General features: G+C 34.7%; 3 protein-coding genes across 3 annotated transcripts in view; all 3 read right to left on the bottom strand.

Annotated features, from left to right (window-relative positions):
- The window catches only part of LOC138328192 (glycine receptor subunit alpha-2-like), a 66,398-nt gene extending 65,434 nt beyond the window's left edge, over positions 1 to 964 (bottom strand). The window contains exon 1 of the mRNA XM_069274878.1: positions 203 to 964. Within this exon, the coding sequence (XP_069130979.1) occupies positions 203 to 306 (104 nt within the window). The 5' untranslated portion in view covers positions 307 to 964. The remainder of the gene's footprint in view (positions 1 to 202) is intronic.
- Positions 965 to 6,515: 5,551 nt separating this feature from the next.
- LOC138328191 (collagen alpha-1(XX) chain-like) lies at positions 6,516 to 16,396 on the bottom strand. The gene is made up of 5 exons (XM_069274877.1): positions 16,118 to 16,396; positions 14,535 to 15,089; positions 13,949 to 14,311; positions 12,148 to 12,235; positions 6,516 to 6,694 (listed from the first exon to the last, which is right to left on the bottom strand). The coding sequence occupies exons 1-5, from the start codon at positions 16,194 to 16,196 to the stop codon at positions 6,580 to 6,582; spliced, it is 1,200 nt and encodes a 399-aa protein (XP_069130978.1). The 5' UTR covers positions 16,197 to 16,396; the 3' UTR covers positions 6,516 to 6,579.
- Positions 16,397 to 23,549: 7,153 nt separating this feature from the next.
- Positions 23,550 to 61,206, bottom strand: LOC138328190 (DNA repair protein RAD50.L-like). Its single transcript, XM_069274875.1, is given in 42 exon segments — positions 23,550 to 24,826; positions 25,412 to 25,540; positions 25,863 to 25,996; positions 26,661 to 26,797; positions 29,870 to 29,955; positions 30,310 to 30,362; positions 30,482 to 30,607; positions 31,122 to 31,295; positions 31,809 to 31,878; positions 32,275 to 32,352; positions 32,925 to 32,983; positions 33,365 to 33,445; positions 33,688 to 33,717; positions 34,446 to 34,647; positions 35,069 to 35,126; positions 35,516 to 35,663; positions 35,992 to 36,087; positions 40,788 to 40,901; positions 41,229 to 41,272; positions 41,275 to 41,363; positions 41,838 to 41,928; positions 42,180 to 42,214; positions 47,564 to 47,656; positions 48,103 to 48,189; positions 48,468 to 48,566; positions 48,933 to 49,045; positions 49,349 to 49,450; positions 51,225 to 51,329; positions 51,647 to 51,747; positions 51,938 to 52,007; positions 52,823 to 52,924; positions 53,605 to 53,681; positions 54,411 to 54,488; positions 54,802 to 54,862; positions 55,177 to 55,266; positions 56,347 to 56,415; positions 56,997 to 57,176; positions 58,109 to 58,213; positions 58,899 to 59,000; positions 59,307 to 59,390; positions 60,021 to 60,176; positions 61,111 to 61,206. Coding segments are annotated over 41 exon segments (3,933 nt in total). The 5' UTR covers positions 60,150 to 60,176; positions 61,111 to 61,206; the 3' UTR covers positions 23,550 to 24,774.
- Positions 61,207 to 72,089: the final 10,883 nt, after the last annotated feature.

Below are 72,089 nucleotides of genomic sequence, written 5' to 3'. Positions count from 1 at the left end.
GATATATTATAATACTGGTCTAATTACACAAAAATTACTAGTACTTTCTTACCCCCGTATGTCTTCTATTGTAGAGAGACATGTAAGTATCACTTGATACCGACATGACATGAGTGTCAGTGATAAAATATGTAGACATTTAAAAAATTAAAAATACATCGATAATATTTTTTTCATATATTAGAAAATAAAACAAACTTACAAATCCTTTTTGTTGTCCAGCGCTTTGGTCCATAGTTTGTTGTAGAATAAAATCAGCATTGATAAGTGAAAAAATATTTTTCTTTGTATAATCCAGATTCGCATCCTTGAGAGGTTGAACTTGGACCTGACGTACGAAGTAATATGTTCCCAGTGGAAAACCGCGAAGGGCACTTATCCTAAGAGATATTCCGAAGAATAGAAGAACAGAATAAAAACTGTCCAGCGTTCTGGTGTTCTCCTATGTCCAGTATATAACGGCACTAGAACCATTACTACTCAGGGGAGCACATGCTGAAATCATGACAGGAAAACACGAGGACACGTAAGCGACGACCAATTAACTTGATTACATATCTTTATGTAAGTAATTACACCAAGTAAATCAGCATCTATTTTAGAGAGAAAACACACGCGCACTTACACATACATGCACACGGGTATGTATATAGAACATATACTACACAAGGTAAGCATATGATATATAATTATATATAGCTAATACTCAAAAAGTGTAATAAGCCGGCGTATTCCAGGCCAAATACATGTTGCATGTCACGTGATTTTAGACTGCTGTATACTGCAGTGATGGAAAGGCGATGCGGGGCCCGGTGTGCCTCTCTGCGTATGAGCCAGTTCGTATAAAATGGGTGGAAACTTACAGTAGCCGATCGAAATCAGCTGATGGATTTACTAGTCTTGTTCCGTTCTGTTGCATACCTTCCGTTGAACTCGTTTGGGGTCAACCGCGATAGGGTAAGGTGACACATAAAACTAAAATTAGAATGATGCGAGTATATATCCGGAATCTTGACAAATCTGACTGGTTTCTGATCGCGTACAAAATTGAAACAATGCAGCGCGTCTTGTTTCTGAGTTTAACGGTGCTCAGTATACATGTGTTTACTTAAAACAAAGCGTATCGAAATATCAATATCTATCGTATGAAGACACAAACCAGAACCGTCTTTTGGGACGTGAAACTGACGCTATATCGACATTTCTAACTGTGTAGCATCCCGAACTAAGATTACTGGTGAAACGAGTAACGCTGTGTTCCTTTGGCTCTTTGAAACCGAACAAATGTAATATATTTACTCATTTTTAATATTCCTATATTTCCCCCGTAACATTTCCAAACCTTATCTTTTGTACTCTCCTCAACAATGAAAGCCGTGGACACCGGGTAGAAAAAGGTTAAAATGATTTGTAGTTTAGTTTGCATAAAACGACCAAATGTAATATAATGCTTTCTACGATTCAAATATTCATAGATTTCTCCATATAGCACTACCAAGCCCTTATCTTTTGTCCGATTACCAATTAAAGCCCGGACCCAGGTACAGTTAATCTAAAAACAATTCGTAGTTCATTTTGCATCATAGATTTCAAAGGTTGTAAAATCCTTGTCCCCTTGCTATCACTTGATCTCCTCATGTAGCCCACAATATTTTTTTTTTACTTTTCCACCCCCTTACAAAAGGGAAGTTTGGAATATTACTTAATTGCATCACCCCTTAACATCAAGTCATTAGACTATCTTTTTTTTCCATTTTAATTGCGTATCATTAGTCACAAAAACAAAATAGTATACAAAAAGAGATTAAAATTTCCGAGTTCGAATTCGTGCCTTTCAAAGCCAATGCGTAATTAATTTTATTTTCCCTCTATGGTTCTCGTATTACAATTTACATAACATATTGCGTCACTTCCTGTTCCCGGTCGTGTTCCTAGTAATACATTCGTCACCCCTTGCCCTCCCCCGCACCCGCGCGCGACCAACTCCTATACCTTGTGTATACCCCGCACTGCCAGCAATACAAGGACACGCCGCAATTTGTTGTCGTCTGTCAGTGTCTGGCGCGTGGAGCACGTGCTCGTGTTTCTAATTATGTATGTACGGTACTCCCTTTGTGCCATGGTAATAGTGCTATTGGCATATACACTAATCCAATATTAGCCCAGTGACATAATATTCCACTTGTTATATTGGATCTTATCGAGAATTCTGTTCGATAAATCGTATATTTGGTTGCGCGAAGATTTTGTTGAACGCCGCCAAATTCATCACACGCGTATGACGTCAGCTCGATATCCCATTCTAACCGTTCATTAATTATCGAATAATGACAGAACGCGGGGACACGACTCGGTGAACTTGGTGCACGAGGGAAAAGTATTAACCAATCGTATCTCAAAGGTCATAATTATCTCCTTAAAATTTTACGGAAAGTGTCGATGATTTCTGATTAACACGGTTTTAATTGAGGTAATTGTTGGGAATTGTAGAGCGATTGATTTTGTTTTAGCAATAGGATATCTTTGGGACTTTCCGGCGAAATAAGTAAAATCACACGAGAACTAATGAGCAGGATACAAGTGTTGTACAAAACCTAAGATGTATCTATACTATCATGTGCAGTAGCTAAACCTAAGATGTATCTATACTATCATGTGCAGTAGCTAAACCTAAGATGTATCTATACTATCATGTGCAGTAGCTAAACCTAAGATGTATCTATACTATCATGTGCAGTAGCTAAACCTAAGATGTATCTATACTATCATGTGCAGTAGCTAAACCTAAGATGTATCTATACTATCATGTGCAGTAGCTAAACCTAAGATGTATCTATACTATCATGTGCAGTAGCTAAACCTAAGATGTATCTATACTATCATGTGCAGTATTAACATCTTGATCATTTGTCACAGCCAAGCTCATTCGTACCTGTAACTTTTCCTCTGTCAAAGTCGAAGGTACTTTGTCTCATATGTTTTGGGAGGTTTTTGCATATTTGTATGGTGTCTCCTTGTCATAGTGTAACTCTTGCCCTTTTTAAAGTGCTCTCCCTCTGGCACACCCAAATGGTCACATGATACTGGCAACTGGCAAGCCAGTCGCCCTAATTCCTGTATGCTGAGCGCGAAGCAGGATCAGGAACTACCACTTTTATAGGCTATGGTGTGTCTCGGCCAGGGTACAGAACCAGAGCCTTCCTCACAGGGGCGAGCGCTCAACTGAAGGCCAAAAGTGAGGCGTTATCGAGAGAGACGTTAAGAAGAACAAAGCCAAATAAGAAGAAGTGAAAAATTTAAATCCTTTTAGTTGTCTATCTGGCAATTGGGACAGCATCAATTCTAACGTCCTACCAGCAGAGAAATTCGCACTATATAGTCCAAACATGGAAAAGTAATGGTACTGAACCCTAGATATTTTTGTTACAAGTAATTACTGTTATGATACTATCTGTCGTTGGTAGTGAGCTCGTCACCACCCGTATTCAGAGCAAACAATTGCAATTTCTTGACAAAATATCCCGCAATCTATATTCTTGTTTTGGTTTTCTGGAGATATTGCTGACTCATTGGATTCGAGGTCAAAACGACTTAATTTGTTAACATAAAATAGGTTACAAAAGCGAAGGAATGTTGACATCGCCTTGGTGCACACCTTTGAACGTTTGAAACAATCAAACCTTCGAGTCAACGCTCACAAAGCATTCGTACTACATTGTACATCATCTTTAAAATAGGAGATCCATGTATACTACAAGTTTAGATATTGCATAAAAAAACATAAATTATACATATGATCTGCATCCTTTTATTTGAATAATGCCATGATGCATTTTTTTACGTTGATTAACTAACTGTTTAAAACAAATAATATATAAGGAATTATTTCATACCGATTTGGGAATTGTCATTATACGAATAACATATTTGAAATAACCTTTTATACAACTGAGCCCAGATGCTTATGACCAAGAATATGTAGATTGTAATTTAAACGTGAGCATCATTACCATGTAATGCACATTACTTTCTTTTCAACATGGCCAAACGGGGCAATATATCGTCATATTTTCCTTTCGATACCCCTCGAACTTACGTGTGTAGTAGAAACATATCGAATACACTTGAACAGACATTGGTTTTCTTTAGACCCATAGGGCTGTTCAATACACATAAATGCCAACTATATTTAATTTCTAACTTTATATTGGTGTAATAAAACATAAAAATATCATAATTATTTATCATTTTATCATTCCACACGTTTATATCAACGTCACGCCGCCTTTGTTTGGGCTTCTTTTTATGTAAACTCTCCCCAGAGTTTTATTACGGGTTCTTTTTATCAAGGTATAGGAGACGCCATTCCAGTAGCCTCGAACCAAAGTGTCACTCGGTGTATAGCCTCTAATAAAGTCCGGACTTAAGGAACATTGTTTTCTCCATGTTAAATAAGCAACGCCATTGATCTGATCAGATATAAAATTAGTTTGAATCGATCTTCCTATCTTGTCGCCATGGTAACGTTATTTTATATACAGTTGTTGTCCCATCAAACAATGTTTCTATTCCGGAGAATTTGATTCCCAAAAACTAAATGAAAAACAGATCAATGCTCATGAGTCAGGCCACGTTATGCGAACTATACGCGGGTTGCATGTATATTGTATGTAAGTAATGGAGTACTCGGTCTTTATGTAATATACAGTCAAACCTGCCGTAGCGACCAGCATTGTGCCATCTTCCAGGGGTTACTATCCTTGACGTTATATCCACCCGTGGACTATTTTTTAGTAAAACTTGAGGCAACAGTAGGCACAGGTTATTTGATCATTTGATGTACATCAAAGGAATTGTATAATCTGACCAGTGTCAAAAAACTGACCAATCCTGTAATTGGTCAGTAGTTTTCTCCTGAACTGCCTCCAGTTTGTTTTACTATGAGATAGCTCTGGGGTGGATGTAACGACAGTGATAGTAACCACTGGAGTATCGAAAAGGCCATTGTGTATACACTACTTGCTCCAAAGGGCCAATTTCTTCTAACACTTTAAATTGTCAAATTCAATCCCAGGTCACTTGGCTTTTAGGCGATTTTTAACCTCTTAGTTGTCTTTTAAGTTTAAGGCCAAGCACATTGAAATGACAGTTTTGCTACATTTTCACTTGCAGTATAGGACGACATTCATAGTATTGTAACAAGGAACGTGTCTACGAGAATGCATTTTATCGCACCTCGGACAGAAATGTCCCCAAATGATTGGCGGAGAGCCGTCACGTGGTGACCCCCTATCACTTTATAGGGGGTCAGTAAATTTTATTATGGTGCAATATGGCGGCTCTCGCCCTCGCTTCAAAATTTAAACACATTATCTTCAACTAAATATACCACTTCATTACCGTAAAACTATATATTAATGGTTAATTTTTGTGTAAAAATAACTTTAATCGTTTTAATACTTCAAATTACATGAAATACATTTTTTAAATACGAGTTGCTTCCCCTACGCCAGTTTGAAAGTTGATGACGCGGCGAAAGTCAAACGTAACAATTCAAGCGTTTTCTAGACTGTGATTATAAACAAATGAAGGTGTTCGTACCTACAGATCAATCTTCACTCTACAATCAATTTATCGGCATAACTTTTAAGTGATTATCTCAGCGAAAATGCACAGATGATCAAGGAGATTGTGCTTAAAATGTTAGATGGATGTTTGTGTCACTCTTGTTTGTGATGCTTTCAATATACAGACAGTCTGGTGTCGTATTGAGGTTAGGCCTACTGTAGGAATGTCGAAATTATTGTTGATTTATGAATTATTCATTCTTCTTCTGCAGGTTCCTTATACAGTATATTTGAAAATTCTTGAAAGAAATACACAGATAAATATGTAACCTAGGCCAATTATTTTAAAAGTGGCGATTGTTTGTTATCATTCGCGCCAGTATGATTTAAGTTTGATTTCACATTCTTGACCAAACAGATAAGAAACAAAGAATTAATGAATCAAATAAATGGTTCTCGATGCGATAAATTCGTTATATAGTCAGTTACTGACCCCTATAAAGGCATAGAGGGTCAGTAAGAAGTATAGGAGGCTCGGGCTACGCCCTCGCCCCTATAAATCTTACTGACCCTCTATGCCTTTATAGGGGGTCAGTAACTGACTATATAAGAATGCATTATATCGCTTGAATCATATCTAAAGCAAGGTTCCATAATCTATATTTCATGTAATATCATAGTTTTTTTAGGTTCAGTAGTATATTCTTATTACTTCGGCCCCTTTTCGATCTGCATCTGTTGTTTAATAAGCCATGTTCAACTATCTCAACCAGCGGAAGTAATGTCTTATTAACTTTCAACCCGAAGTTGGTTGATAGTCGTACCGGAATTCAATCAATCACTTCATTAACGAAAGCAACATTAACATGCAGGAAATTAAAATCTTAATCAATCAAGCGAATTCAAAGTCATTGCCCTCGTATTCCGAGAACAATAGTAAAATCAACGTAAAATTTCGTTACATGTGTTTGTTTTCCGATTTAGAGAGACTAGTGGATAAGAGATAAGAGTGTCAGTGTAACTTTGCCGGATTGAATTTAACGTTGATTTGCCGTTCCTGAGTCTCATTATACTGCCTCGTCCAGGACACGTCTATTTGGCCGCCACCTTCTGGGGCAACTTTAAACCTGGAGAGATAAAAAGTCCAACAGTGAGAAGAAAACATACATCGAAATAGAACTTTGCGAATAGTGACAAAAATAAAACCGGTATATAGCCGGTTATTTTCGCTGTTCAAAATTTTGAAATTTTGATTTGAATAGAATTTACTTTTCACCAATAAACATTTCGCGTTCTGGCTATAGACATATACATATTTTATATCATTTACTCTTCATTTATATTATTTGGTGGATGAAATTAAATTGTCTTACGAAAACCGTGAAAACTACCTTCTATAAGGTAGACTTCAAATATTAATTATTTACTCAATGATATGTATTATAAATTCGCAGAATTGTAAACGTTATTTCTGTGTTAGGGTCGGCTTTGTTCGCGACACAAGTGTTCATCGGCGCGCATGGTCTGTACAAGGTGTGGCGAAACAAGCATATACTTTCCCGAACTTCAACGGAAATGGCCAATGTCTAACGATAAAATCAACCACATGGAGGAAGTGACGTCACACCAGAAGTGAGATGTCGTGGTGACTGTTAAGTATAAAAAAGTTGTTGCTGGCATTTTGAATATATAAGATATGGATCGTTGTTTCCTTTCACAAATGACCCGCCTTATCTGTGTTGGTAGTACAGGGCATTTAGCAATGTCAGGCCAAGTATTTGCCATGAAGGCACTAATACAAACTGATTACGATATCGTCGGGGAGTCCGTTGCTTTTTTTTATATCAGAAATGTACAATTACTACCAAAGCTAAGATGATTAACCCTTCACCTGACAAGAACCCTCGAACCACCTGTGTTCTGTATCAGATAGAGCCACCAATGGGAATTAAATGTACCACAAACGATCTCTCCATCAGAGTTAACGATGCCGCCACAGAAACATGGCGTTTTATTTGTAAATCCAACGATAGTATGACTTGATCTTGGGTCACAAAACTCAAACATTTATAACCAACCCTTTGCCCCACATAGGCGTTTTCATAAACACAGACTGTGTATTAGAATAATCAGTGTGGTTTTATAACAACCCAATGTAAGACAGGTAAAATCGCGGCCCATTATTACTAAGCAGACATCGTCGTCAATCGGGACCACGTGGGAGTTGGTAGTAACCACAACATACATATAGTTATATCTAAACTGGTAACATGTCAATGACCTCTGGCCCTCCAATAGTTCTCTAATTTCCGTCAGACTGTACTATCGACAATCGGGAATCTTCGGCACTTTCTCGTAGTCGCGACATCCCAAGGAAGTTCTCCGCCTACGGAAAGTGCCGACGACTTCCGAAAGTAAGAATTGGCATTCAAAATGTCTTGGCAGCAAGCAACCATCAATAGTTCTGAAATCATGTTCCGTCAGACCGCACCACCGACAATCGGGAATCTTCGGCACTTTCTCGAAGTCGCAACATCCCTTGGAATTTTCCCGTTTTCGAAAATTGCCGACGACTGTCAAATTTCAGAATCGGCATTTGAAACGTCTTGGTAGCAAGCAACCATCATAGTGTAAAGCAACGCATGGTTAAGAGTAGAGAATTAAGGAAGAGAACCTGTCAATAGTCTCTGCATCTCGGGAAATTCCGAAGATTGGCAGAAATTTCCCCGTTGAACGGAAGTAGGCCTATATCAATATCCGTGATAGACTAATATGACTTAAAGGATGTGATACAGTTTGAAGTAATGGTCAAAGAAACCTCTACGAGAATTTGTATACAAGAGAGGTAAATGTATAGGCACTCAGTCAAAATAATGACTTGCATTATCTGATGTCTATACAAAGCATTTATTAATATTTGAAATCTAACAGATAACCAGAAAAGGTGAGAACGGTCTATGACGTAAATTTAGTCTGGGGTTAATTTAAACAATATTTGGTAAACTTCGGCACTGTTCGTAAACGAAAAATTGGCAGCGAACAATACCTACATCGTAGCAAGAACAGAAGTCATGAGGATATCTTAAGACGTTTATGAAATGGTAAATCTGTCGACGACACAACAAGTTACAGACATTTCGTACAAAAACCTATGTGTGTATGTCTTGGCGTTGTTTTGACAATAATGCCAGTAGGAAGTTGTGTATCGCTGTTAATTGAATGTTTGTTTTCACAACACCGGCATTTTATTTCTTTAATTAACATGGAGCATATGGAAAAGATGAAGCGAGATTGTAAACAGAAGAACATGCCGTTTCATCGCGTACTGACACTCTTCAATCAACACATTGCCTACTTTAGTGATCGTCTGCTAGTTCATGAAAACACTATCAGATAGATATGATGGAAATAGATACGGAATTTCAAAGAAATCGGTCGATAATGCAAATTAAAGGACAGACAAGGTCAGCCAATGGACGACATTAAAAATCAATTACTTATTACATGCATACTGGTAATACTTAGCTTATTTCTTAACCATACATTGTACCGCTATTGAATATGATGCACATTAAAAGATCAAACTACCTGTATCATCTGTTGTGACATAAATGGGCCTAGACTTCAGTTTTGGTATGACATAGTCCAGGGGTGGATATTACGACAGTGATAATAATCCCTACAATATAATGGATGTGATTGTGACTTGGCAAATACAAATGATATTTCTCGTGATTTTATATCATTTGCTATAAAGTCCTCTCTTCTTTTGACCTGGCAATTTATTTAAAGAAATGATGAAATCTACATTCCTGTTTGGACCCCTGTATCAGTATAATTTGGCTAAAGAAAACATGTCGGGCGGCTTTCTGTGAGTCATGCTTTCCAGCAATGAGAGGGCGCCATTTTTTCACAAATCGAGCAGGGCTAAAGTATGCATTACAAAAACAAGGAGAGGAATCATTATCTCTACTGTGTTGTTTGTAAATACTGTCACAGTCAACTTCGAACTTTCTTAACTAAAATACCAAAGCAGCTCCACGTGACGATATCTACATGTCGCTAGGCACTAGTAAAAACTGTAGTGAAATCCACTTGAGCCTTTCCGGAGTAACGTTGAAATTGGACCTTGAATGCCAATGAAAATGGACCGTGCCCATTAGACATAGACAACTTCTAGTCCCTATTTGAAACTGGGGGCCGCGTTGGCCGGAATTTTTCGAAAATGATTGTTGAAATGAATAAAACTGGTATACAGGTGGAAACATTGGGTGTACAGTCGGTACAATTGAGTATACAGTCGGTATCATTGGGTGTACAGTCGGTATCATTGGTTGTACAGTCGGTATTATTGGGTATACAGTCGGTACCATTGAGTATACAGTCGGTACTTTTGGTCACAGGGACCTGACACGACTTTTTTAAACTAACAGTATACATATATATATATTATAGTATCAAGGGTATGAACTCGGCGGTCGAGAAAAACGAACCTATTTTTTTAAAACCGTGATTATTTTAATAAATGGGTTCTACACAACATTGACGGATATCTTACCTTAGAGAGAAATAATTTATCTTTCCATTGAGTGCTTGATGAACAAAATTGGCCAAGTATTGACGAAGTTATGGCTTGATGAATCAGGAAATTTACGAAAAATATGCCAGGTAGACATTTCCCTGTCCGGTCGAAATGTCGTCTCGGCTCTAATGGGCACCTCAAAAACCAAGCCAAAATCACAAAATCTACGCTTGTGGTGGTAAACAGTATCCATAACTGTGTTCATCCACAATCTCCTTTGGAGGTGTCATGACCCGTACTTTGTAGAAACCCCATTTAAACATCGTGTAGCTCACTTACTTTAACCGTGACCGCCATGTTCATTTGTTTTTCGGAACGCTTCTCGAGTTTACCGACAAGCACAACATAACATAATTTGCATAATGTAGTCACTTTATGTAAAGTCGAGAAGCGTTCCGAGAGAAAAATGAACATGGCGGTGACGGTTAAAGTAAGTGAGCTACACGATGTTTAAATGGAGTTTCTACAAAGTACGGGTGATGACACCTACAAAGGAGATTGTGGATGAACACAGTTATGGATACTGTTTACCACCACAAGCGTAAATTTTGTGATTTTGGCTTGGTTTTTGAGGTACCCATTAGAGCCGAGACGACATTTCGACCGGACAGGGAAATGTCTACCTGGCATATTTTTCGTAAATTTCCTGATTCATCAAGCCATAACTTCGTCAATACTTGGCCAATTTTGTTCATCAAGCACTCAATGGAAAGATAAATTATTTCTCTTTAAGGTAAGATATCTGTCAATGTTGTATAGAACCCATTTATTAAAATAATCACGGTTTTTAAAAAATAGGTCCGTTTTTCTCGACCGCCGAGTTCATACCCTTGATACTATAATATATATATGTATACTATTGGTTAAAAATTTTCGTGCCAGGTCCCTGTGCATATAGAAAGCACCGTTTGTACTATATAATCATTAATTATTCATAATCAATACATTTTAATTACTCATTCTGATTCTCACTAATATATGATCTCATTAAAATATGGAAAAGTGACATATTTCATACTTCACACCGAATTTTATCATATCTGAATTATATAAAATGCATTATACTATCATGTTAGCAAGCGCAGAGATAATCTGGACAAATATTAAATTCAGGTTTATTCACATCAAACTACAGGTTAAAGTATCAGGATAAATAACAATCATTATAAAATACTATCTAGATAAAGAGGTACAAATTGGTGATGATAGTTTGAAAGTGTCTAAAACTTCATCAATGGTCAGGTTGATGACATCTAAGTTTGATTAATGGTTATTATGGTTAAGTTGGAATCAGCTTATATTCAATTATGCAGACATCTAATTTACTGCGCATGTTCGTATGTAGTATTGGTCGAATAAGAATATTGTTCCGAACCGAAGTCCGTGGAGAAAAAGATATGTTTCGTTTACCGTTTCAATATATTTAAATCTAAATTAGTCCATTCCTGTTGATGACATTTAAAGAAAATTAAGTTATGTTTTTTTATTGATTTTACATCTTTAGAGATGGTCGCAATTGTTTCTATGTTGTACACATACCGTGTGTATCCGTACCACTTGTACAAAATTGATACGGCACCGCCAAATGGAATGCATTTGGATTTTTCCATGATGACGGCAAATATATGAAAGATACGCTTCGAATAAAAAGGCCAAGTTTTTTATGATAAAAAATAGATATGTATAAAAGTAAAACCTAAATAGTTTTGGCATACATTGAAATAAATAATCCATGTAATTTCATCGGATATAAATACTCTCTGTCTTGTTTTCATCAAAGAAAACATTTCAAATGAAAAATCGCGAGTCTGCCATCTTGAATCCAAGTGGTACCCTTCTGAAGACGAACCACGATTGTACCGGTACAGTTCTGTTCCTTTTGAGATACATCAGTTTCGTATCGAACGCACTGTCAGTTCATTTGTATACGAGTTATCTTTCTTGCACTGAGAACAGTTTTTATCTGTATATGCTCTAACAAGGAAAATGAATACGTACCAGCGTTTCCGCCACAGAACGACAGCTGCAATAATACATAATGCTAAAAGTCCCCCTAAGGCAGCGCCAACCAACAGTGGAATGTTATCTGTAAATTAAATATAACGCTTTTGAAATTATGTAATGTATTAAGTCCATTTTATTTATGATAATCCGGAGATTGTCAATGTCAATAATTTGTAAACTATTTGTTAATATCACTGCGTTCCGAGGCTTTAAATCTATCGAACGAAACAATAATTTGATACACTGAAATATAGCCTTTTCTCTTGTCTAAACATAATTAAAATTATATCATATTTAAATCATATACATGATATCCATGTATTGTCATTACGTAGAGAGAATTCAATATTGACTCCGGTCACTGGCGATCCAATTTTGTTTTCGAAATAAAAAGCTGTGAAAATAACAGTATGGTGTATATATCAATCGTACATGTATAATGGTGGGTATGTGTGCACTTATGTAAGCCAATGTGTTCTTCGTGAACCGAATTGAATTTCTTAATTACAGTCTAACCTGTCTACAAAGACTAACTGATGGATAAAGGAACAATGGTCTTTATACATTGTCAAAGAGTCTTGCTATTTGTCGTTTGGTACCTTATGAAAGATGTCGTTTTTAGAATGCAGTTTTTATACAGAGGTGGTCGCTAAGGTAAGTTTTACTGTATGTTTAGCTGTAGATCGATGAGTGTCTGAAGATTTTGTATACAGAGAGCGTGTGGTATGTAGATTGTTAAAGGCTTTCCGAAACGGCTTTTAATTTTTTAAAGGGAATATAAAACGAGATCGGTCATTTTGTAGAGTCGTAAAAATTATTAACTTACCATTAATACTACACTTATCATCGCCTTCTCAACAATATGATTAAAATAAAATGTTAATTTTCATAACGCGGGTCGTTTTATGTTTCCCACCGTCGCTCTAAATACCGCTTGAAAGTTAACTATCACTGCGCCAGACGGCAAAACAATGAAATGACTCCCCAATGTTATATATTACGGAGAAAATCTTGCATATGTTTGGTGTTATAAGCACACCTTAGGCCGTCGGTATATATTTTCTGATGTTATTAATGTTTTTTATAAGACCTTTATGTTTTACTCCAGAAAGGTAGTGGGCCTCTAAGACCGATGATGAAAACCACAATTCTGGTTATTTTCGACAAATCAATCTATAATAATTCATGAAAAATTATTCAACCCTCCTTTTTAACACCATGGACTAAACACAATTCAGATTGTTTTGTCCGACATATCCAGTCTGTGTCATTTACTGAGTACCAGGTTTAGAAAGTAGATGAAACCCGAAGAACCCGGATAAAACCCGCCATCTAAGGTCAAAATCTGGCAACTATTTCAGGTAGGATTCGAATTCGAAACTGTCCTAGGCATGACAGTGGAAGAAACTATGGCTAATGGTAGAATTGTAGTTTGAAATCTTGTTGCTCATTGATGAAGCTTACTCGGACTAAACGATAAAGCTTTGGCACATTATAATAATGCTTGTTATTTGATAAAGTTAACTGAAACTACAATAATGATACCCGTTTGAAAAAAAAGATTATCCAGACTACAATAATTGTATTGCCATTTGATAAAGCTTACTTGGGAGTCCCTCTCATCTCTATTCAATGGTTACGACCAATCGGATCCCCTTTTTCCGGTAATCTTCGGAATAGAAATATTTCCGAAGATTGACGGAAATTACTCCGAGATGTCGCGATTGTGGTTACGACCAGCTAATTTCTATATATCAATTACACAAATTGTACAATGCAAGTTTGTATATTTTACCTTGTCCATTTTTCCGGTTAACTTTTTGTTGGTTACCAGACAAACTTAGCGCGGCGGACATTTTCCCTGTCGTCGACACATTACTGGCGTCTCCTGTGTTTGACACTTGAGGCGTACCAGCTACCCATTCGTGCTGATTCGTAGTTCTTATTGTCGTTGCCAATAACGACTCACCATGACCCTTGTCGAGGATGGGGGACCCTGTCTGTTGTTTTGAAGATGTTGATCTTGCCTGTTCGCTAGAGGTCACCGTGGTCGAGGTCAAAGGAAATAGACTGTGGGGTATGGTATGTTGGGTGGTAGGCGGTGGGGTAGGCGGTGGGGTAGGACAGTTCAGTAAAGCATTCGCTCGTGAGGAAGGGTCTAGCAAGGTCAAAAAATAAAACATATCAATAAGTTTTTCATCATTTAAATAGATAGATATAAAAGTCCTCTTTGTCTTTTCTGTTTTCCTTTATATTTTTCAATACCTCATAAATATGGGTTTTTTAACATATCTACAAATTTCGTCATCAAGATATGTCCGTATAATTCACTAGAATTTCGGAAAGTCAATCAAGGTACAAAACTCTTATCTCAAACTTACCAAGTTTCGGAACAAGTGCCGGTACCAAATTACACAGATATATAAAAGAGTCGACTTTTTGAACATAATATGAATCCGGATCACTCGACACATTTCGGATCTCTTTATTACTTTCTGATGCCGCATCTCCGATTCCAATGACAAATATTTCGGTATTGTTCAAAGACTTAAATATTTTAGTTTCGTTCATTGTTCCAACAGGATCGTCAGATTCTCCGTCCGTCAACAAAACTATTGTCTTGTTAGCGCCAGGCCGTCCGCCATTTCGCGGAAGAAAGGAATTCAGGCGTACAAAACGAAATGCTCCAGCGGTGTTAGTGTTGCCTCTTGGCGCTTGGAAACGTGTTCCGTTTAGATTTTGAAGAAGTTCATCACTTGTGTTGTAATCAGCTAATTTGAAAATCTCACTGACATTATAATTAAATGTTACAACAGATACCCGGATGTCGTCTGGTCCGATCGTCAGCCATTTTGTGACGTTGCGTATGAAATCAACAGCTTGCATCTCATCTTGGATCGAAATACTTAGTGACGTATCCAAAACAAAGACGATATCTACAAATATAAATTAAGTGTATGTTGCTATGGAAAGATGACAATATCGTATATCTATTCAACAGATCTTGAAAAAAAAATACATGCATGCAGGAATGCTCCATTGTGCGCTTTACGTTTAAATTATCGGTCTTTCTTTAGATTTTAGATTATCGTTTTCACAACTTAAACTATAAAAAAAAATACAGACGGCCAAAAAGTTTAGACGTACGTTAAGATATACGTTTACCTTTACACAGTTTTGACTTTTTGCGACATTATCAAGTGCGTTGAGCCGCGACTCTTGAGAAAAATAACAGATGCAAAACTACCAACTGTAAACTGCCTCGTATTCTACAACTAGCCCTACTCCCCTTCTTTGCTTGCTCGAGACCCAAATCGTGAAATATGTTGGTACGAGTCCATTGTTTTTTTACTAAGTACTGTCCAAATTTAAACGACGTTGGTTATATGGTTCTTTCGGTTTCTTTCCAAACCACATTGCTTCAATGACCATAACTATTGAGGTAACTTAATACAAACAAACTGTTCTATCAAGTTAAAGGCAAACAGAATACTGTAGTTTGAATTCATAGTGTTTATTTTTTTTTATTAACAACAAATGGTTCCATATTCATTATCGTGGTTACCTGATCAGACTATGTTATCAGTTATTGGATCCTGCCCCTGTTACTTAGTAAGACCTCAAAATGGTTATGGTTTGATGACTTCCGGTTCCTGTTTTCTCAAGTTTACGCAAATATATTTATCAAGAATTAAATCATCAATATGATGAGGACGAGACTAAAAACGTCTGTACGACGAAAATTCCCTAGTTTCATCTGAAAATCAGAACGAGACACGACGGGACGGACATTATTTTTTACCGTGCATCTTTATTTCTTTGAGATTTCATTTTTTATCAAGCATCGTTTTTTTATTAAAAATAATCTTCAGATTCGAACAAAATTACATATATATGTCTAAGTCAAATGGTCGCTGTTATAGTATTTCTACATTGAATAGCCTTTGTTTTAAAACATAAATACCATTTTTGATTGCTCCTATTTCCCTGGTAGAAAAACACAGAATCAATGCAAGTAGAATCGAAAACAGCTGGACGTACATCTTCCAAAAGTCACTTATCAAAATGCTAGTCTCTTATATTTGCCGATATCGTCGAATTAATTTGTTCCATTTTGTCCCGAAGCAAATTATTCACGTATAAAAACTAGCAATAAGGTAACACTGCATAAAACGAATATATTTTACATGGCGCAAATTATCGAACAGGTTTCAAACAACCGGCGTTTATATAGTGGCATGACTAAGTAAGTAAACAGTTTAGATAAACTATTGATTTTTAAATCTATTATATGTGTATCGTTACCACACTTGGTTAGGATATTAATGACCACTCTGGTGCACCTTTGATTCGACAAACACCTGGAGTATAGCTCCGTAGGGTCGAGTCTTGGACTATTGTCAATAAAGTGAGAACAGGTAATTTACCATAAATTCCCCACGTAGATATATTTCGGCATTACGTATCAAGCCTGTTTGATTTGATTCAAATGAAACGCACTTCCTTTTTAAGGTCATATTTGTCGAGTTTTTATCTTTCAATCGTTTTATAATGTTTACAGTAAAAGTAAATTGTTCCTTAAACAACCTAATACCACAGTATACAACAAATTTAAGTTTAAGCATTATCAGCATCCGCTGTATCATGTCATGTAGGCCTAGAAAGGACTATTAAATAAGAGTCGGGACTGGGCAATAAAATGTGGCTTATTTTCGCGCGAATTCCCTTTCCTGGATACGTATATTCTTAAACGACTTTAACCATCGAACTTTATACTATATGAATTTTACTGTGAAAATGTCATCATTTTTCACATTGTTATCTTCTTGTTAATATTTTTTATGAGCGACATATTATGGTAACGCACTTGCCTTTCGCGAAGTCTGGCCAAGGTTCGATTCCGACAATCGGACTACCTGTGATAACACATAGGGATCTGGGAATTACTTACAGTTTTTATGTTAGTATTTGTACCCACCAGAGTGCCCATAGGCCATTTTTAGACATTTTATGGGTCTAGATTAGAAATCGGAAAAATCATACTCGACAGCATACACCATGTACAATATGATTGTTACCGAGCTTTGATCTAGACCCCTAAAACCTGTTTGGTCCAAACATATATATATTTTATATCAACTGTAACTAATTCCAATATCCCTGGGAGATTATGTAGCCCTGTACGACAGACGAAACATTTCTGACCGATAGTCGTTGCCTGATCAAATTAAAGTGAAGACAAAAGAAATATGGTGATCATCTGCCCGATCAAGTAGATTTTACCCGGGTAATTCGGTTTCCTCCCACATTAAGACATATTTCACGATTCCGTCGGGTCAGCAAGAGTGATTGATATAAAGATTAAAGTTTAATCTATATGTAACAACAAGACATTTAATTGATACTTCAGGTAAAATTGTGCCTGTTGAATTCAGTAGAAAAACTCATCTTTTCAAAATAGCATACGAAGGTGAAAAGAATATCATAATAGAAGCACTGGTCGCGTACTAAAGCACACTTTGATTGCCGCATAATCCGTATCTTTCAGGGTCCGTAAAACAAACAAAACCAAGATATGGTGAAATAGCACTAAAAAGTTATGAATTTTCCCCAAATTACAGATATAAATATGCAAAATTTTATTTTAGACTTATGAGCGGTCCGACAGAAAGTCAAAAGTTACCGCCCCCAAAGCCTAGAGATGCTACTTTGCGCATGTCCGGAAATAAAAGTTGTTTACCGCAATGGAGCTTTCTTTCAGAGAAAGCTCGCCGGCTTAGAATCAACTGCTGATTCGAAGTGAATAAGGAGTTTATTTAAACTAAAGAATGTTGTGAATAGCTGAGAATATTATATGGAAACGAATTCGAGCTATGACAACAACTGTGATTTGTGAATGATCTACCAAAACCACATAAACTGACTTCGATTCTCTTCGTCTCTAAAAGGTGAGTGGGACCCCGAAGGGGTAACAGTTGTATAGGCCTATTCTATAAGTGTTTGGTCGCTTTTTGGAATTTGTACCATAGTAAAATAGAGATTAGAAATCAGGAAAAGTGTTGATAAATTGGGGAACATATAACAGATTTAATCTTGGATTACAACAGAAGCATACATAGAGTCGTATTATATGCGTTTCCCTAAAAGATGATCGCATTCTTCAGTGTTACGTACGATATACATGTAAGCTAAGTTACTGTTACAGCGTCAGGAGTGTGATATCTTTTCCGATATCTATTTGTGTATTTATTTATATGCAGTGATATATATCTTTTACTGTATGTTATGGATATTCCTGTATTAAAGAAGCCACTTTCAAATTTACTTCATCAGTGCCCGTGTGTGTAAGATTGTATTTTTTTAGACTTACAGTCACTTAGTCACGTACTCGTTATCCTATCTGCTGGTCTTAATTATGTAAAATTCACACCAATACATCACAAAGTGGTGTAAGTAAGGAATAGTAATTGAATTTTTACAATATGTTATATATATTATGTCCAATACATTTAGGCTACATAAATTCTGGCACTAGTACTGCTAGTACCATTATTCTTCACATGAAAATGCCTAGACCTCTGTAATTTAAGAAATGACTCAGTAGTATCTAGTGGGGTTTGATTTTGATAAACTTGTGTTCAAAAGATGTGTAATTGTTATAAATTTGTGTTTGACAGAAAAAAAATGGAACTAGTTTGTTTTACATGTAGGCTTACACTGGGAGATTATGTACATACATGTATATACAGTATTTATCTCTGTACATTAGCTGACATTTACTCCATATTTTCTTTATAGAATGTATGGGACCTTCCACCAGATGACAGAAGTGCAATATGTGATGGCAGCTCGCCCAAAAAGAAAAGGGAAAAACAACTACATGTATCTCTGAGATCAAAACTGACAGTAAAAAAAAAGTCTGTTTGTGATGTACCCATTATGAACCAGAAAGATATATATATATGATTTTCAATAAGGAAGGACAGATTCAAACTTGAAGTACAAACCTAGCATAATTCTTTACTATTATTTCCAGGATGTTTTTTTAATAATTTATTTCTTTTTCACACAAATAAAAAAGGAATAATAATGATTATTGCATGTTTACATACCTTGTATGTATAACTTTTGAATAATTTATGACCAATAAACCAATTAAAATAATATATGTCATTTGTCTGAGTTGTTTAATTATGTAGTGTTCATTTTAGAAATGTTCAAATACAGAAAATAAATAGCAAACAAGACTGGGGCTAGATCAAAGGTTATTTGGGTCAAAAGTCAGTGTCAAGATTTTGGCTCTATAGATATACAGATATCCCTATGTGTAATTATAAAATTTGTTGTGTAATACACATATTGCACATATATAAGAATATCCATATATCTGTAGAGACAATAGCCTGTGGTGCCTGTTGTTAAATTGCATTATTCATTATTGACTATTTTTAAGTTGCAAAGTTTTGATTGAATTAGAAAGGAATAGACTTGACAATAACTTTGATTAGTCCAGGTCAATCAAGGTCTACAGGTAAAAGCGCTTAGCAACTCCACTTAGTGTTTGGAGCAATATCACACTATAAAGGAATTCTGATTGCTTGAATATATAAAAATAAACTAACAAAATAATTTAGTAAAGTTAGATTTTCCATCAGGTTAGACTATATACATAGTGAAAAATTAATTTTTACTGCAATTACTTGATGACATGAGAATCACATGCTATGGTCAGCTTAATATGCTATTTTGAACTCCAGTCATTTTTTATTGACTTAAAATTCAATGCATAATATGTGTACATGTACATTATACAATGTATATGTATGTGCTATTTGTGTATGAATATGATTGTATAAGAAACACCTAGGTTCATTTGATTCAGAGGCAAATTATGGACATCATATAATATGATAGCTATATGGTTCATTGGCAAACTATATGTACATGTACATCACAAATTAAACCAAGAGAGCTGTCTTCATTATCTACACAGAAAATGTATACATAATTGCATATCTGACATTCAGAACTTATAACACACACTAAACCGCCTTATTTCAACCTCAACCCCTTTCTTTCTTTTATTTTTTTTTAATTTTCTGTAATCCTTGAAATCATGTAACCAAATGTTTATAGATTCACCAGAAAAATTTATCATCATGTTTTTAACGAACATGGAGCTTTTCCAACATAAATATCAGCAATATACATACATGTATAAAAGTTTTATACTCGTTTATGGCGGTACATGGTGGGTTTTTTATCACACATTGATATGTATACATGTATACACATATGACTTTGAACAAAAATGCATATAATGTCAAGTTTGCTCTCCGTGCTTATTTTACTTGATTTATTATTGTATTTCATTTGGACCTTTATAAATCAAATGGTTATCCAAGGCAAGTTAAATATCGTCTGAGATATTTATTTAAAAAGTATCACCAGAGATTTACATGTAGATAACCATTTTTGTCTCTATCTAGTACGATGTATCTTGTCTATTTTATTATTTATCTGGTACATTTTTGTACAATTTATTATCTAGTCTAGTACGATGTATTGTATCGCAACACGTATTTTATACGATGTTTAAATACCGTTCCAACAAAAATCCCTCCGGTGGCCCCCGGAAATTAGGCAAAGCATTGTCAACCGATCGCCGTATTGTAAACACTCAAAATGACCGAATGGAAGTATGTGTACACGACAATAATGTATATTTATTGTTCTGGGGGACTCTTTATTCTCATCACAATACAAAACATTCACATGTTCATGATAAGTAACAAGTTCTTCTGCTAACATGAACTACACACTTTTGACTGGGCACGTCATTTCGTTTGGTCTGGAAAGTCACGTGATCGTCTAAGCATTGAAAATGGCGCAGTATGCATATTCAAACACTCTGAATATCGAACTTTTAATCATTAATTTCTTTTGAACTCGGGACTTTTTTGGTGAGTAATTAAGGGAAAGTTGATAACTTTTCATAATATATGTACACTAATTTTCTTTTGTTGATTTACGGATTATGCGGATTTAAACCACAGGGGCCAACTCGATGAAAATGGATATAATCAATTATAGGAAATTTCGAGTAAAATTCTGAGGTTGTGGAAACCGCAGGGACTTGGCACGAAATCGTTCAACCAACAGTATACACACACACATGTATTTTGATACTATAATATATATATATACAATGTATACTGTTGGTTAACAAATTTCGTGCCCTGTCCCTGTGGTGGAAACCACATATCGATCAAATTTAATTGTAGCTAGGGAGAGGCGTCTGGTTGTACAATCCCAACAAACGATTACTAGTATACTGTTCATGTAAGAATACTAGAAAATGGTTTCCGCTACAAACCAAATCTAAATAAGGTCGATAATGAATATTGAATAATAATCAAGCCCCGAGTTTGACGAAGATGTGACTAACACACTATGCCAGTCTTTTCCCTTTCGCAATAATATGTGATATTTTAAAGGAATAAATGAAGGCGTTCATTCCAGTACATTTCTTTTTCTGAATTTTGCACTATTCAGTTCGACCTATGAAGAAATTAGAAATTTAATCGTAGCTATGTAGTCTTTTTTTTCTCAAAAAGTGCTACTAAGTATGTGATAGATAATGATACAACTTTATGTGGTCACCTTAAACAAGAGATCCCAGAGAAATAATGGCGCCCACCACTGAATGATTTATAGCTGTCAAAGAAAAGCCTTTTTAATTTCTCTGCTCTTCCTAAACTATCAGAATCCAAAATGGCCACATATCGGCAATTCTGTCTTCCAAACAGTCCCAAAATGTAATGTGTAAAACTAGGTACAAAGAGGAACAAATGAAATACTTGAGAGAGACCCCTTCAATATTTTCTGAGAACTAACATAAAAACTTGAATTGTCAAAATCCAAGATAGCAGCCTGTCAGCCATCTTGTTTTTGGATCTGTCCAAAACTAGAGTCCACGGGAAACATACGTTTGACACTTGCGAGAGATCCCTTCAGAACTTCCTGACAAGTAGTGGTAACACGAATTGCTAGGTGACAGCAACCCTGACTTTTACAAGAAGTTCTTTCATTTATCAAATTGAGAAGCTAGGGTTTTGAGTAGCTACCTATATGTGGCCCTTTTATTGCTCCTATTTCCCTGGTAGATGAGACAAAACGATTATTTGACCATATATATGTTGATGAGGACATCTGCTTAAATTGATGGGTATTTTCCAATATTTTTGTAACAGCTAGGGTCATTTAAGGATGTGCTAGGTTTAAGAGGTAAAAGAAAGTCACCACACCTACACAGTTAGTACTCGACAACTTGTAGGACTAAATGCTCTACGTTATGTTCCAATACAAGATCTAACAACTCCCTGTTCAGGGTCACCTCAGCATGACCTCTGACCTAGAAATGGAACATCTCAGGATGAATTTGTAGTGGAGCCGAATAACAAGTCTAACTTTAATTAGATTTGAGCCAAGTAGGATTCATATTGAACACCAGAGATGGAGAGCTAGTGGTAATATGCCAACCTCTGACGAGGTCAAATCGGGTGATCACCCATGAAAAAAAACGGGTGAAAGGGTCAAAACAAGGGTCATATGCGAAACAACATTTTAGTGTAATTTTTAACACTTTTTCAAAGCCTTAAATATGCATATATTTATTATTTTCATTTTGTTATTCAATAATATTTATGATGATTTTTTTGTAATAACATAATTAATATCTGATAATTAATAAAAATATTGTATCAAAAAAATCTTTTAAAATAATATTTGATAAAATCCGGATTTTTTGTTCTACACGTGTCCGGTTTCATTATTATCTTTGCCTAAACAAAATGGCGGCCATTATGATTGGCTTGCCTGCTACTGCAACAGGACACCGTTCACGTTTACTATGTTTTACATGTATTCATGTGAGTAAATCTTTGTCTGAAATCACAAGTGTTTGTGCTTTTGAAGAATTTTGAAGAGATTAGATCTGATTTTGAACAGTATTAATTAATATTGGCCCTGTCTAATTTTCCTAACTGGCTCTGGCTAAAAACGATCATAGACATCGTGTAATCCCTATTGAGATTCCTCCTCTAGACTGACATATTAGACTCTGATAGATGCTATCTCGTCGGAATTACGACGAGAGACATCTACTCCAGAGTGCCGAAATAAAAAGAGGCTAGAGGAGGGAATCAGAGATGGAGAGCTAGTGGTAATATGTCAGAGCACTTTTACCACTCCACCACGGTGTCCACACTCCACCACAGCGTCCACACTGGGCTACAGCGGCCCCTCTAAGTTGATGTTGCACACAGATGGACAACAGATGATCAGAATAAGTCACTTTAAATTTTCATGACTAAAACATCAACATAACAATCAAAATTAGTCAGTTGTTTATTTTTTGCATAAATTTAACAAAATAAAACATTTCATATATCAAATCCTTTCAATAACATGAACAAAGCAAATGCTTATCACCAACAATCAACATTTCTGTATCTGATAGACAAAAGATGCTCAACTATGTACTGTAAACCAACTGATTTTCTCGTGATTTACTGGGGAATAAGAATTTTGCTGGCGATTAGAAACTGTGAAAAGTAGTCTTCGTGAAAATGTCTTCTGAGCACAGCTATAATGGCACTATATACTGTTAACGTGGATATTTTCGCGAGTGCTTAATTTTGCGATTTTCACTTATCAACCTTTTGCGGTGTGGTTTTCTCGCGAAAGATACACTTTGCCGGGAAATTTTCGCAATCAAGCGGTCTTCGCGTAATTAGCATAAATTTCCTCCTCGCGAAAATTTCCTCGTTTACAGTACAATAAATCGTTTAGAATAGTCTTTAGAAATGAAAACACAAAATTAAGAAAATTAGTTTACAACAAGGCTTAATAATGACAAGATCTAACAACATACATGTACTAGAATTTTAGTGACATACTTAAAACAGCAAAATGTAGAGCTTTGATAGGCCTATTTATACATGGCACATAGCACTATTAAGAATCATATACATATGATTGGTGTAGTAAACTATCACAAAACCACTAGTATCACGAAATCAAACGTCACATATTTCTGCAAACTTCAATCCATTTTGAATTAGAATGCATACCTAATAATGATTGATTTTGAATAATTTTGCAGCAACAAAAGGTCCAGTCAAATGAAACTTAAGTCTTACACCTGTTTGTTTGCTAATACAGTAAAGTATGGTAGAACTTATGTCACATCGCTATGAGGCTATCACAGTGTCAACAGATTTCAATGAAGTCTGGCCTCACATAAAAAAATTCTTATATTGTTGCCAGTCCACCATGAATCTTGATAACCTTTCAACATACAGAATTTATATTGGCCATGGAGAAATTTGCCACAGCTTGTGTAAAGTTGTTCAGTATTATGATATTCATTACACGACAGAACAGACTGTTCATAGTTGAACTAGTCTATATAAGAGTATAGCATGATCAACAGTAACAGTTCTGGTTGTTCTCCATGGAGATGATTCTGTTTGATCTGGGCTTGAACTTTAGCAGTCAAGATGTCATCAGCAGGCCCTGATCTGACGTCCAATGAAAACTTTGATGGTCATGGCTTCATCAGCGAGCATGTAGGTCTTGAACTTTAGCCTTGACCAGTTGTGAATATCCACTGTAAAAATAATTGTCAAAATAATTATGTAATGCCCCAGCTAAAACTAAATTACTGATTTATGTCTACTGCTAAACAAGTCAAGTCTCTGGAACAAGAGTTATGTCCCCTGCTTAACCAGCTGTATTGAGTTATCTCCCCTGCTAAAACATAGTACAGTGTTATGGAAATCAGGATTATCTTGTGAATACCACATCAATGTGTATTTGTGTGATCACTTAAAAGAATGAAGCTGGGTTATCATGTTAATGTAGTTGAGGTATATGACTGTATACTGTACTATATTGTACTTTTTACAGAGAACAGCCAGAAAAAAAGTAACTTCCTCTTAATTTTACTTTACTTTTATGTAATCACCAAAACATCAGGATAATTAAAAAAAATATATAAGTGGGATGATTTAGAGTATTTTTATAGGATGACATCACCTTATCCATTTTTTTTTTTATAAATTTATCTCAGATTTTGATGAAATCCGAACATATTCCCCCTACTCTTTCTCCATGTATACCTTTTTAACAAAAGCTTTTAGTGATTTTTTCCCCTTTATTCAAATATAATTTGAAAGCACACTCAATAACTTACTTTGAATCTTTGCGGACCTTGAAGAACCAGTCAACGTAGTCAGACCGTCCCAGGAGTTCTACAAAGTCTTCGTCGTGGGTAATAACTACCAGCTGGAAGTTTCTCTGCTCCTTCCTGCTCTTAATAATCCTGAAATCAAGGGCGGACAACTCATTAAATAGCTTGAATGCATGATATTTTACCTAAGAATTAATGACAAAAAATCAAATTATAAATATTTCAATACATTCCAAGCCAATTCAGGATTAATTAGCTGAGAAGAACTAAATGTAAAATATCTTCCTTTACTAATTCATTACAAAGTCAGAAGCATCATCGATTTCTTTAATTTTAATCTTTCAAGTAAAATGGCAATTAAATGCAACAAATTACCACTTTTTCCCAAATGTTCATAGTACAAACAAATGAATCATAAAATACTAGCTCATCAGTGTTTTATCAAAAGCCTTACTCAACAAGTGCGAAAGCCAAACTCTCGATGTTTTCTCTGTCCAGGTTTGTGGTTGGCTCATCCAGTGCCAGCACTCCACAGTTTAGGCAGAATGTCTCGGCCAGGGCCAGACGGATGATTAGAGAGGCCAGCACCTGTAATACAAGTTCTACAGTTAATGATGGCTGTCATATACCATAGAACAAGAACCTACTGCTTGACCAGTGAAAATGTAGAAACACTATAGACCTACAGTTTGTGTGTTAAACTACCAACATGTCAGTGGCACCACTAATTAATAAAATTTTCTTACCAGTTCTTCTCAAATTTCTTTTATGAAAGAAATCCTGTCTTAATTTGATTTCTAACTGGCATACTCAACTGAATTCTGACCCTTGTTCTTACCTTTTGACCAGCACTACAGCGCTCTCTCAGAAATTACAACCCTTGGCCTTACCTTTTGACCTGCACTATAGGGTCCTATCAGAAATTACTGAACTCTGACCATTGGTCTTACCTTTTGACCTGCACTATAGCGTCCTATCAGAAATTACTGAACTCTGACCCTTGGTCTTACCTTTTGACCTGCACTGAAAGCCCTATCAGAAATTAGTGAACTACATCCTCTAACCTTAATTACCTTCCGACCAGCACTACAGCGCCCTCTCAGACATTACTCAACTATGACCCTTGGCCTTACCTTTTGACCAGCACTACAGCACCCTCTCAGACATTACAAAACTCTGACCCTTGACCTTACCTTCTGACCAGCACTACAGCGCCCTCTCAGACATTACTGATTCCGACCCTTGACCTTACCTTCTGACCAGCACTACAGCGCCCTCTCATGTCCAGTGCTGCCTCTCCCTTCAACATGACAACTCTGTAGTTGTATGTCCGCCTCGTCTTCATCCCACCCTCATCCTCATCTGACCTGATTTCGATCGTGTCAATATCTAAAAATAATTATCCAATCACACAAACAGTTTATATTTTCTAGATTGTGTCAATATCCAAAAATAATCTCTCCAACCTCATTATCAGTAAGCTTGACATTTTGTGTTTTGTATGATAAAACATTTTCTCGGACATTGAATAGGTACACATACGTTTACAAGCACAAGTCGTGGCTACATGCTGCCTGGTGATTTGTCAACTACAAAATACCAACTTTAGTTAACAAGGGCACCTTGACACATCTGAAAAAATCCAAAAATAGACACCTTGACACATTCGACTCTATAGCTCACTCATCCACCCCTATAGACACCTTGACACATCTGACTCTATAGTTAACTCATCCATCCTATAGACACCTTGACACATTTGACTCTATAGCTAACTCATCCACCCCTATAGACACCTTGACACATTTGACTCTATAGTTAACTCATCCATCCCTATAGACACCTTGACACATCTGACTCTATAGTTAACTCATCCATCCCTAAAGACACCTTGACACATCTGACTCTATAGCTAACTCATCCATCCCTATAGACACCTTGACACATCTGACTCTATATAGCTAACTCATCCACCCCTATAGACACCTTGACACATTTGACTCTATAGCTAACTCATCCACCCCTATAGACACCTTGACACATTTGACTCTATAGCTAACTCATCCATCCCTATCCCTATAGACACCTTGACACATTTGACTCTATAGCTAACTCATCCACCCCTATAGACACCTTGACACATCTGACTCTATAGCTAACTCATCCACCCCTATAGACACCTTGACACATCTGACTCTATAGCTAACTCATCCACCCCTATAGACACCTTGACACATCTGACTCTATAGCTAACTCATCCACCCCTATAGACACCTTGACACATCTGACTCTATAGCTAACTCATCCACCCCTATAGACACCTTGACACATTTGACTCTATAGCTAACTCATCCACTCCTATAGACACCTTGACACATCTGACTCTATAGCTAACTCATCCACCGCTATAGACACCTTGACACATTTGACTCTATAGCTAACTCATCCACCTCTATAGACACCTTGACACATTTGACTCTATAGCTAACTCATCCACCCCTATAGACACCTTGACACATCTGACTCTATAGCTAACTCATCCACCCCTATAGACACCTTGACACATCTGACTCTATAGCTAACTCATCCACCCCTATAGACACCTTGACACATTTGACTCTATAGCTAACTCATCCACCCCTATAGACACCTTGACACATCTGACTCTATAGCTAACTCATCCACCCCTATAGACACCTTGACACATTTGACTCTATAGCTAACTCATCCACCCCTATAGACACCTTGACACATCTGACTCTATAGCTAACTCATCCACCCCTATAGACACCTTGACACATCTGACTCTATAGCTAACTCATCCACCCCTATAGACACCTTGACACATCTGACTCTATAGCTAACTCATCCACCCCTATAGACACCTTGACACATTTGACTCTATAGCTAACTCATCCACCCCTATAGACACCTTGACACATTTGACTCTATAGCTAACTCATCCACCCCTATAGACACCTTGACACATTTGACTCTATAGCTAACTCATCCACCTCTATAGACACATTTGACTTATAGCTAACTCATCCACCCCTATAGACACCTTGACACATTTGAATCTATAGCTAACTCATCCACCCCTATAGACACCTTGACACATTTGACTCTATAGCTAACTCATCCACCCCTATAAATCCACCCCTATAGACACCTTGACACATCTGACTCTATAGCTAACTCATCCACCCCTATAGACACCTTGACACATCTGACTCTATAGCTAACTCATCCACCCCTATAGACACCTTGACACATCTGACTCTATAGCTAACTCATCCACCCCTATAGACACCTTGACACATCTTCCATCCTATAGACACCTTGACACATCTGACTCTATAGCTAACTCATCCACCCCCTATAGACACCTTGACACATCTGACTCTATAGCTAACTCATCCACCCCTATAGACACCTTGACACATCTGACTCTATAGCTAACTCATCCACCCCTATAGACACCTTGACACATCTGACTCTATAGCTAACTCATCCATCCCTATAGACACCTTGACACATCTGACTCTATAGCTAACTCATCCACCCTATAGACACCTTGACACATCTGACTCTATAGCTAACTCATCCATCCCTATAGACACCTTGACACATCTGACTCTATAGCTAACTCATCCACCCCTATAGACACCTTGACACATCTGACTCTATAGCTAACTCATCCCATCCCTATAGACACCTTGACACATCTGACTCTATAGCTAACTCATCCATCCCTATAGACACCTTGACACATCTGACTCTATAGCTAACTCATCCATCCCTATAGACACCTTGACACATCTGACTCTATAGCTAACTCATCCACCCCTATAGACACCTTGACACATCTGACTCTATAGCTAACTCATCCACCCTATAGACACCTTGACAATCTGACTCTATAGCTAACTCATCCACCCCTATAGACACCTTTGACACATCTGACTCTATAGCTAACTCATCCATCCACCCCTATAGACACCTTGACACATCTGACTCTATAGCTAACTCATCCACCCCTATAGACACCTTGACACATCTGACTCTATAGCTAACTCATCCACCCCTATAGACACCTTGACACATCTGACTCTATAGCTAACTCATCCACCCTATAGACACCTTGACACATCTGACTCTATAGCTAACTCATCCACCCCTATAGACACCTTGACACATCTGACTATAGCTAACTCATCCACCCCTATAGACACCTTGACACATCTGACTCTATAATTAACACATCCACCCCTATAGACACCTTGACACATCTGACTCTATAATTAACACATCCACCCCTATAGACACCTTTGAGCTCTTCTGTTTCAAAGGCTGGAATAGTCCATTATGAATTTTTAGGGGTAAATAAGTTAAAAGATATTCAAAAAAGTGTTGCAAACATCAGGGAGGTAGAAAGAGCAGAACAATACATGTACCTACCATTGCCACGGTACGTGTTTGTCCACAGCTCACGAATAATCTTGTTTATTTCATCCATCTTCAGATTGTGGTAACTCATGATAGCCCTGAAAGAGTGAAATCAAGCTATTGTCAAGTTTTTCTATTAATAATTTGCTTGTATTCTAGAGAGAATCATGTGTGAATTTGTTGACGGTATGTTCTGTGTATAATACCTTTTTCTTCTATATGATTATGAAAGGTAAGTTATAAGTAATTTACAGTGTTTATCACATCAGTTAATTTAAACATTCAAATTAATCAATATGAGTTTTTATGCTTATTATGAAAAAAACAAAAACAGCAAAAATATTTTATGATTAATTATAAATAATTATAAATTATGCAGACAATTAAGTATCAATCTTTTATGTTTGTTTTATGTTTGAGCATTTATAAATAAAGAGTAGATTGGTACATACTTGTCAAGTGCCTTGTAATATTTCTCCAAGTCACTGTTAGCTAGTTCGGTCGTCTGGAAAAATAAAATGAAATTTTACATTGCTAGCCAGACTCTCCTTCATTTGAAATGTTTTGATGATCTAGATTCAGACCAAAAGTATTAAGCCCCAAGGCTAAACAAAAGTTACATACCCTGAGGAGAATCATTTTGTCACGGTACTTCTGTGTGGCATCCTTGTACATTTCGCCCTGTAGTTCCTTCTTCAAGGCTCGGATCTGATCCTCAAATCCACGCTGTCGACCCACAACTAAATGTTTCTATGGAAATCAACAGGATGTCAGATAAGTGTTGTAGGGAATGGAGGTAAAGGTCAGCTGGATTTGGTGTGTATGTATTTTTGTGCGTGTAGGATATCGGAGAGTTGTAAATGTGTCTCTATTGATTAATGGTATGCCTTTGTTTTATAGGTCTTTAAGTGTCTGTTGATAAAAATCTTTTTAAAAAAGAAAGTTCTGAGAAATTTGTGCGACTCCACTCAATATCACAAAATTATACAGTGAAATACTGGTACAGTTATAACAAACCTTTGGGGACCGACAATATTACTTTGTTATAAGCTCAGTTCAGTATAAACACATCACAAACATCAAATAAAAAGATTAACGGGGAATGAAAATACTACTTATAACCATGAATTTATTGTATGACTGTTAGCTATAAATGTGTTTACTGTATACAGCTACAAAAGAATTTTTAGCTTAAATTTCTAAGTTTATTTGTATCTTCCTTTTAATGAGGAAATAAGATGGACAGATAATAAATCATTCTTACCTCCTTGATGAGGTCCTCCTGTTGGTTGATGAGACGTTTCCTGTCCCGCTCCAGATTGTGAGCGTCCACACCACCTAACTGCTCCAGAAGCTCACCAAGGACCTTTTTCACCTTCTCAATCTCTCGGTGTTTCTTCCTCAGTGATAAATTATCCAGTAACTCACGCTCACGCACCTGTAGACATTTTCAAAAATATTTTTACAAAATAAAACAAAATATTTTCTTCAAATCAGAGATGAAAGAGACTTTATGGTTTATTTTAATGTCATTATCTCTTGTCATGAGCATTTGAATTCTGTAGCTCCCCTTACCAATATTACAGTAATAAATACCTGTTGAGTTTGTCCAGATACTAGTTTAAATTAATAAATACCTGTTGAGTTGCAAGATCTTTGTTGAGTTTATCAATACCAGTTAATAAATACCTGTTGAGTTTGCCAGATTTTTGTTGAGTTTATCGATACCAGTAATAAATACCTGTTGAGTTGCCAGATCTTTGTTGAGTTTATCAATACCAGTAATAAATACCTGTTGAGTACCAGATCTTTGTTGAGTTTGTCGATACCATAAATACCTAATAAATACCTGTTGAGTTGCCAGATCTTTGTTGAGTTTGTCGATACCAGTAATAAATACCTGTTGAGTTGCCAGATCTTTGTTGAGTTTGTCGATACCAGTAATAAATACCTGTTGAGTTGCCAGATCTTTGTTGAGTTTGTCGATACCAGTAATCACTTTCTCCTGTTGGTATGCCAATCTTTGTTGAGGTTTATCAATACCAGAATAAATACCTGTTGAGTTGCCAGATTTTTTTGAGTTTATCAATACCAGTAATAAATGCTAGAGTACCTGTTGAGTTGTCAAGTTGCCAGATTTTTTTGTTGCCAGCATCTTTGTCGAGTACCCAGTAATAAATACCTGTTGAGTGCCAAATTAAATTGTTGAGATTATCAATACCAGTAATAAATTACCTGTTGAGTTGCCAGATCTTTGTTGAGTTTATCGATACCAGTAATAAATACCTGTTGAGGGTTGCCAGATCTTTGTTGAGTTTTGTCAATACCAGTCGGATAAATACCTGTTGAGCATTGCCAGATCTTTGTTGAGTTTGTCGATACCAGCTTTCCTCTTTCTCCTGTTATACTCTTTCAACTTTTCCATCCTTTTTCCTATCTGTACAAGTTCCTCTCTCTTTTGTTCCAGCATGTCTTCTTTCCCAGACTGAATATATCTGATAAAGAAAATGATTGTGTGCGCTCAAAAGACAATGGTATATCGTGATGTGTTCTTTTAAGACTACAGTAATGTAAACTGTCATACGAAATCAAATTTATTGACTTGATGAAAATCACATTTATCGTTCATAACCCAACATTTATCTAAGGTGTGTCCCACTTGTAACTACTTAGCTGCATAAGTACAAGTTACATCACTAAGATACGTACAGAATAGTCAGTTATTTTCATGGTTCAAATTTTTGTGAATTTGACCTAATAAATAATGGGAGCACTTATTTGAATTTAAAAAAAAAATTAAAATTCACGATCTGGCTTTAATGGTATGATTATATCGTATATTCTATGATTCAATTAATTTTTCTATTATTTGGGAATAAATTTTTCCCAATGTAAAACTAAATTGCACAAATATCTTACCCATAACAATGACTACCTGTACAGTAATATACACTTTTGAATGATCCTGTTGGATTTCCTTAGTAAAACAGTTTTGAAAGGAAACAAATATGAAAACTCTATATTCAATTAACTTAAGCTCTTTTCGAATATCTACAGATAAACTTACACCTTCATGTCTTGGTTCACAGTCTTCACCTTGGTGGCGTCACTTTTGACCTTGTCAATCTACACAAAGAAACATTTCAATAGTGAAACCATCTTTCTTTTTTTAAACAATCGGTTCACTGAATAGTTCAGATAACCAACAGTTCTAAAATAACATCAGTAAAAAGATAATATTAGGGAATGTGTTGAAGGATATGCCAGGTTCAATGTGGCAACTGCCCCACATGGGATTCAAACTCATGACCCAAGTGCTTGTGGTAATATGTCTGGACATCTTAACCACTTGGCAACTGCAGTCCCGATATGCAGGCCCAGATTATGCAGTAAAACAAAAGTATATGTAATAGTACAAATGGTGTATGCTTTTTATTTTACATGTAACATCAACAATGCCAAGCTAGTTTATTACAAATTTATAATACTTGAAGAAACAAAGTTTACCATGGCTTTTGTTTGTTCCATTTGGTCTTCCTTAGCCTCTACTATATTCTGTTTCTCCTTGGCTGCTTTATCTATCTGATTCTGTAATGTATAAATAATGCTAGTACAATATTAATATATGATAATCTATTTCTCCTTCAGGCTCTTGTCATATATATGGTACAGATATGAACTCATATAATGTATATGATGATTCTCTGAGATGAGTGTGACAATTTGATACAATTTAAATACTATTAGGTTTATGATATCATTTTTCCCCCCAGTAATATCTATAATAACAATAATCCACTACCTAAAAAAATTATTGCGTTTAATCTTACCTGTAGTGGTTTGATCTGTGTAGCGGCCTCCTGGAACACAAATATCAAACTTTAGACTTTCTACACCAGTCAGTATTCATGAGAAAGAATATCATTTACAGAAAATTATTTGTCTTTGGTGACGTTGGAGTTCATTAAAAATCATTTAACTTTTGTTATTCATGTAAAACTATTGATCTTTATCTTTCTTGTTTTAAATGTAAAAATTTTTATCTGCTGTGTTCTACAAGTAAAATTTTTTATTTTCTATGTTATTCATGTAAAATTATTTATCTGTTGTGTTCTTCATGTAAAATTATTTATCTGCTGTGTTCTTCATCTAAAATTATTTATCGGCTGTGTTCTTCATGTAAAATTATTTATCTTCTGTGTTATTCATGTAAAATTATTTATCTGATGTGTTCTTCATATAAAATTATTTATCTGCTGTGTTCTTCATGTAAAATTATTTATCTGCTGTGTTCAGTGAATTATTTATGTTCCGTATCATAAGATAGAAAACTTTCACATCAAACTTCCTATATTCCCACATTCCTTTATGCTGTGTTCATTGTTGGTCCCCCGAGGTTCGTTATAGCTGTGTTTTATTGTATCAAACACGTGGTTGCATCAGATCATAAAATAGACAAACGGTACAACATACCACCAGTGGTGACACTGATAGAGATATGAAAACTAAAGAGGGAAAGTCAGACACTTTATATACCGCTTGGCAACAACAAAAACAACCCCTTTCGTTGTGACCAAATAAAACAAACCTTGATTTCCTTTTCATATATTTCATTCTCGCTGAGGAGTGTAGCTTTGTCTGATTCGAGTTTGTATCTCTGCTGGAGATCATTGTCAATCTGAAGCTTTTCTTCCCTAAGGGAGTTGATGTTGCTTTTCAAACGTTGGACTTCCTCGGAATGGTCGTTCAATTTTTGCCTCTTGTGGTCTAATTTTCTGGTTATGGTATCTCTGTGGGAAAAAAACCCCAATAAAAAATATGTGCTATTCCCTGATCTTGTCAGTCTTTGTAAGTATAATTAGTATTTCATATGTATTTGCTTATTACAAATGGTTACAAAAAACATATTCAACCCAATAAACACCATAGTCTCTGTAAGTATCATTTTTCCTTTTTAAGGCATCAATTTTATATTCATTCTATTATAAGTGCCCCCTTATCTTTTAACATTGTGCCCCCTTACTTTTAACATTTAAGATCTAGAGCCCAAAACAGTGTCTATGAATCTTTGAACTCCAATCAGATATAAACTTCAATTCTTTGTGTCTTTATTCAAGTCAAACAAGAATCACTCATATAGGATTTACTACATCAGGAAAGTAATATCAGTTATTCCAATGTGTTGTACTGAATATGTACTAGGATACTCACACTTTCATCTGTATATCCTCCTTTTCATCGATGACATTTTGAAGAGTTCTTCCCGAATCTGAAATGACATTAAATAATGCAATCAATTTTTTCAAGACAAATAGAAAATACTCTATTAAAGGAAATAAACAATTTTACTAAATGAACTTCTACTTATGAATTTTTGGTTCTTTTTTAAACAAAACCCTTCCTCCAAAAGTAATTTTATGTAAAACTTTCTGATTGTATTATCTTCCTTGCAAAAGTCAATTTCCTAAAAGAGTTACCTCCCCCTAATTAAGTCAATTTTCTGAATGAATTACCTCCCCAGACAAAATTTCAGAATGATTTATATTCTCCTAATAAAGTTAACTTTCTGAATTAATTATCACCCCCTAACAAGTTAACATTCCAAATGAATTATTTTCCCACCTCCAAAAAATTTACTTTCTTTTCTGAATAAATTACCTCCCCCTGATAAAGTTGCAGCCTGAGTGGCTATCCTTTTCTCCAGCTCTGTCACCTCGCCATGGTAACGGTCCATGAGGACGACGTCTGGCTGGATTTGTTTGGCCATGTCATGGTCCTGTTCCTTCGTTTCGTGGTCATCAGTGAACTGAAACATGGAAGGAACATTTTCTATCATTCCCTGTATTGAACCCAGTATCCCTGTTAATACGTAATTCACATCAGATGTTGCTGTTCTCTACTTTTATATTTCTTCATTCTCCATATTGAACTATTATTATTCATGCCATGTAACTTTCTTTCCTATTTCTTTGCTCACTGTATTGAACACTACATGCATGTCATAACTTACATCTGATACAGATTTTCTCAGCTTTTCTACTTCGTTTTACCCTCTATTGAACCCAATCATGCCATGTTAATTACTTAATTTTTGTTCCCTTTTTGAAACCTATCCTAAATGTTACATAACTTACATCTGATATGGCTGTTCTCAGCTTTTCTATTTCTTCGTTCACCTTCCTCACTTTACTCTTCATTTCTGGAATTTCTTTTTCCTCCAAAACGCTCATCTACAACAGATATTAACAATTAATGCTACAGACATGTATCTCATACTAAAATATCCAACTATATCCAGAATCTCTGGTACTGAAGTATTATTTGTTTTTCTGATTTAGAGAAAGTTTGACAAGCAAAATGATTTAGTATCATTGTTATAATGGGCCTAATTCATGTACCACTCGATACCCATTAACCTCTGCGCAGGACTTATGTCTCCATGGTTGATAGAACACAACTCTTTGAAATTTTCTCGCATAAATGACGCTAGAGCAGGATATCATCTTTTAGTGTCATTCTTTCATCAATAGAAACAATAGTCACACACAAACATTATCAGATATCAAGTGAAATTAAATAATTTTTTGTACATTATACAGTGAAATTAAATAATTTTTTGTACATTATATTAATATGAAGTGAAATTAAAGAATTTTTTGTGCATTATATTAATATCAAGTTGAAAATTAAAGAATTTTTTGTACATTATATTAATGTCAAGTGAAACTAGAACACTGACATGTCAGAAAGGGCCCCGCTATGTGTCTGACGTGCTTAAGTGGAAAAGTAGTATTTTGACAACGAATTCTTCCGTGTTAGCTATATGTTGCTAATAAATAATTAATGTCAACATTAAAGAATTTTTTGTACATTATATTAATCCGCATCTCGATGCGGGGCCCTAATTAAATATTTTTTTTGTACATTATATCAATATCAAGTGAAATTAAAGAATTTTTTGTACATCATATTAATATCAAGTGAAATTAAAGAATTTTTTGTACATTATATTAAGTGAATAGTCGGGCAAAGGAAACCAGTCTAAATGCGTTCTTTGGCCTTCCAAAAGTCATTGTATACCATAATGATGGTCAAGTTCTGCTTACGGTGTCCAGTTTTGACCATTGAAATTTTGGGGAAGCGTCGTGTCGGTTTCGTTTCGTGTGATAAACCACTAATGCGGTATGCAAATTGTTGTTTTGAGATGATACATTTGATGCAAATGAAGTATTCTTACATTAATGACAATGCTTTGTAATCATTTTTCGATAAAAGCATCTTGTACATGGAAATCGACACAAATATTCGGCCGATGCAGAGATGGGGCACGGCAAGGGGCAATTATTGCAGCATCGCATTCGTCGTATTTTACATCAACCGAATCATGAAGGTTAAATACAAATAATTGTAACATAATTTCCCATTTAAAACCACACGAAAACGTTCCATAGAACGTCCATGCATGTAGCTGTCAAAGATGTGAAAATAAATTAGCTCATACATAGATATTTTACAAGTACAATATATGTGTTCAATTATTCGTGTAGTTTTTTGCAGAGATTTAATTAAATTATCTATGTCTCTGGTTGTTTTTTTTAAACAATATTTGAGTTCTGGAGAGAGATGACATGAATGTCCAGCTGGAAGGAAAGAAACTTTTATGATGTATATGTATCGTACAATGTATATATGTAAACGTACATTCCATGTAGCTGCTATAGAATTACAACTAGGAAATTCTCTCAAACATTGATAATATTTAATTCTTCACATTCATGTAGGCCTATGCTGTGAGAATTAACACATCATATATATTTCCAGAAAACATATAGGCCTACATGTATGTTACTTTCCTTTTCTGTTGTTTCCTGTTCTTTTTTGTGCTCTGGAGAAAAAGATGATTGAGTTGAAGAAAAGTAATTAATTAAGAGAAATGTTCACCACAGTACTTTGTCTGTAGCCAAGGGGTTCTATACTGTTTTAATAGTCCAGTAATTAATAAATAAATTGAAAATTTCAAAATTAAGATGAAATTGTAAATTCCATTTTTGAATGAAGTGGTTCCCCTCCTTTGAGAGTACACAGTGTAATACCTGAATAGGAACCTGAAATAACATGACAATCAATCAGGTATGTGTGTGTTGGGGGGGCGTGTGTTGGGGGGTGGGGGGGCTAAAAGACAGAAGAATCATGAGGTTGGAAGTTGTAACTTGTGTGTGGGGGTTGAAATATAGAAGAAATAGCTACAGATAACTGGAAGTGGAAGGGTGCTTTATCATTGATCTGGTCATTGCATATTTGGGGTTTACATGGCTTTTTTTTGGTTACTTAGTCTCATTGATTTTGGAGCAACTTTGAATCCATATGGTACTGTATATCTTTCTTTTTTCCATGTGTAGCTATTTCTTCTGTATTTCACCCCTCTGCCCAAGTCACAACTTCCCAATAGGTACCACTTTTTTGTTTAGGTAATCAAATCAAAGACAGATGTACATAGTACTACTACATTTTAGTCTATGTGTTTGTAATCACTGTTACTACAGTATTAATACATAAATGGTCTATGTACAAGTTACACATAGACAATAAATGTGAAATTTGGTTCAGACAAAAAGATTTTTAACATTTCAGATAACTTGCTAGTTTTTTTTATGGTTTTATTTATATGTTGAGTCTACTCTCTTGTAAAGTAGTATTTAGAAATCCTAAGACAATGGTATCTATATTGCTATATGTAAAAAAAATCCTTATATTTTAAAAGTAATTGAAAAGCTATCTCACAAGCCCTGACAAACAAATGGGCAGGCATATGGATGCAAGAATTATAATCACTGGATCTAGAGGACTAGTATAAACAAATATTTCTACAAAGTTAAACAATGCAAAAGTATTGCATCATAATTTTATTTAATGATTACAGTTGAAAGGAACATTTAATAAATTAATACTGTTTAAATGTTCTGTTCATGATCTTCTAGGTCCATATTGGAAAAGTTTACTTTCAAGAGCACTCAAATCAACATTCTTCAGTCTTCATATGATGCTAATTGTATGTATATGTATACATACACTTGTATACAGGTCCAAGGGTTGAACTTTCTGTATTCATGTCACTATGCATGCATGGTGCCTGAAAAAAAGAACCAACAATTTTTTATATCTGTTGAATATGACAAAAATTGAAATGATCAATTTCAAATATATATAAATGAATAAATGTAGGTTCATTCTACAGGTTTTTTTTTATTTTAGAGAAAACATTTTATAAGTTGTGAATGTGTCACTGATGCATTTGATAGAATCAAATATTGTTTCAAAAAAGATACAAAATTCATTATCTATAGTTCCAACAAAAATTCAGAATAATTATAAATGATACATGGCTGCAGTACATTTCAACTCTGTAAAGTTTGTCATATACACATGAACCAGGTACAGTTGTAATAAAATATACAAACACTATTTATTATTATGACCAGAAATAATACTGTATGTGTCCTCCAAATACATCTAAAGAACAAGCTAAAACCTACATGTACATATGTATATGTGTATATCAGAACATATACAATACAATTTTACCAATTAACCTACAATGTAAATCCTATATACAATGTATGTGTATAACACTACCAGAACATGTACAGAACAAAAATTTACAAATTAAAAATCTATAAATATATACATCAGAACTGTATGAATTGACCGGTAGCATAATATTATAGATTAATTGAAACAAATCTTAGCTTGATAATGCACTAGCGGTTACATTCTAACTGTACATGCATTACAACGGTACATTTTATAAATATACAGGGCATTCATTACCCTAAAGAGGCCCCACGAAAGAACCGCTATTTACCCCAGGGTTACGTTTTACGCGATTGGGGAACAGGTATGAAACATGTGACCATATGTGACCACTCATTTATGAAAAAATACTGCTAGGGACTATTTACATAATGATCAAAATACGAAGACTCACTCACTATCAGCTGAGCAGGGAGTACCGGGTAGTAGGCCTAGGTACGTACAGTAGCGGTCCGGAGCCGCTTACTCGTTTGAACTGTTCTCTTCACTATAGCAAGTTGTATTAACACTCTCCATGCGTCGTAATGTTTACCGAGTCAGTTGTTGGGATTGTCGCTGCTCCATTGCCTTTTCTTTCGCATTTTAGGTGAGTCAGTTGGTTGTTTTGGCGGAAACCTTTTGGATCAAAACTACGGTAGCCATGTTTTGTTTACTACGGAGAGTGATGGATGTTGCGCATGCGTTAAGATTGAACTGCACTCATAGCCGGTCGGGAGGACTTTTAGGATTCCCATAGATATTATTATTTTCTTCGCATGTACAGCGATTTTGACGGAAAGTTTTATTTTTCTAATTCATAAGAAATTATACCGGATATATTAATACCATTTTTACCGATTTTACAGTCACTTGCCCGACTATTCGCTTTAATATCAAGTGAAATTAAAGAATTTTTTGTACATCATATTAAATATCAAGTGAAATTAAAGAATTTTTTGTACATTATATTAATGTCAAGTGAAATTAAAGAATTTTTGTACATTATATTAATATCAAGTGAAATTAAAGAATTTTTTGTACATTATATTAATGTCAAGTGAAATTAAATATTTTTTTGTACATCATATTAATATCAAGTGAAATTAAAGAATTTTTTGTACATTATATTAATGTCAAGTGAAATTAAAGAATTTTTTGTACATTATTATTAATATCAAGTGAAATTAAAGAATTTTTTTGTACATTATATTAATGTCAAGTGAAATTAAAGAATTTTTTGTACATTATATAATATCAAGTGAAATTAAAGAATTTTTTGTACATTATATTAAGAATTAATTCTAATCAAGTAACAGATATCACAGATCAGTAGACTGTTATTGAAGAAACTCTCTCTTACATTTTCCCTAAGGGGTTTGAGTTGCATCATGGCGTCATATTTCTTCTCATATTCCAACAGGTCTTTTTCAGCTTTTCTTAATTTGGTGGGCACCTGGCGCAGTTTCTCCTTCAACTGTAAAGGACAATGGAAAAATATCTAAGTCTACATATCTATAAGTGTAAGTAAATCATTATCTAGTAGAATATCAAATCAAGAATGTTATTCCATGACTTGTGCTATCATGTTTTTATAATATTATTTATGGTATTGCTAATGAATTTCATAAATCCACTTCACAAAATTAAAAATTGAATAGAAAAAAATTGGCCCACAGAATTACCATCATTGATTGTATTAATGTGAACCACTAAGACTATATAATATGAATATCATTATTATAGAATGGCCGATATAAAATATATAAATGTAACACAATTTCTTCAGTCTCTGATATGTTACCTCCAGGACAAGTTCCTTGGTTTCCTGTTCTGTGTCAAACTCCGTCGACATAGAGGGCAGCACGGTTCTTCTTGTTCTAGTTTTTCGACATACTTCTTGTAGAAATGCTCGGCACCCAGCAGAGACCCCTTGGAACTATCAACATATAAAGATGGTAATATCAATAATGTTTTCACCATAATCAGTGCCCCAACTCCCATAAACACCCCTCCCCTCTATTGGGGGAGTTGAGTTATATAAGTGTCCCTCTCCCCCCCCCCCCTCCCATGGATTTAACAATGTTTTACAACTTTGTGATGCTTATAACATTGGCACTGTATCCCATATTACATTAACTTGCGAGTCTTTCACATATCACATGAATCACGGCATAATAACTAATGCATATCAAAGGAAAGAAGACAAATTCATGTTTACTGTGACAGATTAAAAATGTAATTCCAGTAGCAATTTTAACAATTTCAATTGATAAATATCAGAGATAAAGTCACACAAATCAAGTGAAGGAAAAGACAAAATAGTCAATCCTATGCCATAATGATGGGCTATCAATCAACCATGTTAAAATATATAAAAGTTTTAATAATCTTAAGTTGTAATTATGCTTACTCTTGACATTGAGCCTTTTTGGCCTGTAACACTGCTATGCCATCCTCAAAGTTCTGACTTCCACACACAGAGAAAATCTTCTCCTCCATATCTACAATGTGAAGATATAACACTGAATGGAGTTTAAGATGTATCACATGCCAGCATATTAATTCCAGATAAAATCAAAACTTAATTATTTATTATATTAAAACCAGTATAATACACATGAAAAAAATTTAATGGTCAGATTCAATGCATTTTGGAAATCATTTCATTTTCATGCATATTTCATAATTTTTTTCATGGTATTGATGCTTTCTAATAAAAGTCATACCGGTTGTTATAAAAAATGTAACTTACTTTTCAAGTCATCTTCTTTCTTTCGAAGTTGTTCACTGAAGAAAATGTCAGCTGATTAGTTGGGAATAAAGAAATCAGTTCAATAGGGTAGATTGGTTAAGTATCCTAATAACAGTCAAGGTCATTGAAGGACGTGCCAGGTTTATTTTTAATCAGGAGGTAAAAGAAAGAGGGAATTAACAGTGAATCAAAGTACTGAAAGTACTAAATGGCTCGGTCTCGATTATTGGAGGAATATATTTCTAAAGTCAACACTTTTTTTGGACAATAAGAAATAATTTTGCTAGTGTTCCTTCCAGTTTAGACTCTTCAGGATTCCTTGGACACCAAGGTGTTAAATAAGAAACACATCTTTTGGGAGCCCATTCTAATATTTCCTATGATGTTATATGCCAAATGATTTTATAGCATCTTTAACCTTTTCCTTGTTAATTTGATGTCAATTAAAATATCTATTCTGAATTGCTATTCTCATCAAGTTCCTGGGACCACAGAATCAGTTAACATGTATTGTTTTGCAGCAGAGACAGACAAGAGGCATATTTTTCTATGCCAAAATGTCTTAAATATAGAATATGTCAGTCTTCTAGAAGACTTATCAATACAGTCATACCATTTCTGAATAAATTGGTCAATTGGTCTACTTTTAACAAGGTTTTGTAATTATTCTTTGAAAAACAGTTGATTGATATATTCAAACATGATTTAAACTAGCTCTGGATAAGATATCTTAAACATCTTTCAGCCATTTAAAAAACGTCTGGTCCATTTTCATGTAAAGTATACATTAATTTATAAATATTACTTGATAATTTATTTGATGTTATGTAGTTATGCCAAAAAGTAATCGTTCTACTTTTCATTTCAATATCAATTGGGTATCTTGTTAGCTCGCCATAGACCATGAATTGTTTTATACACTTTCTTAACTTGAGGAAATTACAAATGAATTTTTCTACAATATTTGTATTTTCAAATCCCCATACTTCTGATGAGTATAATAAAACTGGCATTACAAGTGACTAAAATATTTTCAGTTTAAAATCAACAGGAAGAGATTCCTTAGTTTCTTAAAAATAGCAAACACTGATTTAATTGTTTGTTCAGCAGTTTTTTTCCCTTTTCTTTAAAAACGCTACCATTACCATAGATATGTATACCCTTCTTATCAAAATAATTCTATATCCCTTAACGTAAACTGGTGTTGTTGGCCCAATTTACGTTTTGAGAATATTACAACTTTTATCTTTCTGATATTAGGTTATAATTTCCATGTAATGCAATATTGTTCAAATCCGTTTAACATTTGTTGTGGAACAGTGTCATCGGCATATAAAATGATGAAAAGTTTGGGATACATTTCAATATTATCTATAAATAATTTGTCAATACAATTTGTCAGACAATTAACATTCTTTTTCCGCTAGATAAGATTCCAAGTCATCAAGGTAGATTGAAAATAGGAAAGGAGATATAAATAAGGTACCATACTGTGCATGTATATGTTCAATGTAAACAGACAATGTAAGCTGATCTTGCAGAATTGCCTTACAGCGTTATAATAAATGCAGTATGTCTCATTGCATTGGATGTAATTGATTTAAGGGCAGTTCATGTGGTGACCGAAAAAAGGTAAAATCAATACTTTCAGAGTGATCAGGGAACATTGATAGTCAAGGCGGGGAAAACATAAGACGACCTGTGTTATACAAATTAATGTTTAATTGATTTTCATTAAATTGTCTCGAAGGTGATGATTAGTGTGTTATGAACGATAAGCTTAATATGTTTTTGACAAAAATATAAACAGCTAATGTCATATTGTGTTTTAAAATTTTTAATTTATCAATTCAACTTGCTTGGTGTTTCGCGGCATTTATTCATTAAAAAGGGCATTTCAAGCACAACATGTACATGTCATATAATATAAACACAATACATCAGGTATATGCCATTAAATCACGTTAATTAATCAGTTAAATTCACAATAAGGAATTGAAGATGATGATATATGTAAATTCACAACAAGGAATTTGAAGATGATGATTATTTTTTCGGATTGAAAATGATTACAATATTAAGCTTCCACAGTTGAAAATTACTTCTTTTTGTTCACACAATTCTTCTCCTAGACTGTTTCCAGTTGAAATGATACATGCATGCTGACATTCTGTAAAACATAAGGAAACAATAAATGTATTAACAGAGTAATTACTGAAAAGGCTAATATCATATAATTAAACATTTCAATCATAAATAGCAATACCAGCATAGAGGAAATATTATTGCAGTTTAATTCCCGCTGTTCTTCAGTCCTCCTGTTCTTACATGTAAGAGTTTTGTCCTTCATAAATTGATTGTAATATAGCAGTTGTTATATAATGTGCACAAAGAAGTATAAATGGGCTATTTTGATGGATCTCTCCAAGGCCTTCGACTGTCTTCCGCATGACCTGTTCCTCAGGAAGCTGCAAACTTATGGGGCATCAGGTGATGCTGTTCGTCTGATGGGTAGCTACCTGGGGAACAGGAAGCAGAGGGTTGGTTTGGGGGGCATCACCAGCGAGTGGGTGTCCCTCATTAAAGGCGTCCCCCAGGGCTCGATACTGGGGCCTTTGATTTTTAACATTTTTATCAATGATATATTTTATTTCATCAAAGAAGCCACATTATATAACTATGCCGACGACAATACCCTAGGTTATTTTAGTCAAAATATAAACAATCTTAAGAAAGTTTTAGAAGATGAAGCCAGTGTTTTAATTAAGTGGTTTGACATAAATGGAATGAAGGCAAATCCAGAGAAATTTCAGGCTATCTCTCTGGGTAAGAACACTGTGAAACATTTTAATATCTCTAACACTGAAATTGTTTGTGAAGATAGTGTTAAACTTTTAGGTATCGAAATCGACCATCTTTTAAAATTTGATAAACATATTTCAGATATATGCAGGAAAGCATCTAAGCAACTAGCAGTTCTGAAAAGGATCGGACATTTTTTACCTAAAGCAACCAAAATTTTAATTTACAAATGTTTTGTTTTATCAAACTTTGACTATTGTCCCCTTATTTGGCATTTCTGCAGTATTTCTGCAACTAGAAAAATCGAACGAGTGCAAGAGAGGGGCTTGCGATTCATTCATAATGACCACACCTCTAACCTTAAAGAACTGCTAGCCGGATCAAATTTGTCTTTTTTACATGTCCACAGGATGAAAATGATGGCCTGTGAGGTTTTTAAAATTTTTAACAATATTGCTCCTGACTACATACGTAACCTTATTAAAAAAACAAGAAAACACTTATAATTTCAGATCTGAAAACAAAGCAAACCTACCCAGAGTTAACACCACCAGGTATGGTAAGAAATCATTCAGGTACGAGGCGTCCCGCATATGGAACAGCCTCCCAAATGACCTGCGTAAGGTTGAAAACTATGCAGAGTTTCGGAGGCTGCTCCGTAAGTGGGACGGCCCGGACTGTAAGTGTAAACTTTGTTCTTAATGTCTCCCTGCATCCTGTGGTGTAACACATGTCTTTATGTCTTTATTTTATTTTTATTTTGGTTTGCTTTGTTGCTTGTGTTGTCACCCCTTTTAATATAAATTTGTGAAAAATTCTGTGATAGCTTATGTAGTGCCTGTACTTATAATTACTGACAACTGTGATGATTTAGTTTTAATTTCTGTTATATATACAATATACTTTGTTTTGTCGAAATACAAGCTCGACCGAGCTTATGTTACCATGTTTTATATATTCGACACTAAATAAAGTTTCTTGTATCTTGTATCTTGTATTAAATATACACACGTATGCATGGGTACAGTGGTAAATTAATAAGTTATACAGAAAATGATGGTGCTGATCATGAAAAGTGTAGTCTATTTTGTTGAGTAAAAAGTTAAAAAACTAACATTGTTCACACCCTAAGATGTAATCGCACTAAAAACAGTGATCATGTGGGCTTTTGTGCGATTGCATTTGTAAGACTGTGCCAGGTGGTAGAGATTAGTTCCGCTCGAGTGATCACACAATGCAAGTGAGAGTCGGGATATGTTTATGTAAGTTTTAATTGCTAATCTCTGATGCTTGTTGGTAAAATATAACTCAGGATAATTGCTAAACAATTAACAGTTTTCTCTACATTGGTTACAGATTGAAACAGCTTTTTAAGTGCCGTTTTACGGAAGAATTATGAAACAGAAATCGGCATTTTCGTCGATCTAGTAGTCCAAAAAATATCACTTCGAGTTATATGAACATTCCATATGATTTATGTCATTCGGCCAAAAAATTACTTCGTATTACTTAGTTTAATGAATATGCTGTATGTATATGATCAGAACGTCAAGCTCCTGTGGTGAAAATAACTAAAATGTTTTAAAAGTATGGTTTAGTGGTAATCTCTGAACGTGCTTTAGTATATAGATATAATCTGATATTTATACATGTGCTTATGAAATTATCGATAATTATGGATGTGGTAAATGTTCATACCTTATTAACTGCCGTTAGTTTTAAGATTGTTCACCGTCTGTCGCGTGCTATTTTATCAGTAGACCAAGTTTGTCCAAAATTTTGTTAGAGTTGTCTTTCTTCCATTGTAGTTTTACGTCCATGTGCCATAACACAGCCGTGATAAATGCATCTCCATTTCGCCATGAAATGTATTTGCTCCGAGACAAATTTGATTCAAATTACAAAATTCATTATGGTATCAATTTTGATGTTCGAGGTGAAATATTGATTTCATTTTTTCCGTTGCGGGATAACTGTCACTAAGAGGGAGTAAACGTCCTGGGGGGGGAACCAGCTTCGGAGCGAAGCATTTTTGGGACGAAACGTCTTCATTCATTTTAAACACCATTTTGGGGACGAAAAGTCTAGATACTTTGTAAACAATTCAGGTGAAAATTTTCAAACAGAAGATCTTTTGGATAATGTATATAGTAAGGATATGAAAGCCGTAATATACTATTCCTATTTCAACGTTACAGATACGCTTATTTCGGTAACTTTCATATTCAAAATTTGCTATTTAAAATTCCCGGTAAAATCAAAGTTGTTGAATACACTGTCGCTAGGAGCGCTAGTATCTGCGAGCAATTTCTAAGCCAATCATATTGAGGAAATCGACTGTAAGAGAATTTTGCAACCACGATCACAATGGCGAGGTGACCCTCTCGCCAAAAAACCTGACAACTGCCCCACATGGGATTCAAACTCAAGATCCAGAGATGAAAGGCTTGTGGATATATGTCAGCCATCACATCAGTGCAATCAATTAAGAATGGAGTACATTAATTTGTACATAATATATAAGGCCAAATGCAAACAGTTTTAGTAGTCTATTACAGTAATTATTTACATGATAGACTGACCTCATCATCTTTTTCTCGGCTTCCTTTGATGACAGTGATGTCTGGGATCTCTGTAAGTCTTGTGACAGCTTTTTAACAGATTCATTCTGGTTTCTGGAAACAAAATAATGATAAAATTGAATTATAAACTTATCTCTTAAATAATAAAGGATTGGTAAAACATGTACTGGTAACTACTAGTCAAATTAGTTTAACAGTTACTTTTAGTTGATCTATTTCTTTCTATACCTGTATAATTTGTCATATTATTGTCTGTTTGTTGTATTGCATGTCAACCCAATGGGAGATCAGCCATTGGCTCAATGGGTCATCAACGTTTAAATAAAGTTATTATTATCATTAATACTACAGTAAAACTTGTCCAAATCAGCTCTTGTCTAATCCAGATCCCTCTCTATTCTGACATAAATCATGTTATTTTCCTATTAAATAAGTGTAAGTATAACCTTTATAATCAGGACACCTGGCTATACCAGCTAAATGTCCCTGTGACATCCTGTTAAGGCAAGTTACACTGTAGTACTACAGTGTCAACTTACGCTATGTAGCTTTCCAGCTGACCTCGGATGTTACTTGTCGGCATATGGCCCATTAGATATGATAGTGTGTCTTCATGTTTAGCTCGTCTGGAAATAAACAAAATATATATGCTTTGGCATCTATTAGATCGACACACAAAATTCCAATGCAATATCTGTACAGAATCAAGGTATTCCGACATTACAAAAGATTTACTTTCACTTTTAAATTCATATGTTGAAAAATGTCATGCCACAGGGGCAGATATTGGAATAATTACTGTATTCTACATATAGTAAACTCCATATTTCACAAGAAAACGAAAGAGATGTGTGCTACATAGTGGAGAGGATTTTACCATGTAAATATCATCAAGAAGACTTACAGACGGCGAATTGTCTCCTCTTTTGATATTTTGTCCTTCTTCAGAACATCTAGTTGTGCTTGGGCGCTTGACTGGAGGTGAAGTCTGTTCATCTCTGAACTAAAATTCAAAGTATAATTAACCTTAATATTTGAAACTTTGAAAAGTGTAAATTCTGCCAAAAAAAAAAAAATTGTGACTTATTAATTTACAGTAAAAAATGTTCACAGTACTATAATTCCTCGATCTACAGTTAAAAATCTTTTAATAATTGACTTGAAGTTGACAGAAGGTTGAGGGAGTTGATTGTTCTATATCCTGTAATACCAAAGTGAGATCACATATGTCTATTTCAACACAATATGGCCTCATATAGAGACCAGCTAGCTATAGATTGTTGTCCATTTGTTGGTCTTTATATACAGGTTTGTCTATTTAATCCTTACTCCCATAAAATCATAACTGTGTGTCAGTTTCTTTCGTTACCTTAGTTCTGCGATCTGTGTGTCCAGTTTGGTCTTATCTTTCGTGAGCTGTGAAATCTCCTGTTTTGTCTTATCAACATCAAGGCTTTCTTCAGCTGTCTGCAGATCATGATCCTAAAAAGAACAGGATCATATCATTTTTACTGAACTTAAAACAAAAGTGATATGAAATATTTGTTATTAAGTATGTCAAACATTCTCCACATTTTATTATTATATGTTATTCTATCAGCGATTATAACATGTGTAAACAAATTTGTAAGTATTTATTATATGTTTAGATTTGAAGGCATATTCCTTTGATACAAAATGTAGTGTATTATATTGATCTGTCACAAAACATGATAGGTCAATAGTTTGAGAAGACTTTGTAGTCCTGATATCTGTATCATATCTCAGAGAAGAATCTATACATACTGCCCGTTTAAGCTCCCTCGTCAATTGATCCAGTTTGCCCGCCGACGCCTCCACTTGACTCAATTTCCTGTTGATCTGTTTCATCTTGTCCATATTGTCAGCCTGTCAATAAAATCATTCTCATCTGATCTAGGGAACTTCACTTTCATTGGTTTAATATGTTGATTAATCTTAATGAAAACAAATTTCACACACATAATACTCTTTCATTGGTTTAATATGTCTTTAATCTTAATGAAAACAAATTTCACACGCATAATACTCTTTCATTGGTTTAATATGTTTTTAATCTTAATGAAAACAAATTTCACACGTATAATACAGTAAAACTTACTTCTGTATAAAGATCACATGGCCCCAAAGAAATTGGTCTAATGGGACTCATTCACGTACCACATGATACCCGATAACGTTTGTGCGAGACTATTGTTTCTATTGGTGATGAAATGACGTTAAATGACGTAATCGTGGGATAACGTCATTTCAGCGGGAAGATTACAAAGAGCTATGTTTCAAGATTACAATCACCACTGGGGATTACTAGTCCCGCACAAACGTTATATAGAGTGGTACTGGAGATACTAGTCCCATATGCTACAAGGGAACGTTATAGGGTACAAAAGTCACAAAATTTGTGTGGATATTGTGTACCCCATACCCGGACCCGGACTGGAAACCCCATATACCCGGTGTCTGTACACTAAACGCTACAATATCAATGTGGTAACGGTCAAGTACAACATTAGAGTCTCCATTTAAGTTAGATTCTTCAATTAATATCCTATGCATCTCAAATAAAGGTTCTTCTAAGAACCTAAACCGTGAAACTTAATTTATACAGAGTCTGAGTACAGAATTTCAGTTGTAGTATCGGGTAAGGGGGCGAGTACAACCAAAAAGGTACCCATCATCAATTACAATATGGCGGATTATGCGAATAAGAGTCGAGTGCTGGATAAAAAAAAGTGTGATTCCTCGCTTAGCTGTTGGATTGGATTAATGAAAGAGTTATCAGAGATAGCCTATTTTGTATTTGCAATGGGAAAATAAACTCACCAGAAAGTGAAATGAATGCATACAAAATTTGTTACAAGGAATATGATAGTGCTTTTGACCTAGATTTTACTGGACAGGCAAAACGACATCGGTGATATCTGACTGCATTTTCCCACGTTCATAGTGAAATAAAGGTATGTTAATATATTATTTCGTGTCTGAAGTTGTGTTTTCCATGTCGAAAATTTATTTAAGAATATATTGGTATTAAATATGTACATATTTATCAATGTTTGACGGAATACGGGCGATTTTTGTAGAGGCAGGTGTACCTCTTCCATGTGAGCCCGTTGGTTCCCTTGTCCTTTTATATAGTATATAGTACACATGTATACACAGCAGACTTTCTCACAACCTACGTTACAAGTCCCTGTGCGTGAATTAGTCCCATTAAGCCAGTTTCTTAAATTCTGTTTTCTTACGAAATTTTTTATGTTTTCTTTAATCAGTTAAGGAGTATTTATGAAACTTAATTTTATCAATTTCTTTGTGTCGTCCAAAAGGTACTTTCTTAACATTTTTTTTTTTAGAAAAACTTTACAGAATTCAAGGAAAACGTTCATTTAATTCTAAAACTTTGTTTTCCTATGGACATTTTTAAGTTAGGGAATTTCCTTTATAAATTAAGGAGCATTGAAGAAACTTTTACCTTCTTTTGATTGGACTTTTTTGTGTCCCAAATAGCCAATATCATTACAAATTGTCCTGTGTATAAAGACAACTTGGGTATTTCAAAACATTTAACTTTGACCTTTGGGTGGTTTTTATAAACATGTTATCCTGTACTCATATTTTTTTTCAAATAATTTGAGAAGCTCACCATCATATCTTTTTTGATTCGTTCATTTTGTTCCAGCTTGGTCTTGTTTTCTCTTAAATCATCCATCTTTTGTTGTAGCTCTTCTTCTTGTTTCTCAAAGTCTGCCTATAACAAATCATAACTTTTATAATACAGTAAAATTCCTGGAATTTTCTGAGGCTTCCAACGATATCGATGAGAAATAGCATCAAATTTTCATGACAATAATTCCACAATATATACATGTACATGTATACTTTGAGAAACCAATAAAATTATCAAGCAAAATCGAAAATGAATCCAACACTAGAACTAGTTGAAATACAAAAGTAGTTAAATAACAACACCATGAAACTGATATACTACCACACTTCTATTAAGAGCTATTTTCTATTATTTTAGTACAGCCTTTGGACTGACTGATAAGACAGCATGTAACATACCTTGAGTTGCTTCCCTTCATCCACCATTGTTACAAGTTTCTCTCTGATGTTTTCTACGAACTGCCGATACTTCTCTTCGGTTATTTCTCCTCGTGAAAATCCTGTAATAGGGTCAACTTACAAACTTCATTAAATTCATTAATCTCTAAATGCAAGATCAAAACCAATTAAATAAAACCATGATTACTTATTGAAGAAAATGTTGCCTTTTAAAAAATTTAAAAAATTTAATACTAAGATAAATTATTCAACAGTTTACAATAAACAATAAAATATAGCAAAAATACCAACCGTCAAAATCATACTTGTCAGCCATCTGTCGGATCAATGCATCACGTTTCCGGGTATTTTCCTCATGGTTCTAAACACGAATAAACAAATTATTAGGACAACTCTGAATTCTATAACAAATCAATTTTCAATTTTGTTTTATTTACCGTATTCAACCCGTTTTTGAGGCTTTCATTTACTAATCTTGAACTAAATGCCGACTGAAAATATCAAAACCAATGACTTCATTATTTGATTTCTTTTGCAAATAGATTGATGGCTTACTTTGTGAAATATTTTTGCAAAAGTTACCAAGTCATCAAAATTTGGTCCTATTAATTGCTACCTCATTTCTTTTAAAATTTTTTTAAAAAGCATCTTGGGCACTTATTGGGTCAAATACCGTATTTTCTTTCATATTGATGTTTCAAAACCGTAAGAAACGAAACTGTAAACCAACAAATTTCCGTGTACAATTATGTTTTTCGGGCAGTTAGAACCCACAAAAATTGTACAGGTCCTACAGAACCATTACAATATAAATCATGAAATTAAATCTTCGTGAAAATGTTGCTAGCTTTAAATGCGAAAAATAAGTCACCACAAAAACAAGTTGGATTAGAGTAGCTTCACTTGAGTCGGTCATTCGAAATCTAAATTTTTATTGGACAAAAGCCTGTTACATCTGACTTATGCATTTATAATAGAACAGATTATGGCTATAAAACCACTTATTTTGACGACTTTCTTTTTGTGTTTTCATGTTTTACAGTTCAAGATCTTGGTAATCGTATTAGTCGTCAAAACATTTTCATGTCAGTTAATTTTCTGAAATACTAATTGCTGACAAAAAATGCAATATTCAATCACAGAAAGATAATTTGATTAACAGTAATAATTAATTACCTGGGCCTCCTGTTCCAGCTTGCTCACTTCAACCAAGGTGTCATTCTTGTTTTTGACAACACGATCGACCTCTCTTGTAAGGTCTTCTTTGCGACGTTCATACTGGTGAAATTAAATCATATAAATTATTTAACCTTGTGTTTTATTTAGTTTAATGATTGGGTAGTGCTCTTCTAAGGCAATTGTCATTCACCACAACAACTGGGAGTTCTGATTCCAATTTTTTTTCTATTGATATTAATGGGTTTTATCAGGAGCATTGCTACTACTTGATCAAGTTGACACTACTTGTTTCACATTTGTTATAAAATATTCCGTTTCTTTGTTTTATCTCTTTAATGTTTAGGGTGAATAGATTTGAGTGACAGTGAGCATCAGTGAGCACATTAGGGACATCATCAAACACAGGGACACACCAGTTGCCCACCACTGTAACCTTCGTGGACACGATCACTCATCTCTTCGATGTCAGATCATCGAGATCATTAAATCAGACCCTGATTCCCCATCCTCTACAAACATTAGAAGAGGAAGAGAACACCACACTGGATACACCAGTTACAACATTCAGTCATTAGATCCTGTCGGGATCAATGCCTTCGGATAAAAACCTGGGATCCCAGTCATTTCACTTACAATGTTTAGGGTGAAGATTAACCAGGACCTGTAGAATAATTTTAATCTTATTCAGATTCCACATTAAACAAGTTCACAAAAAACGTGAATCAGCATTTAAGATGTGAAAAATAGAATGGTCAGCTCCTGGTCAGCTCTAGGATTACCTCTTCAAGTTTTTCTTCCCTTTCCTGGACCTTGCTCTGAAAATCTGACAGGACTTTTTTCAATTCTTCTGTGGAGCCTAAAGTAAGTGAAATAAAAGAGTCCCATGAAATTGCAAGAGAATTATTACAAGATATTGCCTTTTATGGCTCCCATCAAATGATATATCTGAACAAAGGAAAGATGTATCTTTTTAAAACAGAGACAGACCTTCAGTACCCTTTTGTAGAATAATTTTAATCCTTATCAGATTAAAATTTAAACAAGTTCACAAAAAACTAGCGACAAACTGAATCAGCATTTAAGATGTGGAAAAAATAGAATGGTCAGCTCCTGGTGGCAGCTCTAGGATTACCTCTTCAAGTTTTTTTCTCTTTCCTGGACCTTGCTCTGAAAATCTGACAGGACCTTTTTCAATTTCTTCTGTGGAGCCTAAGTAAGTGGCAAATAAAAAGAGTACCATCATGAAATTGCAAGAGAATTATTACAAGATATTGAAATTGCCTTTTTAAATCATTTGCCTCATCTATACTGCTTTGCAAGTAATTATAAAAATCACAAGTCTTTTTTAAAAGATAAACAATATTCTTCTTCGCACAACTGATTCTGGTATGAAATGACAGTACAAAGTAGTCACATTTAGATTGGATTGAATTAATTTGGCAAAGAGAATTTAATGCAATTTCTCAAAATCGACCAAAATTCTTAATTTTTTACCCCCTTATAATTATAACAATGGAAAATATTTTCACGAATCTTTGTCAATGTAATCAGCTAGCTGATGAACATGTTGAGGATTTTTCAATACCTTGGAACTCATTCTCAATATTCTCCTGTAGTTCCTCTGCCGCTTTCTCCATCTGTTTGAGTTCACTCTGGTTCTTTGCTGAAACACACCAATGTAAATAATAATGTTCATAATTTTAAAGAGCAAGTATACTCTACAGAATATCAAAGGAGCAAAAAATGCAACCATTTTCTTTAATTGGAATAAATTAATTTTTAACTTGGCACATTTAACTTGCAGTTTCCATGGATACAAATCAAAATACACCAGTGTGATTCTCTTCTAACTGCTTGGTTTTTTATGGCTATCTATGCCACATACTGGATTCGCGTCAGATTAACCGGACCTCTTGAAAACTCCTTGATTAAAGTTAGAGGCTATCATAGTATCATATGATATTTAATATACTCACTGACATCAGTTTGGATTTTGTAGATTTCTCCTGTCTTTACACTGATCTGTTCTAATTTGTCCTAATGTAAAAAAAAGTATCGTATAGTCATGATTTAATTTTCAAAAAAAGTATCGTATAATCATGATTTAATTTTCTAAAAAAAAATTTTTTTTTTTAATTCAAGAACAATTTTGCTATTAAAAAATTGATTTTATTAGTGGTATTATGGGATAAATTGTTTGTTAAGTGATAACAATTTGTTAATATCAAAATTGTCCTTTCCCAAAATGAATTTCAGAACTATTTATTTGAAGAATGAAGACAGAACATTGCTTTGAATGTGGATATTTTCAAAAAAATATAATAAAACACAATTATTTTTTTTCATTTTACCTCAATTGGGACCAGTTTCTCAGCTACTTTGACAACAGATTCCTTGGACGCCTCCAGTTTTACCTCCAATTCATTCATGTCTGCATCCAGCTATAAAAAAAGTGACTTTACAGATATATACATGTATGTATATTTAATTTTAAAACAAATTTTGCAATTTAGTTTTATGAAATTTGTGATCAAAGTAAACTCTTGAAAACTTATCTCCAAAAAGAAATATTAATCTCATTTACATTGTGCACAAAAGTTATTTTGAAATTACAAAATTTTGTTACTGGTACCACAAAAAAAATTGTTTAAAGGGACAATTCGGTCTAAGAGTACATTTAAACTTGCACATATTTCGGAAACAAACCAGTACTAATGGAAATTATATTAGTTGGTTTTACTGTGATATGCCAGAAAAGCCCACTGTAGCCAATTGTATTTGAAATGTTCAATCGCCATTACATATAGCCTTGTATGCTGAACCCTGACCCTTGCCTGTGTAATAAAGCATTTTTTGTCTAGAACTACTCAAAACGCTCTTACAGTTGTGTTAACATTATTAGATGCATGTTTTGTGTTAACATTATTAGATGCATGTTCTTGTCTAAAAGTAATTTCATCAACTCCTCAGTGGTTATGTATTGCATTTGTTTAACGTGCGTGACATTGACTCGGGTATGAGTACAGCATACCGATACATGTTGTACATGCGTAATCTTATCGATCAACGATTTGGAATTTTAATGGTATTGATAAAAATACTTAACAATGTTGTGAAATTTGTCACTCTTTCTTGCCATATATTTCATAAGGAATGTAGAACAATACATTTATGTCATATTTTGCTTTGTGGTTATGTAATGAATTAGCCTCACTGAATTGTCCCTTTAAGAGAAAAAGAAATTTGTGATCAAAGTAAATTATTAAAAGTTTATCTCCAAAAATAAATATTAATCTCATCTTAATCAAGCAGTATGTTCCATTTCAACTTTGATTTCACATAGGTTATCGTGAAATCACACAATGTATTTGCCATGAATGGTGGTTGATAGTAAGTCATTTAAATGAGCAGTATGTTCCATTTCAACTTTTATTCCACATAAGTTATCGTAACATCACAAAATGTATTTGCCATGAATGCTGGTTGACAGTAAGTGTGTATCTAGTATCCCGATACTGTACCTGGGCCGCCTTGTCTTTATGTTGTTTGAAGAAGACAATGTCTGACCGCTGCATTTTCAGCTCAATGTCCTGTTGAAATGTATTACAACATTCACTTAATTTCCCATCAAAATCACTTTGCATGCGAAGAAATTGATTAATATTATAGGAATCCTAAAACGCCCTCTCGGCTGGCTATGTTCGTGTTGACATTCCTATGCAGCCTCGCTTTCATAATTTATTTTTAAAACTATGCTAAAATACCGGCGAATCTGCTGAATGGATTGCTTTGAGTGTGGAAATGAAACATACACTTTTACTTGTGTTTTACACAGGGCTTTTCCATAATTTCTATGCTCAAAACTGGCCAAAGTAAGCAGAACTTGACCATCATTTTGATATATAATGTCTTTTGGAAGGCAAATTAACACATTTAGACTGGTTTTCATTACCCGACTATTCACTTTAAAAGGCATATGTTTTGACCAAAATATGAAACTATTGATAAGTATTTTTGTTTCAGGCTTACTATTGAGATATGAGGGTATTAGAACATTGTCAGCTGCATTACTTGTATTAAACTTCCAACAACTGATAAATGACAATTTTATAAACTAATTAAGTTCAAAATCTCTTGAATTTGTTTTCATCATTATAAACATTAAAACAACCTGGTTCTTTTTGAGCTTCATGATTGTATCCAAAGCTTTCACATATCTGGTGGAAGCGAAGATGGCATCAAATTTCTCCTTCAGCGCCTTGCCCTCACTGAGCGGCCAGTTAGATTCCTCCTGGTGACAAAAGATCACGTTCTCCAATACTGGCTTTGACACTCCCAGGGATGTTATCATCTGAAATAGAAAGACAGGGTTTGGGTTTAATTTGTTTTATGTCCTATTCCGTCTATGCAAATTACAGAGTAACCTCCCTTGAGGTCAGTTGTTCCTTGTGATGTCATTATTTTGTGAGAGCCACTCACATCCTTTTCTGTGACTAGTATGACGTTATCCTCATAAACACTTAATATTATAATCAATACCTACCCACAAGGGCAGATAACTTTGTAATATGCAAATGTGGAATTAACAACAGACATTATTCAGGGCTTATTTTTCAGCATGATTTGGGGCCGAAAATCGGCCCCATTCCCCATGGCAAAACCTCTAAATTTTTCCCAATTCAACCCTAAAATTTCTCAAAATCAAAGTTTCTTGAAAACTATCCAAAAATAAAGCATGAACTTAGTTGGTTAAGGCTAAATATTTGTGAATTGGCTTCAAAAAAGAATATAAACTACACTGGAAATAAAAAATCTTAATTGTTATGCTTTATTTCATATTTCATAATTTTCCCAAATCTTGGTTTTGGCGCTCCATTTTCCCAAATTCAAATCCAAAGGCCCCATTCCCAAAGCAGTGAGAAAAAGCCCTGTTATTGAGGGATGTGGCAAGTTAAGGAAGTTGAAGAAGTCAGAATACACCGAGACAAACTACCAATCTATGACTACTATCTCCCATCTGCCCCACAGAGGTTTTGCCTTTTCAACATTGGTAATTCTATACATGTAATATGTCATAACAAACATTGACTAGGCCACTGCAGAAGGCAGACGGTTTCTAGATCTAATATCTCAGAATGTCCCAGTTAGGAAATGATGGTGGATGAACAAGGATTTTTTTAAACATCAACTTACAAAATTACATCAAAATGACAGAATGTTTTATGTAGTTTCTACAAAAGCATTACAGCAGAAATTGTCATTCTACAGTACATATATACAGACCTCCCGGTCCATTTCTGCACACTTGGAACTGATACTTTTCTTTTCTCCTGCTGCATCTCGTCTTGTTATGACTCCCTCCAACGTCCGCATCGTGATATTCTTTGCCTGTCAATAAACCAATGACAAGCACAGATAATCATAACTTCTGTATATTAAAATGGCTGTATTTACTTAACATCACTAGTCAAACAATTTAACTTTTTGTAGTAACTGATGTTTTTCTTGCTTTTTCATTTCTACCAACTCTTTGTGGTGATTCTGTTTTTAGAATGTAGATCAGAATGCCTATAAAAGACCTACAGTTACTGTAGATAATCAATTCTTCTTAAATTCAATCACCTGCAAAAATTAATTACACAGAGGTAAACAACATTAATTACACAGAGGTTTTCAGCATTAATGAGAAAGATGATCCACTGCCGACAGAGCATAAACAATACTCATCATTTGAACAATAATTGGTGTTCACTCATGTAAATGTGTTTACTCATGTAAATGTATGTCTAATTAACATAAAAATAGCATACGATAATTTGTTTTGCTTTTGGTGGTTGCGTAGTCAGTACTTCAGAAGTTCAAATTGTTCAATGATGGTAATGGTGTAAAGTAAGTAACTTTTGAAATTGCTCCTGCCTGATGCTAATGCTAAATCTGGTCTAAAATTTGGCCCCTGAAGTCAAATTTCGTAGTGATCTAAAATCTCATCTGGACAATGTCTAGAAGAAAACATCATTAACATATTACCTAATTTGACCTTTAACCTCCCTAACCTGACTCTTTGACCTTTTACCTTCTGTGTGACCTGTAAGCTCCTCTGTACAATGACTGTTTGTCTGGAAACATCCTTGACCTGTAACCTAATTTGACCTTTAACCTCCCGTTCATGAGCAACCTGCAAAATTCAAAACTATTATAATTAAAATGATTATTTTAAAAGATGTCTATATATCCTACACAAACACTAGTGAACATTATGAAATCATTAACTTCTAAATTGTATGACTACAATGTATATACATATAAATTATCAATTTCAAGAGATCATGTGTTGTTAGGATAATTTGAGCACATCAAATACATTTTGTTTAGAAAACAAATTTTGGAGATATCGTTATTTAATGGCAATAAGTGAGTTTATTATACTCAGTTTCCAGTTTATAGAACAAATAAAAGTATAGACCATAGTTGGTGGCCTTACCTTAGGGTCATGAACAAACGCCCCGCCCTTTGATCCAGGGGGCATAACTCCAGTTGTCATATACTTCAGGCATTCAATCACAGTCTAGAATATAGATGTTTGGATTTAATATTGTGATATTGACAGTTTTTATCGATATACCAAAAACAAGGTGGGTAAAGTATGATTTACCATTAATTAGTCCATCTTTTCGAAATTGTGATTGAGACGTCGTATGTATTTTGACATGATTTTGTCACTATTTTTGTGATGTCAAAGTCACAAGAAGATGGGACTTATCAACGGTAAATTGTACTTTACTCAAGTCATACATTAAGAAATATACTGTCAATATTATAAATTATAAATTTCAAACAGATCCTCAATATAGATTAGACAAATGATTTTTAAATCATCAAATTGATTACAGTTCTCAACTAATTATAAAATGACACCATTCAATGGTTCCAGACATACATACTTAAATCCATACAAAAATTTGTATGTACTTATAGTTTTGTTTCTCCAAATTATACACTGTTGGACTAGTGTAACCCTGGTCAATAACTAGCCGCAATGTATCGCTCGGCTAGAGAGAACTTCTCTTTAAATAGTTTGATCGGTTGATCATCAGACTAGTAATCCAGAGGTCCCCAGTTAGATCCCTTGCAGAGACAGGTATTAAATTTAAATCATGCACCCTGTTATACTGAACTGTCAATCTATTGGACTTACAGTTTTGCCTGTCCCATTTGGTCCCAGAATTAGAGTTAGAGGGTTGTAAAACTCTATCATCTGTTTCTCAGAGTCATCAGGACCGAAACTCCGGATTCCCTGGATTGTCATTTTTTCTATTGTCGACATCTTTAATTCCTTTTATGTTCTTACTTCCTATAGAAAGATCATATTAAAGACAATTGATAAAAAAAAGTGTTTATATAATATACAATAGAACAGTATTTAAGTTACATCATACTTAGCTTCTGCTAAATGCAGATCATAAGCTTTAATCATTTACACACATGTACATTGTAATTTCTGTTTAGTCTGCAATAAAATAGTGTTCAACATCAACACTCATGCTAATAATTGAATGATTTACAGCTGTACATGTTTTGCCTGCATAACAAACATGCGTCATCATGTACCCATCTTGGAAATCCAGTCCCTTATCAAATATAGCTGTAATTAACCTTGCATGTTGCTCCTCATTCACCCCTGAAATTCAATAATGGACTAGTACTGTGGTCAAGTCTTTGCTTTAGAAGAGTCCAAATGTGTTTGCGGGGATGTTGCAACAATAACACACAAACAAAAATTGTAGACAAATGTTTTGATGTAATCAAATTTTAGGGCAAAATAAATCAATATAACAATGTGACATCTACTATAATTGTAGCAGAGATAGTGAATCTAGACCTATAAATCTGATTTAAGGTGGTAAACAGACTTCTACGCTAGATAAACCACAGGCAGTGGGACTTGTAAACACTAACTTAGTGTCTAAGTGACCAAGACATTTCGTCCCCGTTTAAAACTTCAAAATAAGCTGATATTTAGTTCATCATTTTCAAGAGGATATTTACAAATCAACGGATTTACATAGTTTATTTATGTTGATAAGGCCACATGGACTTATAAAAACCGAATTTCAACTAGCCTAGTGCACAGATACGTTTGTTTGTTTACAAATGAAAAGTGAAATGTTTGCTATATTTTTCATTTCAGATCTATAGCCGTTTAATAAAGCTTATTTACACATATTTTCAATGTGTTAACGTGCAAATTATAATATTGTTAGTACGTATAACATTTTAGTTCTTACCAAGAGAAACTAACAACAAACCACTCGACTCCTCTTTCTACATCGTCAGCATCATTTGTTTTAGCGCGGGAGTGTTCATCATATACCGGAAGTATATATACAATTTTCAATGTGCTATCGGAGTTACTTCCCTTTAACGTTAAAATAAGTTTTAATTATGTGAATTATGATGTCATGCACTGAAATTTCGAAGAGAACGGCCTGTGTTTTAGATGAGCCTACCAGAATGTATGAGGCAGAATTGAATTGTATCCTTTGTTTTCTTTCCCGTACAGTTCACCGTAATTTTGTGGGATATCAAGGCCTTTACAGTTTAGCATATCTAATGGTCATTTTTCGCACATACATGACTGTATGTATACGGTCCGTAAGTACATGACTGTATGTATACGGTCCGTAAGTGCAAATTATGTACAACATATGTAAAAATATACAATTTATATTATAAAGAGATGGAGAGTGATTCATGATTCCATAGACATTAAATTTCCTGCCAAACATCTCAACTTTTTAAGCTTTTCTGAACTTTTCTTAATCTTTCATTTTGTTGCTATCGAAACAAATGCCTATAAACTACATGTATCTTTTTATAAATCCCGTAAAAACCTATTGATTGAACATCGCTAATATAATTGTGATCTATATCATTGTTTCCTTCTGATGGATTGCATCTTTATTTTTATAGTGTTTGATAACTTAATAATTCTTAATCCTTTCGTCTATCCGTTGCGTAATAGGATTACTACACTATATAATTACCATATAATTAGGTATACACTGACCACGGCTATTTCATCTTGTGGTGTCACCTGTCAATCATAACATGTTATGGATTCAGATTATCTATTTGTTTTGGGTTTACAGCGACAATATACGCTTTCACACACACTCACACAACTTTGATAAAAACACACATTCTTGATCAAATTGAAACGTACTGTAGTAGAAAAAGAGATCACAAAACTTGGTCTTAATCTTAATAACCGTAATGTTCTTTTCTAGGGCTAATGAAATATAGTTACAAAGATTATTTTTTTTTTTTTTTTTTTTTTTTTTTTTTTGTGGATTAAGTAATTGAACCAACTTAAACATGTTGGGATATCGGACAAAATATGGTTTTCTGATATGAAATCTTCATACACTTTGCATTTTTAAGGAAATAAAATTCACCCTCACTATCGTTATTGCAAAATGCAATATTCTCTGATTTCTTCTCCTTTCTATATATATTCACACCTTATGCAGATAACCGAGATGTATGCAATAATAAGATGTTTGTATGAAGTTAATTCGAAAGTATATCCAGCAAAAGCTATCTGTATTAAAGTTGTTTTTTAACCGAGGCTATGGAAAATGAAATTAAAGCTTTCGAATGAAATATGATTGTGTTCGAACATTTCCTTGTCTATGACCCACAGTCCGTTCTAAGTCTCCGTGATAAACACGTATATTTCATTGACTATTTTAAAAGACTAAATGTACATATCGCTAGAACTGTGACCAATTTCACGGCTATTTTCGTCTAATTTGATCATTCGTTGATCTAAAAATAAAATATCAGAAACAAAAGTATCCATAATTTAACATTTATTCTGTCAAAGAAACGTTTTTTACGGAAGCCGTCTGGCGCCACACCAAAAACATATTTATTGTGTTCCCTCACAATAATATTGTGAGGCCACACAATACTATTGTGAGGGAACACAATCTTATTGTGAGGCCACACAATAATTATTGTGAGGGAACACAATATTATTGTGAGGCCACACAATACTATTGTGAGGGAACACAATCTTATTGTGAGGCCACACAATAAGTATTGTGAGGGAACACAATCTTATTGTGAGGCCACACAATATTATTGTGAGGGAACACAATAATTATTGTGAGGGAACACAATAATTATTGTGAGGGAACACAATATTATTGTGAGGGAACACAATATGATTGTGAGGGAACACAATCTTATTGTGAGGGAACACAATCTTATTGTGAGGGAACACAATCTTATTGTGAGGCCACACAATATTATTGTGAGGGAACACAATATTATTGTGAGGGAACACAATATTATTGTTAGGGAAACTCACAATATTATTGTTAGGGAAACTCACAATTATATTGTGTTTCCTCACAATAACTATTGTGTTCCCTCACAATAACTATTGTGTGGCCTCACAATAATGATTGTGTGGCCTCACAATAATATTGTGTGGCCTCACAATAACTATTGTGTTCCCTCACAATAATATTGTGTGGCCTCATAATAAGATTGTGTTCCCTCACAATAATCATTGTGTGGCCTCACAATAACATTGTGTTCCCTCACAATAATTATTGTGTGGCCTCACAATAACATTGTGAGGGAACACAATAAATATATATTTTGATGTGGCGCCAGACGGCTTCCGTACATATGACTTCACAGAGTGAATTACAATGTAGTGTTGCTAGAATAAACAGTTTCCAATTTGACAAAAATACGTTGTACAAAAGAAAGAACAAGACACAGCAAGAAAAACTATAAAATATATTAAACAATTTCAATGTAACAAGCATTGTAGAATATCTAGGCATAAATTCTACAGGTATATAATGAAATGATAAGTTACAAATTAGTGCCATGTTTTCTATCATTATTACGGAAGCCGTCTGGCGCCACACCAAAAAATATATTTTATTGTGTTCCCTCACAATACTATTGTGAGGCCACACAATACTATTGTGAGGGAACACAATCTTATTGTGAGGCCACACAATAATTATTGTGAGGCCACACAATAATTATTGTGAGGGAACACAATATTATTGTGAGGCCACACAAATACTATTGTGAGGCCACACAATAAGTATTGTGAGGGAACACAATCTTATTGTGAGGCCACACAATCTTATTGTGAGGGAACACAATAATTATTGTGAGGCCACACAATATTATTGTGAGGCCACACAATATTATTGTGAGGGAACACAATATTATTGTTAGGGAACCTCACAATTATATTGTGTTCCCTCACAATAACTATTGTGTGGCCTCACAATAATGATTGTGTTCCCTCACAATAACTATTGTGTGTTTCCCTCACAATAATATTGTGTGGCCTCATAATAAGATTGTGTTCCCTCACAATAATCATTGTGTGGCCTCACAATAACATTGTGTTCCCTCACAATAATTATTGTGTGGCCTCACAATAACATTGTGAGGGAATACAATAAATATATATTTTGATGTGGCGCCAGACGGCTTCCGTACATTATAATGTACAAGATAATACATAAATTCTTCAAAAAGAAAATAAACAAAATCAGCGCTGAATATACAGATGAAATAAACATATGTTCCCCTTTTAATCATTTTTTTGTGTAACGGGGCCGTTTTGACTGGGGCCGTTATTGCAGTGGGGCCGTTCTGACTGGGGCCGTTTTTTACAGTGGGGCCGTTTTAACTGGGATTCACTGGAACACACGTGTTCGGAGTGTTCAGGAGTAGCAGGACACTTTTTGCTCCCTAAGTTTTGAAAATTTGAAAAAGAAAGGAAAAAACAAACAAAACATACATTATTATACACCAAAATGAATGTCAGGATATGGTGTTTCATCTCTGTATTATAGCTTATTGGAACCCAAACTCACCATGCAATTTTGTCCTACAAAACTTTTCCATAATTGTACACAATTTCATAATAAATATGTTGTTCAGATACCACTGGAGGTTGGGCCACTGTTATATAGCAAGCGAAGTTACTTTTTATTCCGAATATCCGATATCGGAAATTATATTTCCCGATATCGTAAATTCTATTGCAATACTATCATTTAGTCCAATTTGAGACTATATGACTTGCTACAACAAAATACATAATATTCCTAATGCATGTATAAGTGCACAATCAGAGATATACACATCTGAATTTTGGTCAGTTTTATCTGTAGGGATTTTGTAAGTTACAGCTACAATCACGTGTCAGTTGTACCTCACAATAACAGATTCCTCTCTTAATAAAGTACTTGTTTACAACATAAACATTTATACAAGCATATTTAGTCCTACTTATGAAACTGAGAATAATTGATTGCTTGTGGAAGAATGCTTCAATTTAAAATTGTTTACTTTCATTTTCGACTAAATATATATGTCGATCACACCGTGTCATGATGTACCTTAAAAATCGTAAAACCTATAGTTTGTTCTTTAAATGTTGATGTGTGATAATCATGTTACAGATGCAAATTAAAAGTGTCAAGAAATGGAATTGCTGCGATCCAAATTTATACAGATTACATTTTTTAAATACGACAGTAAGTAATTTCGGAATACCAGGGAATCGATAGTGAAAGAATTAATACTGATCATAATTTGCAGGTGTGGGGTACCTAGGTTCGACAGGGAATCGGCAGGGAATACGATATAGCACTGCTGTATGCTTAATTTAATTGAGCTGAGAAAAAAATATGTCCATATCATAAGACATATTACACAGATTATATGTTGTGAATGGTAATGTACATTTGATGTACAAAAGTATCAATAATTACTATACATATTGCCCTTTAGTTTAGATGGTTTTCTAACAGGATTTCCAGACATTATCAACCACATTCATCATCCCTGTTGGTGGTGGATATGGGTATCTTTGATGTATTATTTAATTGGTTTTTAATGTTTTATCATATTTACTATCACTGATTTTTAAACATGTACGTGTACCTACAGTGTAGATGTAATGCTTTTAAGTGTGATGATTCGTACATGTATCTCGTCGATACTTTCCCTCTTGAAATATTTTATGATAAACGTAAATAAAGGTTTTGAGATATAACTCTCCATACGCCATATATAAGTACAAGAAAATATTATCATGTGTCATCACCGTAAAGCCAAATTATCATGGGCCTGTTTAATCCATTGTTGCCGCTATCGGTGGCGATAATTACAGGGGTTGGTAGTAGTAATCACTATATTAGCACAAGGATGAACAAAATCAGAGTTACCGGGATTGTATTCACAAAGAATTAATATAAAACGAAAAAAATCCCAACTCTACTTTGTAAGTGACGATATAAAACCAAGTTAATTTATGAATGTTCTAAACTTACTTCAAGATGTTCTGTTAAATAGTTAAACGTTAATTTTGGACAAAGATGCAACAATATATGTATTAAACATATTGATATTTAGAAAGATCGATTTTAGTTGTAATATATAATCAAGTTCAATTTATTGGTATATGTTTCTTTCTTTCTTTCAAACACAGGTACATAATGTACCAACGTGTAAACAAAGCTCCCCAAAACCCTGATTGGCTTTCCTGTATGTTTACCTTAATGCAAATCTAGATTGTTACAGTGTACTAACACTACACTTCCATCTAGTTTTGTCTGTTTTCTTCCTTAGTGGGTGGATCGGAAGTCCCTAAATTGTAAGGTGATTTCTCATACCACCAAATTGGTAGTCCATTTTCTGTTGTGGTATATGAGTGACTATAGTTGGCGGTGGCGGAAATATGATAGTTGATGCTGAATCAATTAGTGAGTTGGGGTGAGGGAAGTAATGATTTGGAATTAGCCAGAGAGAGGGTGTCTGATTGGGGAGCGTAGAGGAAGGGTAAATGTACTATTTTGAAAATATCACAGTATCTATCATGACTGTTGGTTGGATATTGTGTTAAATTATGAAGATTTTTTTTATTTACAAATGGTTATGCTAAGGCACGGATTAAATCAAATTCTAATACACCTACATTAGTGTCCAAAGGACGGGAATCCTGATACGTGCATATCGCAATTATATCGATGGCCTAAGATGATGTTACAATACCAAACAAATACAAGATTTCTAGCGTAAAGTATGCTACCAGTGAAGATTCATTTCGCTGTTTTGCCGTCTTGGGCAGTGATAGTCAACTAACGCTCGGTGATTAGGACGACGGAGGGAAACATAATAAGACCCGCGTTATGAAAATTGACATTTATTTTGTTTAAATTTAATTGTTCAGAAGGTGATGACAGGTGTAGTATTAACGGTAAGCTAATAACTTTTGCGACACTACAAAATTATCAATTTCGTTTTACATTCCAATTTTAAAAATCAAAAGCCATTTCGGAAAGGTAGTGGGCTTTAACGGTATGCTAATAACTTTTGCGACTCCAAAAATATCAATCTGGATTAAGATAATAAAAGCTGTTTCGGAAAAATAACGATACCAAATAAGTTTGATGAAAGAATGTTTTTGTAAGAGTTACTCCCCATATCACAGTCTCCATAATAAATTAGATTCATAGTCAGATTTGATATACTATGTCACTATAAAGTCTGATGTGCAGATATTTCCATTGACATGTAGAACAGGATATTCAATGACCTTAATGACCCTGACTGTAGGTGTCCCCTTGACATCCGTCCTAATATGACTCTGATTGTTTGTATCACCTTGAGAACCATCCTCACATGACCCTGTCTGTAGGTGTCACTTTGACACCTGTAATCATATGACCCTGGCTGTTGGTGTCCCCTTGACAACCGTCCTCATATGACCCTGACTGTTGGTGTCCCCTTGCCACCCGTCCTAACATGACCCTGACTGTAGGTGTCCCGTTGACATCCGTCCTCATATGACCCTGGCTGTTGGTGTCCCCTTGACAACCGTCCTCATATATGCCCATTGACTCTTGGTGTCATCTTGACATCCGTCCTCATATGACCCTTGACTATTGGTGTCCCCTGGACATCCGTCCTCATATGACCCTGACTGTTGGTTTCCCCTTGACATCCGTCCTCATATATGCCCATTGAATCTTGGTGTCATCTTGACATCCGTCCTCATATGACCCTTGACTATTGGTGTCCCCTTGACATCCGTCCTCATATGTCCCTTGACTGTTGGTGTCCCCTTGACAACCGTCCTCATATGACCCTTGACTGTAGGTGTCCCCTTGCCACCTATCCTCGCATGACCCTGACTGTTAGTGTCACCATGACATCCGTCCTGAAATGACCCTGACTGTTGGTGTCCGCTTGACATCCGTTCTTATATGACCCTTGACAGATGTTGTCCCCTTGACATCCGTCCTCATATGTCCCTTGACTCTCAGTGTCACCTTGACATCCGTCCTCACATGGCCCTACCTGTAGGTGTCATTTTGACATTGTCCTCATACGACCCTGAGTATATTGTGTCCCCTTGACATATGTCCTCACATGACCCTGACTGTTTGTGTCCCCTTTACATCCGTTCTCATATGACCCTGAATGTTAGTGTCATCTTGACATCCGTCCACAGATGATTATGAGTGTTGGTGTATCTTTGACAACTGTTGTATCACATTGACCTATGCTCTCCAATGACCCTTACTGTTGGCATATTCTTGACACACATCCTGTTTCCAATGCTAAATATGGTATAATTACATTTCAGGAATTCATGATTAAAATTCCAAAAAATTGAAATTATGTAGGACAATTATACGTAACGAAGAACTTTTGGTCTTTCCATTCTAGTACATGTACAATAAATTCTAGTTTCCGGATTTGTTAGAAGACTAGTATTGATATTATATTGAGTGTATTACGACTACTTGACATGAACAAATGATCAATATACTCCCTGACCTAGGCGATGCTTGACCTTGGTCAGTTATGGCTGACCTTGGTCCGGAATTGGAGATCCTATATAAATCTGCACGACTGCCTACGTAGGTTTTAATTAACAGAATTATATAGAAATATAATAATTAATTAATCAAAGCCAATGTCCATAAACAAATACACTCGCGTCCTTCAGTTATCTACCGTCGGCTATTTCTGACAATCAAAGCTGTAGCTTATAGACCAACACTGAAGGAAACTTAATTGATTTATAAGAGATTCACTTGTGCACGCGAAACATAGAATAGATTCATATTCTTCATGAATTAAGCTACTCAGCTGTGATCATTGGCTAGAATGATAATAATACCCTGCCTTCACTCTGTTCCGCTAAAAAATCTTCCGTCCGTCTGTCAAAGATACGTCATCGCAATTTGTCCCCTACTAAATAGTGCCATCAGTTTTATATTGATGAATCAAGAACAATATTTCATATATTACTCACTACTAAAAAGTTCCATCATTTTTGAATTTACGATATATATATACACCTAAAGGCACAAATGCATTTATGGTCGGACTATGAAGTCAGGTTGTAGCATGTTATTTCATTTTACATTGTTAATAGTGATTGTTAAGTGGTTTCTGCATATATGTTTTCATATAAACATACATAAAGCCTAAAACACTAATTTTACAGTGAAAATATCGTGTTTTAACTCATGTTTATAAGGCATCTTACATTTTTGTCTGCATTTTTAAACGATTTTCACAGCTCATTTCATCGGATCTTGTGGTTTTCAATTGATTAATGATTAAGAAGAAAAATCATGTCAAAGTTTTCGTCCATTTATGACACACTGGGTATTTTAAATACAAACTAAAGATTATCATTACCTGAAAACTTCCTAGTGTAACGATATGATTAAAAATTTGAAATACATATTCTGACTGTATTCCCACAAAGGATCATGTTCTGGAGATATCTTTATTGTCCAATCAAGTAAATAATAATGATGACCAACTCTATGTGAGCAATATAATGTTGGGACGAAATGACCCGTCAGATAACTACATCAGATCGACATTTCGGCTCGAAAGTGAGATGGGATGTAAAAGTTATCGGTTCCGATATCGTCCTTAGTCGTCAAGCTGTGAGTTGCAAGTTTTAAACACGTATGTGGCAGTTGACAAGTGCAAGATACTGACAGTAGGTTGAATATTTTTGTCACGGGGGTCCGGCTTTCATTAAGTTGGAAATAAGATAGCACCATCTATACATATACTATATCATAACAATAATCATGTTTAATCGAGTTTCAATTTCAAATAATTGGTGTTTGTAAAATCGACTTGTTTAATAAGAAGCACAAACTTTTCGCGTTTTCCTATCCAATAAATTACTTTTCACATTACATTTAATATGATTTCGCGTTTTCATGTCACATCACTTTTCATATCGATATCATTTCGCGTTTTCATGTCCCATAACTTTTCACATCGATATCATTTCGCGTTTTCATGTCCAATAACTTTCACATTGTAACTTCGCGTTTTCATGTCATTGATTTTCATGATATTCGCGTTTTCATTTCACATTATATTTTCGCGTTTTCATGTCTTTTTCACATCGATATATTCGCGTTTTCCAATGTTTCCATAACTTTTTCGATATTTGCGTTTTCATGTCCAATACTTTCCATTGATTATGCGTTTCAGTAATCATTTTCACATCGATATCATTTCGCGTTTTCATGTCCAATAACTTTTCACATCGATATAATTTCTCGTTTTGATGTCCCATAACTTTTCAAATCGATATCATTTCGCGATTTTTAAATCATACGATTCTGCTGTATATATGTCAAATTATGGTCAGTAGTTTTCCCGTTTTCTCATCACTAACGAAAAACGTGAAACTGAATCGTACGCAAAGATAAGTTGGTTAACTCCATGGCACACGCACGATTTACATTGTGGGAAGTTTTCAATTTTAAGCTTGTATGTGAACTCACAATCTTTAGTTGATTAATATTTGTTTAGATTTTTGAAAATATAAAAAGCGCCATACGGGCTAATGATTTGAAGCGATAAAATTACTATTATACAAAAGATGTGCTGTGATATTAGGAAATGAAGCATAATACAAATAACATCTCTAATGTTTTTCTCAGTCTTTATCGGGAGGTCATCAATAACCACAAACAACTGTTTTTTAATTACATGTCGGCGAATTCATGGATCAATTAGTCAAAAATGCAAAGCACGTGCACGTGTATTTAAGTTGCGCACGGAGAATATGGCTCAATGATAAAACAACCCATAAGATGAATAACGAATTCAAATCAAAATTGATTTGGTCACTTTCCTTATATAGAACATGATATAAGGATATCATTTCGTCTATTAGAGACTTACTTTATCAAAATCTCTGGGTTTTTTCCCCAAAATTGCTATGTACATGTATTCCCAGATGCAAATATATAGATTTATGAAAAGTCATAAAAATGTTGATTTAATTTTGAAACAATTTTAGTTCACTTTCGCTTGCATCTATGCAATAATTAAATACATACAGACATATTAAAAGACATCATAGTTCAAGTACAACTTATCACAATATGTTGGTTGTAGACGTATTGGCTGTAAGAATAAGGCTCCTAACGAATGAGCGTCCTCTGGTTTGTAGATGACGTCGACGACTTTAGATCGAATCTAGATCAAGTAAAACACTCAAACCCATAACAAGTACTCCCAAATGTGAATGAAATGTTCCGATTTTATGTTGAGAAATGTCCAACATCTAATACTGACTCATACATAGGCCTAATAATAAATTAGTTTATTAAATTATTTTTTTCTATCCAAAATCGTACTCAAACCATCTAGAAATTACTGAACTTTTACAACATATCAAAGTTATTCTTTTATATTCAACTACTTAAGAGTTTATCTTAAAAAAAACCCTCGGGACATACAGAGGTACATCTGCCGATCATAAAATTGGAGGAGTTGCCAAACTATTTGTAAATATGTTACTGGTATTGTGTAGTATAAAAACCCATTTCGTTCCAGTTTATAACTTTAAATGCATGGTATCTTCATAGCACAGCAATCGGGCATTTTCGGGCCTTTTCGGCAAGAACGGAAAACACCAATTGGATCACCTCGTCATTTGAATAAGTGTACGAGGTGTTCCGATGTTGTGGCACAATATTCTACGAAATCGCGCGATGTCATCCACAACTTTCTGTTTCAGTTTTAGAATAATAGTTTGAGAGTGAGACACTGTGGTTTTTTTATTCATACTTATGAACAATTTATGGTATGGATTTTTATGGTCGTTAATCGCGTTAGACAGGTGGTCGTTGAATACAGGTCATATATATAG

The sequence above is a fragment of the Argopecten irradians genome, chromosome 7, assembly GCF_041381155.1.
Source record: "Argopecten irradians isolate NY chromosome 7, Ai_NY, whole genome shotgun sequence".
NCBI classification, from domain to species: Eukaryota; Metazoa; Mollusca; class Bivalvia; order Pectinida; family Pectinidae; genus Argopecten; species Argopecten irradians.
This window is presented reverse-complemented; position numbering and strand designations above follow the sequence as displayed.

Coding starts and splice junctions, on each gene's coding strand:
- LOC138328191 (XM_069274877.1), bottom strand. CDS start 16,196: ATGTACGTCCAGCTGTTTTCGATTCTACTTGCATTGATTCTGTGTTTT. Junction 15,090..16,117: donor AATAGGAGCAATCAAAAATG/GTATTTATGTTT, acceptor TTATATTTGTAG/ATATCGTCTTTGTTTTGGAT. Junction 6,695..12,147: donor GTTCTGTGGCGGAAACGCTG/GTACGTATTCAT, acceptor TTATCTCTCCAG/GTTTAAAGTTGCCCCAGAAG.